Source organism: Pleurodeles waltl, chromosome 5 (genome assembly GCF_031143425.1).
Source record: "Pleurodeles waltl isolate 20211129_DDA chromosome 5, aPleWal1.hap1.20221129, whole genome shotgun sequence".
NCBI classification, from domain to species: domain Eukaryota; kingdom Metazoa; phylum Chordata; class Amphibia; order Caudata; family Salamandridae; genus Pleurodeles; species Pleurodeles waltl.
Window position 1 is genome coordinate 216,529,964 of NC_090444.1, and position 72,089 is coordinate 216,602,052.

A 72,089-nucleotide genomic window follows, 5' to 3' on the forward strand; every position below is an offset into this window, starting at 1 on the left:
GCACTCCCCTCAGTGCGCATGCATGTTTGGCCATCCGTCTCGGACCGGCGAAACACACAGGCGCACAAGGGCTCTCTCCAACTCGGCACTGTGTAGCCAAGTTGGAGAGAGCCGGCACATGCTCCCAGTCTGCTTTGGAGTGCCCAACCAGAATGCTCCAGTCAATCATAACGCTGCTCTGAGCAGCATCATGATTGGCGCAGAGCAGGCTGGGAGCCTGTGCCTTGAGTGCAATGGCGGCAACGCAGCAGCAGCACGACGACTAGGCATTTTTGTTTTCCTTCCCCCTGCCGTGCCACTTTGCCGAGATGTCAGCCGTGACTGGAGAATGGTGAAGGATTTAAAAAAAAAAAAATTGAGCTAGGTAGTTGGTTGTCTATTAACCGGCCTACGCAGATTGTTACCTACCCATCGTCTTCACAAAATAACTATAATGTAATTTTGTATGTGTGAAGATGTGCAGGGTTTGAGCTATGTTTGAGCCATGCTTAATTTCTCCTGCTGGTGGGCACCAGCAGCGGCATTCATTTTTGAGGACTTTGACTTTCATCGTCAAACTTTCAGCTAGAGCGAGAGAGAGAAAGACTGAGAAGGAAGAGAGAAGGAGGACGATAAAGTTACAAAAAAAGAGACAAAAGGAGAGAAAGTTGGTAAAATGCAGAAGCGATGCAACATTTGTATCTGCTAAGCTGCGATGAGAAATCCACTCATGTCCAGTATATTACCTGTGTAGTGCAGTGGACACAAATGGTTTGTCCACATTAGTGCTAAAGAAAACATTCTGGTGCAATTACCAGAAGGATTTAAAAAAATAATAATAATATTAGCATGCAAGCGAAAAGGTTCCCTCATGTTCTAATATCATTTTTTTGTAAATCAATGTGACATGCAGCACACTAATGAAGTCCCTTGTGAGTATCCTGAGTATCTTGAATGCTGCCCCTATCCAGGATTGTTGTATGCCTTGGGTGGCTCTGGATGCAGTTCTAGAGACTTGAGCTGATCTTAACTGACTCTGGTTATCCCCCTTGAGTTCACTACACTTTTACAATAGAGAGCAGGTGAGAAGAACTTGACCTTAGATTTGGGAAGAGCAAACTGTAAACTGTAAAAATTGTGAAAGCTATAGAAGCAGGGAAATAGCAAAGACAAGCTTAGGCTAGAAGCAAAAGTAAGGGGGTGAGGTGGTGTCAAATATATCATCCTGTCTTTCTAGTATAAGTTTATTGCTCATGTCTTCACTACAGCTTTCTTTCTGCTTTAGGATTACCGTGATCCTCAGCAGATAAATTGAACTAAATTTAAGATCAGGTCACTCAATGTTATTCAAGAGTTACCAGAATCAAGTGGAAACTGACTGACTAACTGCCAAGCTGATTGGGGAGCCTCTGTCTGGATTGACTGGTGCCTGAGTACCTTCAATACCCTGAGAGGCAGCAAAAGGGGGAAAGGTTGTCAAAAGATCCAGGAGTTAAAAATCAGCTGGAAATTGATTGCTGAAAACATAGGTATAGAGCACTCCGTACCGTTGGTGGTACGGAGTATTCCTATTATTTTGGATCAGTGTCAATTGTTCAATTGCCACAATGACAGCACACAAATTTTGCAAACCTGGTAACAGGTATTAGGATCTAGACAATCGCTAAGAGTATTAAATTGTCTTATTGCTTCCCTACCTAAGGGTGCAAGGACTAAGCACAAGTGTACCAGCATCCTGTTACTAAGTTCAATAGTACACCAAGATCAAAAGTAAATTGAATAACAGATTTCTTCCATAAGCTTCCATGTGAATTGTCTCAGGTAACACTTGAGAAAATAATCCAAAACAACCTATCCTCGAAGCACCTACTGAGGTGACGTTGTTGATACTCATCCTGTTGTACCCAGCTCACTAGATGTGAATATTGAGTGTGGCCATCTTGTACTCCAGTGGAAATTATAGATGCAGGGCAGGCGTGCAAAGGGTATTCTTCTATCACCACTACCAATACAATCAGTAATCAAGACGTTAAAAAAGAGTTGTCTAGATTAGTTTGTCACCCACTGAGTCTTTATTCTTAGCAAGCTCCTCACTTATGATTGATTATACACTTCCTGATATACTATCTGTGGTTGTAGCTAAATCGCATAATATGAAAGCTGGAGAAGTTTTAGTCCATGCAGTCTGAATACCCACCTACAATAATGTCCGATGATGATAGTTCATGCTTACAACTGGGAGACTCAGTTTTCTGAGTATGCCTTGTCAGAGCAAGCATAATATGTGTTCACCTTAAGAGTCAACCAATCTGGATTTTTATCATCACCAAAGCAGTATTTGTGCTACAAAGAGTTTCGAAGTCTAAGCTCTTGTTAGTAGAGAAGTCACTTGGAGGATCTGAAGGTGTATCAACACTAGTAGTAATAGTAGTTTACTGTTATATAGGAAATAAATCAATCAGCATACAAAACAATACAAATATCAGCATTGTAGTAAGGTACTACAAGTGATCAAACAACCAAAATACATTTTTTAAATTACCCTTCACATCTGGTATATGTACAATCTATTAAACTACATGTTGGATTATTAAAAACTCCAACAAGCACACCGTAATTTTTCTAACTTCAAGGCCTTAGATATGTGCCATGCTTCGTGCAAGTATTTTAATACAGAAAAATGACCAACAAAAGTTAGTTTCAGTTTTACATATCCTTAAAGCCCGGTGGTAGTGTCTAATTCCCAGAATTCTGCAGAGTGGGGCATTCTAAAGTGCGCTTTGTTTCTTGTAACCCCTGCAGAAAAAAAAATGGTCCTAGTTTTCAGCTACCAGCTACCCCACCGGGCTTTGTTTTGATGCATTATTTCCAGTGACCCATGACACTACTAACTTCACACTGATTGAAAGGGAAACCAGTTGGCATCATTATCAATGACTGGTTTCACTTTGATCAGTGCTTGGGGACATATCTAAGAGAGAGACAGAATGTTGACTAGACTCCAGGAGAAGGAGGTCTAAAAAAACGGGTGGGACCATCTCACTGAGGCATCACTCTTTCTGTCTGCAGAAGGGCAGATTGAGGGATCACCCCAACTTGCCCCCTGGGATGCCACTAAAGACCAAGGACATTATTTTTTTTAAAGGGTGGTGGGGCGGCCCACCTAGGCATTGGCCCAGGCCCCATCCCACAACAGGACTGTCTTTCAGAGCAGGTTTAAATCTACTCCACCTGGTGAGGTAAAAGGGCTTACTACATGGATGGGGTAGGCCACCCAAGCATTGAGTCGTGTCCCTACCACAAAATGGGCCCAACAGTCTTTCCACCCTCATGAAGGCATAAAGTCATTTAGACACCATGGAAAAATGATTTACCCTAATCCGCCCTGGGAGCAGAAGGCCCAATATGCTCATGGATGTTTTTTGTTTTTTCAAGAAAGCCCAAATCTCCCACCACTAAATCGTTTTTTTTGCCCCACCAAGGGAAGATTGTAGGACTTACCTCCATTGTGCTCCTGAGGAGGAAAGAAACCTACTTGATGACAGGGATATTCAAACAAATGGTATGGGACTGGTCCATCCTGACATCAGACTGCTGGTTCATCCGTTAAGTCCAAAAAGCCTTTCCATCACCAAAGGGGCAAGAACATCCCCATGAGAAGAGCGGGGAAATTTAGATTATTTTGGGTGTAGATTTGACATATGAGCTGGCATAGAGAGGGTAAATCTAAATTTTCTCTCACTTACCATGGTGAATTGTCATATGATTCTGGATCTGAGTCAGCCAGCAACCAGGGTACCGTACCATCCCCGGCATTTATAAAACCTACAGACCCAAGCGATTCCAGGGGGCTATGGTTTGTGTGAATTCTACAAACTTTTCTTACACGGAGTGCCCTGCAAATGTCACATTTTGGATAAAATCACACATTTTCCTTATATTGCTGTAAAGGAGGGTTCCAGAATTTGTGGGCGCTCCACACCGTTCTACTACTATTCCTAAACTCTTTATCTTCCACACATTTAAAGAATATGTAGGTTTCTGTCATCCTCTTTTTTCATTCATTATATTATACCATATAAATTGCTGCATGGTCAGTACAGAATGAAATATATGATAATCTCAGTGGTTTGCTTTGGAAAGTGCATGTTTTTGAACAACCAATTACACTATAAATCCCTGTGATCAAACTGGTCTGACAGATGTTACAATATATTACTTTTGTAAATAAGCTGTCAGGGAAAAATATATAATTGAAATCATTGTCACCTATTTAAAATTGTTCCTACTTATTTTCTTTATTTTTTTATTTGAACAATTACTTTCTTTGGGAAATCATGAGCATCTGCTCAAACAGTCCTTTGCTGAATTTGGCACTTTGTCTTTTTTCAGAAATTTGTAGATTTCTAAGTTCACAAAGTGTTTCATACCAGTTTGCATTACAAACTGAAAGTGGGCAGAAACCACCAAAAATAGGAAAAACTCGATTACCACTCAGAAAAATGCATAAATTGTGTAAACATTTATTTTTATTACAACTGTGCGTGTTCATGTAAGCCTTGAAGATGGTGATGTTTGCACAGCAGACCTCAGCGCCTCAGCAGTTTATGGATTAAGGCAGGGATCCTGCAGAATGTAGTGAAATTACACCAATTCAGTGAAGTAGCAGTTAAAACAACAATCAAAGTTGGTGACAGGAACAGAACCTATGCAGCTTTTAAAAGCAAGAGGTAGTGCCTAAAGCAGTACATTTACTCCAGATTAAGAAGATAATAATTGGAAGAGCAATCGGAGTTAGCCTCCGAAGCAAAATGTGCACAACCTTTCCAGATTTCACCTAAATCTTACAGGCTGAAAGAGCAGGGCACCCAATATCAAGGCAGGGACCCAGGTCTGGGGAATCAGGGGAATCTCATCATTGCCTCCTAGCTGGGACCATTTCCATTCTTAGGTTGAGCATAGCAGGGCGCAAGTGCTGCTTTTTGAACTGTTGTAATCTATTCTGTGGGCTTTAACCACACCCATCACTTTAATTTGTTCCTGAGCCTGCCTTTCAAAAATTCCTTATTGTCATTGGTAAGTGCTCTACGTTTGTCCCGCTTTGAGGCTGTTTTGTTACCACCTTTGAGACTGACCCTGTTACATGGATTTTTGCACCATCAGGCAGATAGCTTCGTGTTGGTGCTCTATTTTTTCCTTGGCCTCGCCGCTTCACTCATGGCAGTATGTTGTTTCTTCGTCTTCCTTGATTTTGTCCATCTTGCTGTTTCTTTGCCATATCTGCAGGGTCTTTTATTTTGTATTTTTTGCAGTTTTATGTGGCGCAAACCTGACACAAAGGTATTGGAGTGCTTTATTTATTTATTTATTTTTAGCAGTTTTCTATAGAGCAAACTCGATACAAAGGTATTACAACACTTTACATGAGCACCGGTTATATTACACAAGAACACATTCATTTTTGGTAGCAAGGGGAGATTAAGCAATTTTCCCAGAATTATAGGATGTTGAGCCGGTGCTGAGACTCAAACTGTGTTCCCCATCTTCAAAGTCAGCAGCTCTGGCCCTTACGCCACATCCACTCTCCTAGGGTTCTTTGTCTTGTGAGTTTTGGGGCATTCTGGGAATAACTCATCTTTTTTTACATAGCACTTGGTAATACTGGTTCTGCCATTTCATAGCGCTGCAAAGCAGGTGCCATTCTTAACAAAATCACTATAAATAATTTACATCGACCTTGCAGAGATGAAGAGGTGAAAAAGCTATGTCAGGATTGTAGTGTGTGACATTCTCGTCTGTCAATACCTCTGCAGTGGGTGTATTAACCAACTGACTTGAGAAGAGCTTAACACCAGGCAGTAGCACAGGCTCTTGATAACCTCCAGAGGGGCACCAACCAAGCACATACGTTAGTTCTAGGCAAGATGATGGGGAAACGTGTTGTCTCTAAAATGGTGGAAAAGGAGTCATAACTCCAGACCCAAGCACTTCACGCCCTCAAGCTTGATAGCAAAAAACATCAAGTCTTTGAATCTAAATTGGGCCTATTCAAATAGAGTTCAGTTAGTGTGAACACAATACAAAGGTATTACAGTGCTTTATATGAGCACTGGTTACATTACACGAGAACACGTTCATATTTGGTGGCAAGGGGAGATTAAGGGCCCGATTATGAGTTTGGAGGATGGGAACACCCGTCCACCAAACTCCTGATGGGGTGGTTGCCACTATGTTGGCTACCTGTCCGCCGGCCCCATTAGACTTTCCCACTGGGCTGACCAGCAGAAACCAACGTTTCTACCGGTCAACCCAGCAGGAAAGTGGTGCCATCATTGTCTCTGGCTTGTAATCAAGCCGGTGGAAATGCTGCTGCCCACAAGGGGCACCAGCACCCTTGTAATGCACATTGCCTGCACAGCAGACAGTGCACATTACGAGGGTGTTGGGCAGGGGCATCCCTGCACTGCCCATGCCATAGGCATGTGTAGTGCAGGGGCCTCCTGTGGCCCCCTGCATCTGTTCTCTGCAGGCCTTTTCATAGCGGTGAAACCACAATGAAAAGTCTGACAGAGAACCAGGTTGTAATCAGCAGGGTGGGGTTGAGTTCAGCGCTGCCCTGGCTGATTCCAATCTTCACCGCCGTCAGCCCGTCGGGATCTCCGATCCCCGATCCCCGCTGGGATGGTGGTAGGTTGGCAGGGCTGCCCTCCAACCTCGTAATGTGGCAGTCAGACCGCCACAACCACAGTGGTCCGACAGCCACCGTGAGTGTGGCGGTCCAAGGACCGCCACACTCATAATTAGACCCTTCAGTGATTTGCCCAAAATCACAGGATGTTGAGCCGGCGACAAGACTCAAACCGTGTTCCTCTGCTCCAAAGTCATGTGCTCTGGCCCTTATGCAACATCCTCTCCCACAGGGATCGTTGTCTGGTACGTGTTGGGGCAGTCTGGGAATAACTTATTTATTTTTCATATAGCGTTGGTAATGCCATTTCATAGCGCTGTAAAGCAAGTGCCATTCTTAACAAAATCACTGTATTTCATTTGCAGTTAAGCTACCTCTTCTGTTATTCTCTTTGTACACAGTGAATGCTTTTAAACGTTACCCTGGTATTGCAATGTATAGGAATAATTCCTTTAAAACTTTAACACACAGAAATATATGGCTGCCCCCTTTTCTTTATACTAACTCTTTTGACCCCCTCATTCTCTGGGTTGAATGCCATGAAGGGACCTCTGTGTGGCTTGTTTGGTGCTATAAAGATTTAGGCAAACACACTGGAAAGGGCATCTCTAGGGTATCACAGCCAGTCTGTAAGAATGAGGCAAAAACACTCCCAAGATGGCGGCCTTGTTGTGTCCTCTCTCCTGCAGCGACAGACCTGGGAGGGTTGCTATGGCACCTGGCATGCATCCACTACACTCTAAACCAAAACACATAAGTAAAAGACATTGTCATTTACAGCATCAATAGCTCTACCTCTCACAGATGTGAGACCTGTTGCATTTCAAGTGCTTGTTCTGTTTGCTTTGAAACCTTAGTTGCTGGTAAGTAAAGATATAATTTGGTTAGCTGGTCTCTTCCTAATGTCATTGCATGTGTGTTTACATTTAGTCACTGTCCTTTTCCTTTTATTACATTCTCTTTCATGTTGTGAATTTCCCTTCACTTTGAGCTGTCTACATTATTTAATCAGTTTCATTTTGGTTGTTTATGTTTAACTGTATTTATTAATTTCTACTTTACACATTCCCTCGCCTGCAACCTACAATGAAGAAGCAATGCATGAAGGAAGCATAAGTGTTTGTAAAAAAACACCCTAAACCTGAAAGCTCTTTTATAACTATTCTCTCCTCACCTCACCCAAAGTACCTAGAACAGCTAAGGGCGAAACGTGTGTGCACTACACAGGGTGCCTCCAGAGGAGGGTGCTTTCTCATCTGTTGTTTCTGCATCCTTTATCTAGAATGGATCAACTGTGTAAGATTCTAAGGGATTATGCATAACATTTTGAGGTACTGAGGCAAGATTAGCTCTTAAATTCTGTCAATAGAATCATCGGGAAGGACGGTCAATCTAACTGAAATTATTTGAGTCTATGCTGTAGGGTGAGGGTAATTTTCTCCTTACCTAGTGTGACCCTTCACTGGGCCACCCTTTTTCACAGTGTCCGCACCAGTAGTGGCTCGTGGGGCACGGGAGGGGTGGAGCGGCATGCAGGGGGGTGGGAGGAAATAAACATTAGTTAATTTTTTTCTAAAAACAATCACTTATCTTCACTAGCTGCCGCGCCACTCCTCTCCTCCATCGCAAGCTCCAGGCACAGGCTCCCAGCCCAGCCAGGGTGCTCCCAGGCATACTGGGAGCCTGTGCAGGCTCTGCGCATGTGTGTTTGGCCGGCCCGAGATGGCCAGTCAAACATACATGTGAAGTGAGTGGGAGCTTCTCGTCACCCCTGTTGCCCTGTCCCTTTAACAGAAAAAATAATAAAATCAGTTTATCATCATTTTTGGGTTTCTAGTTTTTGAAAACTAGAAACCCAGGGGAATGCAAGATGGGGTGACTTGTGGGGCTCTGACCAGGTTCTGTTACCCAGAATCCTTTGCAAACATCAAGATTTGGCCCAAAAAACACTTTTTCCTTTCATTTCAGTGACAGAAAGTTCTGGAATCTGAGAGGCGCCACAAATTTCTATCCACCCAGCATTCCCCCAAGTCTCCCGATAAAAATGGTACCTCACTTGTGTGGGTAGGCCTGGTGCCCGCGACAGGAATAGATCACACAACAGTCAATGTTGGTCCTAACATGAGGCAGGTGTTGACCCTGGGGTGATCCATTCCTGACGCAGGCACTAGGTGTAGGCACTCAAGTGGGGTAGTGTTTTTATCAGGACAGGTGAGGAATCACTGGGTGGTAGGAATTTTGTGGATCCCAGCATATTCCTGTAGTTTGTGTGACAGAAATGCGAGAAAAATAGAGTTTTTATTCAACATTTCAGCTTTGCAGGGTATTCTGGGTAAGAAAACTTTGGGGAATCCACACAAGTCACACCTCTGTGGACTCCCCCGAATGTCTAGTTTCCAGAAATGTTTGGGTTTAGTGTGTTTCTCTATATGGCCGCCGAACCCAGGACCAAAAACACAGGTGCCTGCCTTACAAAACCAGTTTGTTTTGCGATAGATAATTTTGATGTCTCCACAATACGATTTGGGCGGTGGAATTTGGGGCTGAACTAAATTGGGGAGCTCCCAAGAGAGCACTCTCTCTCTCTCTCTGTTTGCCGCCGCATTCACCTGCTCTCTGGGTTGCGCTAACCCACTATTTACCCAGTTGCACAGACTGCTTGCGAAGGGACAGCAGGACTGTCCTTATCACCTCCCTCATAATGTACTGGAAGAGGAGTTATCGAATGGGACTCCTCCGACTGAAAAATCACTCCCAGAGTCTCCGCCATTGTCCTATCCCTCAGATGCTTTCTCAGTATCTGATGTCTCAGTCTCTGATCCTATGTCAGAGCTGTCCTCTATAACCCGAGTGCCGGCAGCAGTCATCCATCAAGATGCCATCTCTGCTATGGGCTAAACTGTTGCTCTAAAACACTAGCCTACGTAGACAGTAACAAAATCGATGGTGTGTGTGAGATACGTGCAACAGTAGAGGTCACCTTACCTGCGCTTCTTCCCTCAATCAGCACGTTCTTTCAAGACACTCAAAAAACATCTTGTCACATACTATTCGTCACAGTCTTTAGCACCTCCTGCGCCCAGTCCAACAATCATTATTGGTGCTCCCACTCCCTCCTCCTCGGATTCCCACCGGGCGTTGTTTTGATGCATTATTTCCAGTGACCCATGACACTACTAACTTCACACTGATTGAAAGGGAAACCAGTTGGCATCATTATCAACGACTGGTTTCACTTTGATCAGTGCTTGGGGACATATCTAAGAGAGAGACAGAATGTTGACTAGACTCCAGGAGAAGGAGGTCTAAAAAAACGGGTGGGACCATCTCACTGAGGCATCACTCTTTCTGTCTGCAGAAGGGCAGATTGAGGGATCACCCCAACTTGCCCCCTGGGATGCCACTAAAGACCAAGGACATTATTTTATTTAAAGGGTGGTGGGGCGGCCCACCTAGGCATTGGCCCAGGCCCCATCCCACAACAGGACTGTCTTTCAGAGCAGGTTTAAATCTACTCCACCTGGTGAGGTAAAAGGGCTTACTACATGGATGGGGTAGGCCACCCAAGCATTGAGTCGTGTCCCTACCACAAAATGGGCCCAACAGTCTTTCCACCCTCATGAAGGCATAAAGTCATTTAGACACCATGGAAAAATGATTTACCCTAATCCGCCCTGGGAGCAGAAGGCCCAATATGCTCATGGATGTTTTTTGTGTTTTCAAGAAAGCCCAAATCTCCCAGCACTAAATCGTTTTTTTTGCCCCACCAAGGGAAGATTGTAGGACTTACCTCCATTGTGCTCCTGAGGAGGAAAGAAACCTACTTGATGACAGGGATATTCAAACAAATGGTATGGGACTGGTCCATCCTGACATCAGACTGCTGGTTCATCCGTTAAGTCCAAAAAGCCTTTCCATCACCATAGGGGCAAGAACATCCCTATGAGAAGAGCGGGGAAATTTAGATTATTTTGGGTGTAGATTTGACATATGAGCTGGCAAAGAGAGGGTAAATCTAAATTTTCTCTCACTTACCATGGTGAATTGTCATATGATTCTGGATCTGAGTCAGCCAGCAACCAGGGTACCGTACCATCCCCGGCATTTATAAAACCTACAGACCCAAGCGATTCCAGGGGGCTATGGTTTGTGTGAATTCTACAAAATTTTCTTACACGGAGTACCCTGCAAATGTCACATTTTGGATAAAATCACACATTTTCCTTATATTGCTGTAAAGGAGGGTTCCAGAATTTGTGGGCGCTCCACACCGTTCTACTACTATTCCTAAACTCTTTATCTTCCACACATTTAAAGAATATGTAGGTTTCTGTCATCCTCTTTTTTCATTCATTATATTATACCATATAAATTGCTGCATGGTCAGTACAGAATGAAATATATGATAATCTCAGTGGTTTGCTTTGGAAAGTGCATGTTTTTGAACAACCAATTACACTATAAATCCCTGTGATCAAACTGGTCTGACAGATGTTACAATATATTACTTTTGTAAATAAGCTGTCAGGGAAAAATATATAATTGAAATCATTGTCACCTATTTAAAATTGTTCCTACTTATTTTCTTTATTTTTTTATTTGAACAATTACTTTCTTTGGGAAATCATGAGCATCTGCTCAAACAGTCCTTTGCTGAATTTGTCACTTTGTCTTTTTTCAGAAATTTGTAGATTTCTAAGTTCACAAAGTGTTTCATACCAGTTTGCATTACAAACTGAAAGTGGGCAGAAACCACCAAAAATAGGAAAAACTCGATTACCACTCAGAAAAATGCATAAATTGTGTAAACATTTATTTTTATTACAACTGTGCGTGTTCATGTAAGCCTTGAAGATGGTGATGTTTGCACAGCAGACCTCAGCGCCTCAGCAGTTTATGGATTAAGGCAGGGATCCTGCAGAATGTAGTGAAATTACACCAATTCAGTGAAGTAGCAGTTAAAACAACAATCAAAGTTGGTGACAGGAACAGAACCTATGCAGCTTTTAAAAGCAAGAGGTAGTGCCTAAAGCAGTACATTTACTCCAGATTAAGAAGATAATAATTGGAAGAGCAATCAGAGTTAGCCTCCGAAGCAAAATGTGCACAACCTTTCCAGATTTCACCTAAATCTTACAGGCTGAAAGAGCAGGGCACCCAATATCAAGGCAGGGACCCAGGTCTGGGGAATCAGGGGAATCTCATCATTGCCTCCTAGCTGGGACCATTTCCATTCTTAGGTTGAGCATAGCAGGGCGCAAGTGCTGCTTTTTGAACTGTTGTAATCTATTCTGTGGGCTTTAACCACACCCATCACTTTAATTTGTTCCTGAGCCTGCCTTTCAAAAATTCCTTATTGTCATTGGTAAGTGCTCTACGTTTGTCCCGCTTTGAGGCTGTTTTGTTACCACCTTTGAGACTGACCCTGTTACATGGATTTTTGCACCATCAGGCAGATAGCTTCGTGTTGGTGCTCTATTTTTTCCTTGGCCTCGCCGCTTCACTCATGGCAGTATGTTGTTTCTTCGTCTTCCTTGATTTTGTCCATCTTGCTGTTTCTTTGCCATATCTGCAGGGTCTTTTATTTTGTATTTTTTGCAGTTTTATGTGGCGCAAACCTGACACAAAGGTATTGGAGTGCTTTATTTATTTATTTATTTTTAGCAGTTTTCTATAGAGCAAACTCGATACAAAGGTATTACAACACTTTACATGAGCACCGGTTATATTACACAAGAACACATTCATTTTTGGTAGCAAGGGGAGATTAAGCAATTTTCCCAGAATTATAGGATGTTGAGCCGGTGCTGAGACTCAAACTGTGTTCCCCATCTTCAAAGTCAGCAGCTCTGGCCCTTACGCCACATCCACTCTCCTAGGGTTCTTTGTCTTGTGAGTTTTGGGGCATTCTGGGAATAACTCATCTTTTTTTACATAGCACTTGGTAATACTGGTTCTGCCATTTCATAGCGCTGCAAAGCAGGTGCCATTCTTAACAAAATCACTATAAATAATTTACATCGACCTTGCAGAGATGAAGAGGTGAAAAAGCTATGTCAGGATTGTAGTGTGTGACATTCTCGTCTGTCAATACCTCTGCAGTGGGTGTATTAACCAACTGACTTGAGAAGAGCTTAACACCAGGCAGTAGCACAGGCTCTTGATAACCTCCAGAGGGGCACCAACCAAGCACATACGTTAGTTCTAGGCAAGATGATGGGGAAACGTGTTGTCTCTAAAATGGTGGAAAAGGAGTCATAACTCCAGACCCAAGCACTTCACGCCCTCAAGCTTGATAGCAAAAAACATCAAGTCTTTGAATCTTAATTGGGCCTATTCAAATAGAGTTCAGTTAGTGTGAACACAATACAAAGGTATTACAGTGCTTTATATGAGCACTGGTTACATTACACGAGAACACGTTCATATTTGGTGGCAAGGGGAGATTAAGGGCCCGATTATGAGTTTGGAGGATGGGAACACCCGTCCACCAAACTCCTGATGGGGTGGTTGCCACTATGTTGGCTACCTGTCCGCCGGCCCCATTAGACTTTCCCACTGGGCTGACCAGCAGAAACCAAAGTTTCTACCGGTCAACCCAGCAGGAAAGTGGTGCCATCATTGTCTCTGGCTTGTAATCAAGCCGGTGGAAATGCTGCTGCCCACAAGGGGCACCAGCACCCTTGTAATGCACATTGCCTGCACAGCAGACAGTGCACATTACGAGGGTGTTGGGCAGGGGCATCCCTGCACTGCCCATGCCATAGGCATGTGTAGTGCAGGGGCCCCCTGTGGCCCCCTGCATCTGTTCTCTGCAGGCCTTTTCATAGCGGTGAAACCACAATGAAAAGTCTGACAGAGAACCAGGTTGTAATCAGCAGGGTGGGGCTGAGTTCAGCGCTGCCCTGGCTGATTCCAACCTTCACCGCCGTCAGCCCGTCGGGATCTCCGATCCCCGATCCCCGCTGGGATGGTGGTAGGTTGGCAGGGCTGCCCTCCAACCTCGTAATGTGGCGGTCAGACCGCCACAACCACAGTGGTCCGACAGCCACCGTGAGTGTGGCGGTCCAAGGACCGCCACACTCATAATTAGACCCTTCAGTGATTTGCCCAAAATCACAGGATGTTGAGCCGGCGACAAGACTCAAACCGTGTTCCTCTGCTCCAAAGTCATGTGCTCTGGCCCTTATGCAACATCCTCTCCCACAGGGATCGTTGTCTGGTACGTGTTGGGGCAGTCTGGGAATAACTTATTTATTTTTCATATAGCGTTGGTAATGCCATTTCATAGCGCTGTAAAGCAAGTGCCATTCTTAACAAAATCACTGTATTTCATTTGCAGTTAAGCTACCTCTTCTGTTATTCTCTTTGTACACAGTGAATGCTTTTAAACGTTACCCTGGTATTGCAATGTATAGGAATAATTCCTTTAAAACTTTAACACACAGAAATATATGGCTGCCCCCTTTTCTTTATACTAACTCTTTTGACCCCCTCATTCTCTGGGTTGAATGCCATGAAGGGACCTCTGTGTGGCTTGTTTGGTGCTATAAAGATTTAGGCAAACACTCTGGAAAGGGCATCTCTAGGGTATCACAGCCAGTCTGTAAGAATGAGGCAAAAACACTCCCAAGATGGCGGCCTTGTTGTGTCCTCTCTCCTGCAGCGACAGACCTGGGAGGGTTGCTATGGCACCTGGCATGCATCCACTACACTCTAAACCAAAACACATAAGTAAAAGACATTGTCATTTACAGCATCAATAGCTCTACCTCTCACAGATGTGAGACCTGTTGCATTTCAAGTGCTTGTTCTGTTTGCTTTGAAACCTTAGTTGCTGGTAAGTAAAGATATAATTTGGTTAGCTGGTCTCTTCCTAATGTCATTGCATGTGTGTTTACATTTAGTCACTGTCCTTTTCCTTTTATTACATTCTCTTTCATGTTGTGAATTTCCCTTCACTTTGAGCTGTCTACATTATTTAATCAGTTTCATTTTGGTTGTTTATGTTTAACTGTATTTATTAATTTCTACTTTACACATTCCCTCGCCTGCAACCTACAATGAAGAAGCAATGCATGAAGGAAGCATAAGTGTTTGTAAAAAAACACCCTAAACCTGAAAGCTCTTTTATAACTATTCTCTCCTCACCTCACCCAAAGTACCTAGAACAGCTAAGGGCGAAACGTGTGTGCACTACACAGGGTGCCTCCAGAGGAGGGCGCTTTCTCATCTGTTGTTTCTGCATCCTTTATCTAGAATGGATCAACTGTGTAAGATTCTAAGGGATTATGCATAACATTTTGAGGTACTGAGGCAAGATTAGCTCTTAAATTCTGTCAATAGAATCATCGGGAAGGACGGTCAATCTAACTGAAATTATTTGAGTCTATGCTGTAGGGAGAGGGTAATTTTCTCCTTACCTAGTGTGACCCTTCACTGGGCCACCCTTTTTCACAGTGTCCGCACCAGTAGTGGCTCGTGGGGCACGGGAGGGGTGGAGCGGCATGCAGGGGGGTGGGAGGAAATAAACATTAGTTAATTTTTTTCTAAAAACAATCACTTATCTTCACTAGCTGCCGCGCCACTCCTCTCCTCCATCGCAAGCTCCAGGCACAGGCTCCCAGCCCAGCCAGGGTGCTCCCAGGCATACTGGGAGCCTGTGCAGGCTCTGCGCATGTGTGTTTGGCCGGCCCGAGATGGCCAGTCAAACATACATGTGAAGTGAGTGGGAGCTTCTCGTCACCCCTGTTGCCCTGTCCCTTTAACAGAAAAAATAATAAAATCAGTTTATCATCATTTTCTGGTAAAGGTTTTTCAGCTGCCGCTGCTGGCGGGGGGGCAATGCTCCTCCACCCTCACTGAGGAGCCGCCCCTGGTACGCACCCTCCCTTACCCACACAAGGATAGACTGTATTGCAGGCCAAAACAAACTGCTTGTCTCTCCGCATTTGTAAGACCATTTCCCTTTAAAGGGTGGTGCAAAAGAACCACTACTGGCTCTCTTGGAGTGTGCATAGCGAACATTATGGACAATTCTGAAGGACCACTTCCCAGTGTCTTCTTAGATCTGGACACTGCAACAAAATCGTACAAGGGTAGCTGTCTCCTCAAAGCTTCTCCAGCATTTGCCCTCATGTCTGTACATTCCAAATGTATTAAAAAATATTGTCACAAATCAGCCAAAGTAACACAAAAGTCAAAATAAAAACAGTTATGGTTTGGTAATTTGTATATTCTTGTTTAATGCTGCTTATTACTACCTCTTGTGCAGTGGGATCATTTAGGAATTCCACACAGGCAGGGGCATCCTCCTTCCCAGAGTTGCTAAAATAGGCTCTGCAGCCATTAATTCTGGTGGATTCTGGTTCCTCCTCATCTGGGTTTCAGTAAAGGTCCCTGAAGGTATTTGCAATTCCTTTGTCCTCCACCAAGAATTCTCCTCCCTTTCATTTTACAAACACTCTGTCTATGAATTTGACTTTTCAGTTGGAATGTTAGGAGCCTACCCACTTTGTTGCCAGAGGCGTATTGCTTCTGAGGAGGGCATATGCAGCCCTGTCTAAGTCTAAGGCTTGCACTTGAGATCAGAGTTTCACTATTATTTTTTCAAGAATGTAAATTTGTGTATGCCCTCCATTTTAGTTTGATAACTTTCCAGATTTTTGCAGACTATTGACTAATTTGTTTAAGGCCGGCCATTGCCAATATGCAAAGGTTCTTAAGGACTGCTTTGAGCACATGCCAGAATGTGGCTGCTGAGACCTCCTCAATGATATGTCTGCCATATAGTCCTTTACCCCTTTCGCTATGTCTGCTTGAACTACAGGGTTGTACCAGAGGTAATCAGTGAGCCCCAAGTTGGAGTATGGGTGTGGGGAGCATGGTGCTTTAAGTGATAGTGTGATCGGTGCCTGGTCAGAACGTACTGTATCCCCAATGGTCACCTGGGACATTAGTTTGAATCATACTAGGAAGTGGTTCATACACACATATGTGCTGTTTGTTGCAGAGCAAATGTGGTCCTCTACTCTCTCACCAAGCATGTCTCTCCAGGCATCTGTCAGGCCTATCTCTCTCAGCCAATCTCTGACACCTTGAGAGGAGGCCCTTCTGTCCTGAGATCTTTGATACAAATGGTCTCTTTTGTTCCCCCACATAGTGATTTTAAGCTATCTTACATAGATTATCTCCCATCCCACATGCAAATGACAGAGACAATGGAGTAAAGGAAGGTCTCTTGATTAGTCTTGGAGTGCGGGCAGTGCTGAGAATGTACATGTACTTGGGCCCAACTGTATCACAAGGCCAGATGAAAAGAATTGCCAGTGGAATTGTTTAGAGCGCAATTTAGAGCAGTCCCTTTTGAGCATGCAGGATGTCCCTGTGCTTTGATGAAGAAAGTAAAGAACCACAAGGCTTTTTGTAGGTGCAGTAAAGCCCTAATGTCGAGGCTCACTATTTTTAACATCCAGCTCACTGTGGGTGGCACTATGCTTGGTGTATCTGACTGTGACCTTTCTCCACATCATCTGCCCGAGTGCCATTGAGTGTTATGTGGTGTCAGATGTGCTCCCTGAGTACAACTCCTTGGCATACAACAGTCTGCCCTAAGCCAATCTAACCAAACCCCAGAACCCTGAACCCTTAACTCCTGCTTTGTAGTATAAATCTCACCCCTTCTATCTTTGGAGTGGCAATTCATCATTCTGATCTCCCATGAGAACCTTACAGCCCCTACTCTCTACCTATGGATTATGCCCCTGAAAACCACAGAGCATAGGGACAGGCACTGGGGGACAAACTCAAGTAGGCCACACCCTATGTGGGGTGCTCTGGGGCACCTTCCCTGTCACTGCTCTAGCCTTTGTCTAGTTTCTGTACTTCCTGTAGGCCTTCATACTGAACTTCACAATCCAACCAGATGCAGACATTTTCTTTCATTGACTTTGGTGGGCCTTCTATTGACCTGGTTGCATCTCTTCCATCCCTTGTCTGTCTCATCTGTGTCCGTCATCACCTTCTTCTTCTGCCAGCCCCCAGGTAGAGCAGGTTTCATCAAGGTACTGCAAACGCATTTTTGATCATGCCGTATAAGAGTAAGCCAGACAGGTGCTCCAATATTATTGTATGTCCTAGTGTCCAAGATGGTCAGTTATTTACCAGAATGCTTGTCGTAGTTTCAGATTAGCCATGGCCAGACACTGATATAGCAATAGACTGTGACTATCAAAGGTTCAAACCCTTTGTGCACACTAGGTTCATAATAGCTTATTTTTGTCACAGGAGTGCACATGGCTGAGAACGTCTGGTGGTGCTTTCTTCTGCAGCCTCAATCAGGCTACCGTGTGTGCTGTCCAGACAGATCTATGGGTCAGTGGGATGGCTGCAGATATGATGTAGGAGATTCTAGATGTACATATGTCTGTCTTGGCCTTCATGGCTGCAAGACAGACCTCTGATCCTTAAATTGTTGCTGTGCAATCTGCTCTCAAGATCCTTGTATTTCAGCAGCAGGTTGTTGTATTGCTCTTTTAGAGGGAGGATTCTGTTAATTGCATGATGTAGCTCTTCAGATGACACATCCAATGTAATTTTCAGGTCAGCGATACTGTCTACCAGGTCTCCTGTATCTTTCCGAAGCTCAGAGAGGTACAATTTGAGGTCACTTCTGATTATGCTGAACTCCTCCTTGAGCTCTTTTAGAATTTGTTGAAGGTATTCCTGTGATATTCCAGCTGAGCCTGTCAGTGCTGCCAACCTTTGAAGTGAGGGACTGGTCATGTTAGCAATTCTATAACTTTTTTCTCCCTTTTTGGATTTGGCTTTCACAACTGCCATAGTAAGTTTGCCTAGATCAGCCCTTTGCCAGTCTGTGTTGGGAAGTTATCACTAGGGTTAATTTGCTATGCTCTCTGCCGCTCTCAATGTCACTTCCCAACTGCAATTTTCCACCTGTGCATGCTTATTGCAGTAGGATCCTTTGTGTCTGTGGGAGCTACAGGAGCCCCTCTAAAGAAATTCCCCTTGTAGTCAGCGTTCCGGTATACCCTTAGTTCAAGGGGTCACCCTGCAGACCAGTATTCTGCCAATGGCTAGGCTTGTCATCTCTCACCTTCTGGATAGGTCACTGGGCTTGCCCTCAGGAGAAGATTGTGACCTATTAAATCTCACACTGAGGCCTCCAGCTCCACAAAGGTTTATCGCTGAGTACGCTTCAGCAGAGGGCCACACCAGCCACTATGAATCTCCTGGCCTGCCCTGTATCACTTGTTCAGGCCACGTTAGTGTCCTTTCTGCCATGTGGGGAGCTCCCTGGCATTGCAGAATTTATTGCAGAGCCTCTGCTGGCTGCTAGGTGCTCCCCTGCATCTAGGCACCCCCACACTTGCACCAGAGACAACTTGAGGATTTCTCCTTTCTTGTATGCTCTTCCATCAAGACCTGAGCTGGGCGAGGCCACAGCAGGTTCTCTTGACAGGCAGAGTCTTTTCGGGTCCAGCTAGACCTTATCAAATAACAAATAACAAATAACATGGCTATCCTCTTTGTGGCACCATCACAGTTTCTCGTTTCCATTGTTACCTGCCAGAATCAATGACTGTCTTTCATGCTTCAAACATCCAGCAAAGATAGTGGCAGTGCATTATGGTTTTCGCATTGAAGGACTGGACCACTCGAGCTTCACATATGCTCCATTCCTTTTAAGTTCTTGCCTGTGACATTGGATGGGCTGCGTGCCGGTGCTCTCACTTCTTAGGTCCTGCCCATGTCAGTGCATGAGGTGCATGCACTTTCACTTGCAAGAGATATTATATACAACAAGGGGCTTGTAGCTCACCCATTGCTTGTCATTAACTAGTTTCATAGTCACTCTTATTTGCTGCACTCTAATTGGCCATCATGTGGCGGCTTCACTTCCTTGGCTGGAGAATAGACCAAGAAGTGCTTCAGCATGGTTGCTGTCCTACCGCTGATTGCACTGTGACTAAGGTTTCTTTTTTCTTTTTTCTTCATACCCTGTCGTCCTTGTCCATGTTGTGATTTTGTAATAAGGCCTGGGCACTGGCGAATAGGATGCAAGCAAATGAGATTGATAAGAAAGGCAACCACAATAAGCAGCCTCTGACGGAAAGCCCACTCTGAGTTTTGCAATTGTACACAATAGGTCTTCAACAAAAGACAGCTGCTTTTAGGCAAAAGCTAAAGATTTTCAGAGGGGTTAGGACTCCTCTTTGTGGAAGAAGCTGAAGGAGTGATGCAGTGGTTCTATGAAATGTTACTTCAAGACAGACCGCTGAGTGGTACTTGAAACATTAATGTACCGGGCACTCTGTACTCCTAGAAAAGCCCAGAGTACTCCATTTTGAATTACGTGCAGCTTGAATCCTTAGCTCCATGCACAATGTCATGATTGCCGAACACCACTCATTGCTCGCAGGTGACAAAACTCATCCCTCATACTCTCATTTGCAGCGGGGAAACCAGGTTTGAGTCCTCCATCCTGTGATTCTGGGCAAATCACTTAGGCTCTCATTACAACCCTGACGGTCGGAGTTAAAGCGGCAGTAATACCGCCACCAGGCCGGCGGTAAAAAAAATGGGCTCATGACCACGACGGAACAAATATTTACATTATGTTCAGAAGACCGTACACTGTCCCTTGTAAATGTTTGTGGACCAGTGGTCCCAACAATCATGGGCGAAGCCCACACATGACACCTGCCTCAAAACGGAGAGAACACTGCAGGGGCATCAGGTCGAAAAAACACAGGCACCTCAGGGGGAAGGGGAAGGGGGGCACCTCAGCTGGAAAATGGTACTACGCCACTGCTCCTCGAGGGAACTCCATGCCCACAGCGATGTCCTGGGGAGTGCAAGGCCACAGTCTCTCAAGTGGGTGGGTTGCCCACTGCTTGGTCCTGGGAGTGCAAGGCCACAGTCTCTCAAGTGGGTGCTTTGCCCACTGCTTGGTCCTGGGGAGTGCAAGGCCACAGTCTCTCAAGTGGGTGGCTTCACTACTGGTTCTGGAGGGGGCATTTTGCCCAGTTTGCTTCATCCTGCCAAGGATTGGGGGAGTGGATGCATCTCTCCACTGGTTCTGGGGGGGGGGCAGTGTGCCCAGTTCGCTTCATCCTGCCAAGGATTGGGGGAGTGGATGCATCTCTCCACTGGTTCTGGAGGGGGCATTGTGCCCAGCGATGTTGCACCTGTGATGTGGCAGTTCACATTCTCTCACCTGGGTGTCTGTGGACCGAGATTTTCAGGGAACAGGTAGCATGATACTCCATGAAGGCAGAGCCACACTCCATCCTGCGGCGACTAAGGCTGCAAACTGCTGGTAGTGCCAGTGCTGGTGGTGGTGCCTCATGTGGTGTGTCCAGGCTCCAGGACGTCACCTGCAGCCTCGGACGTCTGCCCACTGGGGATGCTGCTGCCGTCCGATGTAGTGGCACCGGCTGGGCACGTGGCGGTGCAGATGGTGGCGGTGGCTGCGGCGGGGATTCTGCTGGTGCTGGCCATGGTGCAGGTGTCTGTAGTGGTGGAGGGAGACACCAGACCATCTCTGGCAGCCTCGGACGGCTGATCACTGGGGAGGATGCTGCTGACTGATGTTGTTGCAGCGGCAGTGCAGGTGGCGGTGCAGGTGGCGGTCGTTGCGGCGGTGGTGACTGTGGTACAGGTTGCTGGCATGTCTGGGGAAATGGTGGTCACCAGCCCCTCACCAGAAGGCTTCGTTCCCTGAGGTGACTTGGCCTTGCTCTTGTGCCCTTCCCCACATTGGTAGTCGCTGCTGGGACCTTGGCACTGTCCTCTTTGTGTTTGGATGAGGCCTTGTTGGGTGGGTGTTACGACGTTCCCCTGCTGCATGCCGGCCCCTTCGTGATCTTGGCAGGTGGCGGAATTGGGTGGTCCTTCCCATCTGTAGGTGGCACACTGCAGATGCAGATTTGGTGGTTGAGGTGCTGGGCTGGGATCTAGACATCCTGGCCCTAGGGGAAGGACGGGGGGGAGGTGTAGGGAAGAGGTTGATGTTAGCTAGGAAAGGTTTTTGGGACACACCGTGATGGGAAGATGGAGGGGGTATGGGAGTGGAGGAAGAGGTAATGGTTGTAGGAAGTGTACGTCTGCTGAGTTTGTGTGAAGGTGCATGGGCTGGAGGCTGTTGTGAGGTGAATGGCTGTTGGGTGGGTGTTTGCCTGCGTTTGTGTACTTTGGGAGGAGGGCTCACAGACACACTGGGAGAGGACACAGGGGACGTGTGAATGATTGTGGGAGTGGTGATTGCTCGTGAGCGGTGTGCTGTGATGGGCGTGAGAGTGATGGAGGCAGTGGCTGATGATGTAGTGCATGCAGGTGTGAGTGGAGATGATACTGGGAGGGAGGTGGAGGACGAGGAGGAGGGGAACACAGTGGAGGCAGTGGTTGTTGGTATGTGTGCATGGATATGGTGCTTGTGTGAGTGCCTGTGTGGTGATGTGTGGTTCTTATGTTTTCCTGAACCACTTTTGTGTGTTGATGTGTGTGCATGCTCGTCTGAAGGTGTGCTTGGGATAGGCTAAGGTAGAAGGGATTGGGTCTGGGTAGTGGAAGTTGGAGTGGGGAGGCTGGACACAGGGACAATGGCTGCCATCAGTGCTGAGGCCAGAGCCTGAAATGCTCTCTGTTGGCCCGCCACACCAGAATGAATGCCCTCCAGGTATGCATTTGTTTGTTGCAAATGCCTCTCGACACCCTGGATGGCATTCAGAATGGTTGACTGCCCAACATTGAGGGATCTCAGGAGGTCAATAGCCTCCTCACTGGGGGCAGCAGTGCTGACTGGGGCATGGCCTGAGGTGCCTAGGGTGAAGCAGATGCCCACCCTCCTGGGTGAGCGGGCACGGGAAACATGCTGAGGGACTGCTGTGAGGGCGGTACTGGTAGGGGGGTTGGCGGCTGTACCTGTTGTTGGGGTGGGCACAGACGTGTCTGCCACCACCAGGGAGCTTCCATCAGAGAAGGAGTCGCTGTCACTGGTATCTCCCTCGGTCCCAGTCGTGGAGCTCCCCTTGCCCTCCTTCCCACTGGTGCCTTCACCCTCCGTGGATTCACCCTCATGGGCCCTGTGGGATGCAGCTCCCTCCATCGCCGGTGCCTCTGCTCCTCTGCCAGATGATGCTAATGCACACAAGGACAGGGTGACAAAACAAAAAGGGGGGGGGGAGACAGAGGACACACATGGTCAATGTCAGCAACACCACTACCGTTGGCGGACACAACACACACTGGCTGCCCTATGCACTAGGACTTGCCCAAACACTCACTAAGGTAGTCACCAGGCCATGGGGTACAATGCCTACCGCCAGCACCTGCACACCTGACACCCACAGGACCCTGCACACTAGTAGTTGCCCACTTGTACCATTGGGGTAGGGGTGCTTCAGAGCCTGCAAACAAGGGACCTACCCTGGCATGATCGCCCTGGCCTAGGGGCACCCACAGCCCACATCCCCCACCCATCTAGTTCCTAAAGCGCACAAAGTCAGCTTTCTGAAACTGTACTCACCCCCTTGTGGCTGCTGTGATGCCCTCAAGCATCCATCCAAATCCGGATAGGCCACCGCCAGGATGCGGAACATCAGGGGGGTCATGTTGCGACGGCACCCCTTCCACATTGGGAGGCCAGCCCCGGCTGGACCTCCGCCGTCTTCTTGGTCCAGCGGCGCAGGTCCTCCCATCTCATGCGGCAGTGGGTGCTCCACCTGTGATAGACCCCCAGGGTCTGCACCTCCTTGGCGATGGCACACCAAATACCCTTTTTCTGGTGGGCGCTGACCTAGAGGGTAAGGAGAGCGGACAAATGTAATTACTCACCCGTCTGGACAATCATACACATTGTTCACCAGTTCCCAGCCATGCCCTGATGCACATACACTGACCACCTCACATGCAGCATTCAGGCCACCCCCCAACATCCACACCACTCCAAACAGGCATTGCCTGCGCGTCATGCTCACAGTGAACTCACCTGTTTGTCTTGTCGTAGAGTAGCGTGTACTGAGGGAGGACCCGATCTACCAGTTTCTCCAACTCCTCCCCAGTGAAGGCAGGGGCCCTTTCCCCAGACACATGAGCCATTGTCGCTTCCAGACTCAGGTCACAGCAGCACTTGCAGTGTAGGTCCTCTCCTGTTGATGGTCAGGTATCAAGTGAGTGAATGGGTAGAAAATGGCGGTTACATCCGTGACGGTGCGTACTGTCACTGGTGTACTGTGACCGTGTACTGTCATACATCGCCATTGGCTCCTAGGATCCATAGGGCCCAATGAAAACCAATGCGGAGTTACGCGGAGGTCTCCGACCGCCTACCGCGACGTTGCACAACGCCAGCGCAGTTAACTAATTTCCCCTTGTCCTTCCTCACAAGTCAGGCAGCCGCCATTTCAGGGGGGCACATGGTATGGCACCTAACTGCGTCACAGCACAAATTGGCACATATACCGACTCACGATTTAACACACGGCTTCTGTAACATTAATTCGGACACAGTTGTGCCCTCTATGTGGTATATGACCTTCTGCTCACCGTTCTCCTCCATAGGCTACAACCGCTGAGGCAGATGATGAGATGGCGGCATGCTCCGGTGTACAGACCTCTGGTGGACCTGTCGACAATGGAGATCAGACACATTGTAATCACATACAGACTTCATCTTGCCACAATCCAAGAACTGTGTGCCCAGTTGTAGCCAAACCTGATGTCAGCTATCTGCCAGCTCACAGGAATACCCCCTCTAGTGCAGGTCCTGTCAGTGCTCCATTTCCTGGCAAGTGGTTCCTTCCAAACAACAGTGGCCATGGCATCAGGTATGTCTCAGCCAATGTTCTCAAACGTGTTGAGCAGGGTGTTGTCTGCCCTGCTGAAACATATGCGCAGCTACATCATGTTAACCCAGGTGGAGGATTTGGCCACAGTGAAAGCTGACTTCTATGCCCTGGGACATATCCCCAACATCATTGGTGCCATTGATGGGACACAGGTGGCATGTGTCCCCCCTCACAGAAATGAACAGGTGTACAGAAATAGAAAAAGCTACCATTCAATGAATGTGCAAATGGTGTGTTTGGCGGACCAGTACATCTCCCATGTGAATGCCAAGTATCCTGGTTCTGTGCATGACGCCTATATCTTGTGCAATAGCAGTATCCCTTATGTGATGGGCCAACTCCAGAAGCACCGGGTGTGGCTAATAGGTGAGCCCAAGGTCCCCACACAGCATGAGTAGGTGTCTGTGTGTGGGGTTGTCCCTAAGGGTTAGTGTGTGTCTCACTATTGTTCCCCGATATTTGCAGGTGACTCTGGTTACCCCAACCTCTCATGGCTACTGACCCCAGTGAGGAATCTCAGGACAAGGGCAGAGGAACGTTACAATGAGGCACATGGGTGAACTAGACGGATTATTGAGAGGACATTCGGCCTCCTGAAAGCCAGATTCCGGTGCCTCCATCTGACAGGTGGATCGCTGTACTACTCACCCAAGAAGGTGCGCCAGATCATCGTGGCATGGTGTATGTTGCACAACCTGGCATTGAGACGCCAGGTGCTTTTTCTGCTGGAGGACGACCCTGTTGATGGTCTTGTGGCAGCGGTGGAGCCTGTGGACAGTGAGGAAGAGGAGGCAGAGGAAGATGTTGATAACAGAACAAACATTATCCTGCAGTACTTCCAGTGACACACAGGTAAGACACTGTAACTCCTCTTGACATTTCAGTTTACTTTAGGACATTGTGCATGGCAGCCTCTTAACCTCTGTCTATGAACACTGACTGTTCCCTTTGGATTTCCTTTTTTCCGATCTGTGTACCCCATTCTGGCTTCTGCTATATGTACTGCTGCCCACCAAAGGTTATCCTATAGTATATTTCACTGTAATATATGTTGCAATGCTTTGATCATGTTGTAATAATACATTTGTGAATCATTAGACTGACTCCAGATTGGTAATTGTTTCAAGGGTGTTTATTTAGGTGCTAATAAGTATAGGGGTATGTGCAAGGGGCTGGGGTGATGGTGGAGGAAGGTCCATGATAGAGTCCAGTCTCATGGCATCACTGGTGCATTGTCCAAGGGGGCATAGGAAGGGGAGCAATGGCAGTTCAAGGTGGACAGGGTAACAGAGTGGGACAGTATGGTGACAATCAAGAGGGTCCTATTTCCTGGAGGGGGTCTTGGCAATGTTCTCTGTCTTCTGCCTGGATCGTAGGGACTGTTTGCGGGGTGGTTCTCCTTCTGCAGGGGGTGGGGTGCTGGTGGCCTGATGTTCGTGTGGCGCGGCCTCCTGTCCACTAACGCCGGCGGAGGTGGAAGGCTGTTCCTCGGTTTGGCTAGTGTCAGGGCCCTTTGTTGAGCCACTGCCTCCCTCATGGTCTTGCCCATATCAGCCAGCACCCCTGCTATGGTGACCAGGATGGTGTAGATTTTGGTGAGGCCCTCCCTGATCCCCATGTACTGTCCCTCCTGCAGCCGCTGGGTCTCCTGCAACTTGGCCAGTACCGTGCCCATGGTCTCCTGGGAATGGTGGTATGCTCCCATGATGTTTGAGAGTGCCTCGTGGAGGGTTGGTTCCCTGGGCCTGTCCTCCCCCTGTCGCACAGCAGTCCTCCCAGCTTCCCTGTTGTCCAGTGCCTCTGTCCCCTGAACCGTGTGCCAACTGCCACTGACCCCAGGTCCCTGATTGTCCTGTGTTTGTGGGGTTGCCTGGGGTCCCTGTAGTGGTGGACACACTGCTGATTGACATGTCCTGGGGACAGTGGCATGGGCCCGCTGGGTGGGTGCTGTGGTGATGTTTCCTGAGGGGGGAGGCTCTGTGGTGGGTTGGGACTGTGGCAGGGGAACCGACTGTCCAGAGGTCCCAGATGGGCCAGGTTGGTCACCCTGATCCAGGCGTGCAGAGCTGCTGTCATCACTTTGGGCCTTTTCTGTGGGGGGACTGGATGTAGATGGCACCTCCTGTCCAGTGACGTTGGGTAGGGGTCCTGTTGGGATGAAAATGCATTGTTATTGTATCTGTGTATGCCATCTTGTGCAATGGGTGTGTTTCCCTTATAGAATTGTGCTTTCCCTGTCGCCTTGGACTTGTGTGATTGCTGATTGTGTGGGCTTGGTGAGTCTCTCTACTGGGAATGCTGTGATAATGGGTGTCCATGCAGGTCTGTGATGGGTGTCCATGCATTGTTGTTGCATACTGGGCTTGGTATGGGGATGGGTGGGTTGTGATAGTGGGGTATATCTGAGGTGTTGGAGTGATGGGGTGAGGGTAGGGGTAGGAGTTAGTGATGGCATGCAGGTAGGGTGGGGGGGATACAGTAGTAAATATTTGACTTACCAGAGTCCAGTCCTCCTCTACTCCTGCGAGGCCCTCAGGATACATTATCTCCAAGACTTGCTCCTCCCAGGTTGTTAGTTGTGGGGGAGGAGGTGGGGGTTCACCGCCAGTCCTCTGTACAGCAATCTGGTGTCTTGAGACCACGGAACGTACCTTCCCCCGTAGGTTTGTCCACCTCTTCCTGATGTCATCCCTTGTTCTTGGATGCTGTCCCACGGCATTAACCCTGTCGACGATTCTCCACCATAGCTCCATCTTCCTTACAATGGAGGTCTGCTGCACCTGTGACCCGAATAGCTGTGGCTCTACCCGGATGATTTCCTCCACCATGTCCCTTAGCTCCTCCTCAGAAAACCTCAGGTGTCTTTGAGATGCCATAATGTGGTTTGAGTGATATGTGTGAGGTGGTGTGTGGGGTGACGTGTTGTGGTGTATTATGTGATGTGCATTGATGGTGTATGAGTGATGGTGTTCTGTGCCTCTGAGTGTATGTGTGCTGTTTGCTTGTCTCTCTGTGCTTGTTCTATTTTTTTGGTTGTAAGGGGTTGTGGGTAATGTGGGTGTGTGTTTTATAGTGTTGTGGGTGTGTGGGTGTGGTGTGTGTATGTGTGTTAGGTGTGTGCACTTTGAATTGTCCAATGTGGTGGTGTGTTGTAAGTGTGTGTGCACTTTGAGCGCGGCGGTGTGTACCGCCAATGGTTTACCGCAGTTGACTGCTGCGTTGATTCGTGGGTCGTGATACTCTGGGCGTGTTCCAGTTGGCGTAACGGTGTGGGTTTTGGTACCTCCAGTTTATCACTGACCTTTGGTGTGGCGGACTTGTGTGGGTGTCTATATTGTGGCAGTATTCTCTGTGTGGGTCATTATACCCGTGGCGGATTACCGCGCGGTCACAGCATGTTGGCGCCCGTCAGCACGGCGGTAGGCGGCATTTACCACCAAGGTTGTAATGAGGGGCTTAAACTCCCCAAGCCTGAAAAATAATTCTGAACTTGTGAAATTTAACTGGTGCTCGTGTAAAGCGCCGTAGTGCCCTTCGGCCGAGATCACGCTATATAAAAGTGCAAAAAAAATGAGCTGCGAATGAGTGTCAGGAGTTACTATCCTCAAAAACACATCTTGGAGTCAGAAACGCCAAAAAAGAAAAGTGTGAATGCTTTCATATGACCTTTTACAAGGAGTAAGGAGAATACAATATTTAGAGTAAATGGGCAATGTCAGGTACATTCTCCATAAAAGCATGTATTGTTAGACAAGGCCTATATTTTACACTCTTTATTTTGACAGCTATTTAAGGGGGATGGATTATTATATCGTATTTCTTTAAACGCGGGCCAGGGCAGTGGCTCTGGCTGTGGAGGGGGACACGGTTCCTAGTTTAATCAGCTTGAGTGATTTGTTTATCCTGCTCATTGAGTGCCATCTGTGATCTACCAAAACAGATTAGCAAAGCGCAGGTCAGCTTGCTTTCAGGGCCTGATGACGGTGACAAAACGATGCTATCTGGTGGGCTGTGAAGGAGAGGTAATGATAAAAAACACTCTTATCTGACAGTGGATCTTTGTCAATTCGTACCTAAAAAAGGCAGAAAAACACCAGAGAGTCTGTTGAATTTGTTGCACGGCCCCCCAAAGTTACTAAAAATATAATTTGTGTTTGTAAATTCATTTGGGACTATTCCCAAAGGCCAGTTACACTTGTGAATAATTTACATGTTTAAATTTACTTTGACACCTTTAATTAACTTTACTATTTTTGGCTACTCACAAAATCTGGGTGTAGAGTTCTCAAAAGTGTAGACTTAAACGTCTCTATTTCCCCTCTCCCCCTAAAAAAGAAGGTGGAGCCCAACATACAAATAAGTTGCTACTAAAAACAAGCATTTTCAATGCAACGGGTCGCGCATTTGTTCGAGATAGAGCTTTTAGAGTTGTAAAGCAAAAAAAAACGCAGCGCGATCGAGCTATGTAAAATGCAGCGCGATCGCGCTGCGTGGAAAATAAACAGATAAAGTAGTCCGGACACCAGGCTGAAAACATCGAACCTCGTATGTTTTTGGTACTTTACCGGTGCTGTGTAGGTGGGTTAAACACCGGAAAAGGCATGACGTATGCATGCCTTTCACAAATGAAAGCAAGCGGATTTTAAAAGGCAAGCCCGCAAACCAATGTAAGTGACTGTTGTGGCATGGGTGTGGTTTCAAGCCCAAAGAGAGATTACAGAATGGTCGGAGCACTTTGTGCTCGCCCCTAAAAAACAGTAGTACGCCTAGCATTGCTTTTGTCACCTCTGATAGGGATGGGGATCCATGCCCCATATAGATAATGCAGAGGTTCTGTGTCTTGGAGGCCTTCTAGCTCCAAGCAGTAAGCGGGATCCTCCCAGGTCCTAGCAACCAATCGTTGATGGTCACAAGGTGGGCCATCCAGTAATAGTAAACAATGTGATCTGCGTCTATCCCACCATCGCATGGACTGCGTATGGTCTTGGCAAAGGCAATACAGGTTCGATGCAGATCTTATAGACTGCTGTCTGAGAAGCATTGTGGTGGTTATCTCGTGCGGATAATTCTGTAAAATGTATGCCACCTGGGCAGCGTTTCCATTTTATATAGAGATATTCTTCCCAGAGTTGAGAACAGATGTGAGGCCCATTTTTAAGGTCACTGTCTGTTTTCTCTAGGAGAGAATGTATGTTATGTTGCCAGGACCACTGTGGGTGCAGGGAGAGATGCATGTCCAGGTATTTAAAGGAGCACCAACGTGCTGGAAGTTAGGACAACTTGCCACACGGTGTGACCCCTCCTCGCAGGTGGACTAGAACCGACTAAGTCCAGTTAACCACTAGGCCAGATACCATGCCGCCGAGTCCTCAAGCAATCTTTCTCCAGTCTCCCCCCTGGGATGACTGAGGTACAGAAGCACATAATTCGCATATAGGGATATGTGGCTTTCCAGCCCCCCTCAATCCAGGCTCCATAGTCTGGCATCTCTAGATATACACTCAGCCAGTGGTTCAATTGTCAGTGCAAAGAGCAAGGGGGAAAGGGGACAGCCCTGTCTGGTCCACCAATCAGTTGGAACTGAGGACTGTGAGGCCACTGTTGACCTTGACCCTTGCCCATGGTGTGGAGTACAGCAAGCGAACCATACGCATGTAGTGGGGACCAAAATTAATCTTGTGAAGAATTTGGAACATGAAGTCCCAATGAACGGAATCCAAAGCATTGTCAAAGTCTAGGAATATCAATGCTGAAGGCTCCTCGATTTTCCTGTGCCACACCTGCACCTCGTGGAGCCATCGGAGGCAGTGACAGGTACCTTTCATAGGCATGAAGCCATTTTGGTCTTTGTGTACCAGTGACCTAATGACCCCAGCCAATCTACCAGCCAGAACCTTGGCTAGAATTTGGTGCTCAATTTTGAGTAGAGACATCAGTCTGTATGCCAAGCAAGATTTCTCTGGGGGTGAGTTTTGGGGATCACCACAATAGTGGGCTTTCCAGATCTTATGGCAGGCTCCCCTGTTTGAGGGCAGTGCCATAAAGGTTGAGCAGGTGGGGAGCCATCACAGAGGCGAGTCTCTTGAAGAACTCTGTTGGGTGCTCATTATGGCCTGGTGCCCTGCCTGAATTCCTCCCCCTTATAGCTTTGAGGATCTTCTTCTCGGAGAGCAGTTGGTCCATTTGTAACTTTTGCACACTCATCAATCTCCACATTGAGAGGTTTATGCTTCTCAGCCGCTCGTGTTCCTCTTGAGGTAGGGGTCTGCAGGCATACAGCTGCCTGTAGTAGGAGGCAAATGATTCTGCAATTTCACAGATGCCCATGACTACTTGGCCACCCTCTGTGCAAGTCGCTGGTATGGCGACTAGAGCAGTGTCTCTGGAGGCCAACCAATACAGCATTTTCTCCCTTTTGTCTCCTGCCTCATATATTCAGTCTCTAGTGGCCAGCCATACGTTTTTGTCTTTATCGAGCGACAATGAGCAGAATTGTACCCTCACCAATTGGGCATCATGTATCAGGGCTGTTGAGCCTTCATTATGGATTCGGTGCTCGAGACAGTGAGTCTGGTTTCAAGCATGACTATTTCCACCTCTCTGTGCAATTTCTTGTCTTTAACATATGCCATTGCATGGCCGTGGAGAACTGCAATATATGTCCCCTATAGGCAGCTAGCCATCTCAGTGGAGCCAATGCTGAGGGAGAAGAACTCCTCCAAGAGTCCTGCCTCAGATCTTGGACAAAGTCCTCATCCATCAGCCACCAGGTATTCAAAGGCCACATCCTCCTAGGTCTTGCCTCATCGCCATACACTTTGAGGAGCATCGAGGAGTCGTCTGAGACGCCCCTCTGGAGCATGTTGATCCCCTTGATGCAGCGAGTGTCAGTAATGGACATGCGAAAATAATGTATGCATGAATAGGAGGCATGAGCTCCTGATGAAAACATATAAGCCTTCTCGTCCCCATGCCACATTCTGCAGATGTCAGTCAGGTTCTGGGAGGATGTCCAGACTGCCAGTTAGAATGGTCTGTGCATGTCCTCAGGCCCCGGCTGCCAAACTTCAAGGACGGGGTCCATGATCAAGTTAAAGTCGCCTCCAACAATGTGAGTCCCCTCTGCTTCCCAAGAGAGCAAGAGTGTCAGGTCAGCTAGAGCTGCATCAAGCATGGTTGGCTGAATGTACACTGATAGGAAGGACCACATCCACCATGCGCAGTGACATGGACCAAGACATACTGCCCCAGTCTGTCAGTCTCAACTTTCTGAACTACAAAGGGAAAAGATTTATGCAGTAGGAGAACCAAACCCTGGAGCCAGAAGTGAAACTGGCGTAATAGACCTTCTCAAACCATACCTGCCCAAGAATGCATAGTTGGGACCCAGTAAAAGGGTCTCCTGGAGAAACAGGGCATGTGGGGGCATAACTCTTAATGAATTGCAAGCCAGCTCCATGTTTCATATGGTTGTTCAGACCGTTGACATTCCACGTGAGCAGGTGGAGTTAGCCCGGGAGGCCAAGTACCTCCATCACTGATCATGTTGGCCTGTAGGCTGTCCTAGTGCCCCCGCTGCATAGTCATGGTGCCTGCAGAATATGAAGACCAACAAGAGAATACCCAGACCTCCCACCAATCACCCCATACTGCTCCTGTGAAGCATCTGTCGACCCAACATACCATTAACCAAAACTCCCACCTCCAAGAAAGGGGGCCAACAGGGTCTAACATACCAGAAAGCACATCCAAAACATAGTGAGTTGAACATGGGGTAAACTATATAGAACTTCAAATGCATCCCTATAAGACTTAGCATTAACAAGAATCAACATAGTCATAAATCAAATGTGGGGAAGTGTGTAGGTATAGGAGATCACAGCTCCCCAGTGGAATCATCCTGCAAGGCGCTCCAGAATGGTGGCGGCCTCTGTTTCATCTGTTATGTCTTGCTGTCTGCTGCCACTTGCTTTTCTGATCTCGGGCCTCTGCTAGGGATCTCAGCAGGGCCCACTACCCACACAGATTTGGCCTCTCCGCCACCCACTTTCAGGCACATTTAAGGGTGTCAAAGAACAGGGATTTGTCCTTGTGCAGTGCTTTCAGTCAGGTGGGGTGCATCAGCTTGTATTGGATTTGCATAGCTCGGATCCTTTCTTCGACCTCAATCAATGAGTGGCGCTGTTGTTGCACTCTGAGTAGGTAGTCTGGAAATATCATAACCGGTGAGTGCTTGCAGAGAACTTTGCTCTTGGCTCTGGCCACCTTTAGAAATGCATCTCTGTCTGCATAGTTGAAAATTCTGGCAATCTTGGGCAGGGGATAGCCCCCCACAGGTGGCCAAGCGCCCAAAGAATGGTGTGCCCTATTTATGAAGAAACATAGTGAGAGCACATCAGCCGGCACCAAGGATCTAAACCAGGATGTGATGAACTAGACAGGTGACTGCCCCTCTGTCCCTTCCGCTATGCCCACAACCCAGACATTGCTTCATCGAGATCTGCCTCAAGGAGGTGGACCATTTTTTGGAGAGCAGCAATCTGTGTTTCTGTGCATTTGAGAGAGTCCTCCGTTTCAGATATACAACCCTCCACCTCTGTGATGCAGTTTCTGTGTCTCAGCCCCAGTACCTAAGTCAGTGTCTATATAAACTCTGTTAATGTCTCCTTGACTTGTGTGTGTTTATCTCACTGATGCGGTTTCTATGCCTCCTTATTGTTTTGCTTGTATCTGCTGTTCCAGTGTTCATGTCCTCTTTTCATGTCTCCTGATCTAGTGTCCATGTCTCCCTGTCATGATGTCATTGTCATTCTGTTACAGTATACATGTGTCCCTGTCTCAGTGTCTTTGTCTCCCATTTCAGTATCGGTATCTCTCTGCCCCAGCCTGTGTTCTTGTAATCTTCTGTGCCTATTCTTTCAAACCTTACAAAGGGCCTGATTCTGACCTTGGCGGTCTTTTCGCAAGACCGCCGAGTTACCGCCGCGGCAAAGACCGCCGACCGCGGCGGTATGCCGCTGCGCGTATTCCGACCGCTGGGAGCGTTCCGCCGGAATACCGCCAGCAGCCACACTGGCGGTCGGCGGGAAAGTGGAGACTGGCCAACCTCCACCGCCACGCCAGCAGAACACCGCCTCCAGAATTACGACCCACATTTCTGTGTGGCGGTCTTCTGTTGGCGGTCTTCTGTTGGCGGTCACGTCCCCATGGCTCCCGTCGCCTCCCGGAGGACCAACGCACAAGGTAAGTTGATCGTCCGTGAGGGGAGGGGGTGGGGGGGTGTTGTGTGATGTGTGCGTGCATGGGGGTGTGTAGAGGGGGTGTGTGAGTGCGTGCATGCGGGCGGGGGGTGCTGCTGTGCCTTTGGGCAATGTGTGTAGTTCGGCGGGTGCGCATGTCGGCATGTATGTGTGCGGGTATGTGCCCCCGTTGTGTATGTGTAGGGGGTGTGCATATGTGCATGTTGGGGGTGCGTGCATGTCGGGGTGCGTGTATGTGCATGTCGGGGTGGGGGGGCAGGGGGTTCGTACCACCTCTGGGGGGTGGCAGGGGGGTGGAGGGTGTGGGGGGAGGACTCGTGGGGGGCCGTGGGGTGTGGGGGAGACCCCTATCAGTGCCAGGGAAGGAATTCCCTGGCCCCGATAGTGCCTACCGCCATGGTTCGCATGGCGGTTCCCGACCGCCAAAAACCGCGGCGGTAAGCAGGGTCATGATACGGTTGGCGGTCTTGGGTCGACCGCCGGGCCGGAGTGTGCGAACTCCAGCCCGTCGGTCATGACCGCCGTGGCGGTCGGAGTGGGGAAGTGGCGGTCGATTGCGGCGGTGACCGCCGCGGTCAGAATGCCATTTTTTGGACCGCCGGTCTGTTCGCGGTCCAACCGCCGCCTCTCCGCCGACCGCCAAGGTAAGAATCAGGCCCAAAGTGTCTTAAGCACCTACACTTGCTGCACTCCAGACCCATCAATGAATGAAACCTTGCTCTAGACATATGTTTTTGTCTCATCTTTCACTTTGTTTTACATATATATGTATTTTTTTTATTGCCATTTTAGTAATATCTTGACACGTCACAATCCCACCTTACAATCATCTATATAAAACTTTTACCGCAAACCCCTTCAAACATCTTAGTTCAAACAGTATATGAGGCAGTGGGTCATAATCACCCATTTATATTGTGTGAGTCAGGCTCTTTGATGAACAATCCATCATCCCAGTTGTGGGTACACAGACTTGCAGTATTTGCTTACCTCAGCCTATCATATCCTCCATCTAAGTTAGGGCTGGTCTCGAGGTGGTGTGTCATTACCTAATCGGAGTGAATTTCCATAATTGGTGGGGCCGGGTGGGGGTAAATGGTTTCTGGTCATCAAAGAGGAAGACTCTTAAGTCAGTCGGATAGCTAAAGTAATGATTTGCCAACCCGTTCAACAGGGACAGGTATTTTAGATAAAACATTCAACAAACAGTGTGTCTTGTGTAAGGTGAATAAGTCCAGCATCAACCCCGGGGGGGAGGTAGACAGGGCAACTGTCAATACAACAAGAAGCCAGTCGCAGTCTGCCGGAGCAGAGAGGGAGGGATTGTCATTCTACTGTATGTTGTATGTGGGGTACCAGCGCTTGAGGCTCGGTCTGTCTTACAGGTTATATTTGGCATCTTAGTCGTCCACTGTCAGTCCGTCTTTTACGTCCTCGGCCCAGACTGTCCCCTGTGAGTCAACTTCCAATGTTACCTAGTCACCCCCACCCGAGTCAGTATTGTTTTCTGGTTGTTCCCACTTAGTATCTCTGTCCATAATCAGGCCACTGATCGTCTATGTATGCCCACCCTGTGTTCCCTCCAAAGATCCCTCTCTTTGGCTGTCACCCACATTGTAACATCCCAGATCCAAAGGTCTATCTTAAAGTACTGTGCAGATTGTCAAGCCATCATTATTCTATGTTTGGCTAATGCCAGGGCCAGGGCCAGGTCCAGGAATTGGGAGCCCATTTTATTTTTAGGAGGTCTAGGGAAGTTCCCCAATATAGAGGCTTTTATGGTAAATGGGGTAGTACGGCCAAGGGAGAGGTTTAGGCGGTGGAGAACCACCTGCCAGTATAACCAAAGACTAGGACACCTCCAAATCATATGTTAAAAGTCAGCTCCAGGTTGGCCACATCTGGGGCAATTTGTAGGGTCTCCACCATACATAATATGCAGTCTATGGAATGTCAGGTATGTCATATGTAAGAGGTTGAACTGGATATATTTGGGTCTCATATTACGAGAAACTTTCTTAGGATATCACAATATTTTGCTCCATGCTTTTTCTGTGAGCACCTTATCTAATATTTCATCCCATTTCATCTGTGAAGCCATCAACGGCTTCTGTCCCTTATCATTCAGGGCCCTAAAAAAACATGTGATCAACCGCCTGGCCTATCCCAGAGACAGCAACAATTTCAGTACTCTATGTGTAGGAGGTTCTTTCTTCCCATACTCCCACAGGCTGGTAAAGGATCATATCAGCAATTCATAGGTAAGGAATTGCTCCCTGGGTAAGGAAAAATGTTCCATTAGATCTTCAAAAGAAATGAGCTTGCCCATGGAGTAACCATCTCCCACTGTTTGTATCCATACTTCCATCCAGTCTGAAAGTCAGGCAGAGAAAAAACAGGCCATAGGGGCACCATGTGGGTATCCCACCAGTGGCAGAGCTGGAGCATATGGCATTGCTCTACTGGTCTGTACCTGACTCCTACTCCAAGCATAGAAGGCTGCTTGTAAAAGGGTGTTCGAGCGTGTGATAGTAATGTCTCGCCACAGCAATTTGGGCAGGAGGAGTCTCTGATGAGGGGTCAATCCCAGCAATTCTATGTTGCCTGGCGGAGTACTATCAAGCCACCAGGCAATCCATTGTATCTGGACTACGAAATAGTAAAGCACAAAATCTGGTACCCTAGGGCCTCCCTCCTCTGGGGGGCATTGTAGTACCTCCAAGGAGACTGTAGGTCTGCCCCATCCCACAACAAGTCTCAAAGCAGAATGCCCAATTGCTTAAACCATGATGCAGAGATTTGGATTGGGAGGGTAGAGAAAAAGTACAACAAGCAGGGTAGCATCACCATCTTGGAGATGGCAATGCACGCCATGAACAACAGGTGCAAAGATCTCCAGAATGAGACACAGCCCTTTAAGGAGTGGTACCTTTTCCCCAAGTTCTCCTCCCTCAGATCCTCAATGTCATGATGCACCCGAACACACAAGTACATAAAGGGGGTAGGCGCCCACTGAAGCCCTGAGGGCAGTCCCAATGGGCAGGGAGTGCCTGATGTGCAAGGAAATAAATATGCGTTGGTGCGGTTTAACTTTAGGCCAGACACTTTCCCAAACTCATCAAATTGTGTGACTACTGTCTGAAGTCTTCTGGACCCCTCCATCAGGTATAAAAGAATATCATCTGCATACAGTAATATAATGTGATGTTCTCCATCAACCACTATTCCCTCGCCCACACAATCTTGCCTAAATATCTCTGCCAACAGTTCTATAGCTAGTGCAAATAGTAATGGTGACTGGGCAACCTTGTCTGGCGTCCTGAAAAATGTCATCTGAGGTAGAGATTGTGGAACCTGTCCTAACCTTGGCTGCCAGGGAAGTATATAAAAGTGTGACCCATCTTATCTATCCTCTGCCCAGACCTATCTTTGTCATAACTGTTGTTAAAAAATCCCATCTGATGGAGTCAAATGCCTTTTTAAGGTCCACTGATATGAGCATTGCATCCCTCAGTGCCTTTACCTCAGGGTGATAAAATAAATGGAAGAGTCGTTGCAGGTCAAGGCAGCTGCTACGATTTGGGATGAACCCATTCTGATACCTATGAACCAGCCTTGACATATATGGGAGCAGTCTAGTGGCTAATAGTTTGCTGAGGATTTTAAAATCCATGTTTACCATGGATAAAGGACAAAAAGTGGTAATGGGCGCACCAGCGATCGATGTTTTAGCAAGAGGAATGACGGACGCGCTTCTAGTCGAGTCAAGGAGTCCACCAGCCCTCAATGACTCTGTATATAGGATTTCCAATTTCGGAGACATAATATTTATATATGTCGAATAGAATTCTGCTGGTAATCCATCTGGCCTCAGAGTCTTATCTTTGGCCATCTCCTTAACAGCTTGTCCTATCTCGGGGATCATGACCGGTCCTGCCAATACTGTACTCGCCTCTGGTGGTAGCGTATGGAAGCAAACTTATTCTAGAAACCTATCCTGGAGGGAGGCAGGGATTGTCTCTGGGTGATCATAAAGAGACTCATGCTATGCCCTAAACTCAACATTGATAAGCCCCGGTAGTAGATGTGATTCCTTGCAATCATGGTCAACTGTGTAATGGATGTGCTCCGAGTGTCTGGGCATATTAGCCATTCTAATATTCTCCTTATGGACTTTAGTCACATAGGTCTTGTGGTCATGACACCTCAGTCGTTTGAGAATGGTGTTGTATTTTTCTTTAGTGTCCAACACTCTCTCACATGTGGCGGGATCTGTCTCCAGGGCGGTCTCCAGCTTATGAATTGTACTATCAAGGGACTGTAGTTCCCTGTGCAGTTCCCTACATACCCCCACCGATTGGCTCATGCAGTGGACTCTAAATACTACTTTGAAGGCTTCCCATTCAACAAGTATGTAGAAAGCCAGGCCCTGATTATTCGCAAAACATCCCATGACGATTGTGTGCAGAGCATCTTTGTAACTGTAGTCTTCGAGAGTCTCAGGCTGGAAACGCCACAGGGTAATCCCCGGTCTGTCTCCTAGCATGTCCATGTCCATTAATAATGGGCTGTGGTTTGACAGAGTGAGCCCAGATATATAGTGAACTTTGCGTATCAGCACAACCCCTCGGAACACAAAAAGCTGTCCAGTCTGGTGTGTAAGTCATTTATGTGAGAGAAGAAAGACAAATCTTGTTCCAAGCCATGTGTAGTATTGTAGTGTATCTAGTTTCAAATAATATTGTAAGTAGTTTCGTTTTGTGGTATTTTAGTGTTGGATTGTATTTCACATTCTTAGGGGTTGTAGCATTATGCAGTGTATATTTATAGTGTTTGGTATGTTCCGTCTCCACCTGTGGCATATAGATTCTTCCTCAGCTGTGACAGCATTCCGTGCTGGACGGTTGAGGATGCTGATGCCTAAGATGAGGTTGGAGTTCCTTTTTACTTAAGAAGATAACTGGAAATAAAATACTGAAGATAACTTCAATTGTGTGGACCTGCCTTCATCTACAACTTCATTACCACACCATGTTGCATACACCTGATTATTCAGAAGGGCCTATTGTTTCAGTCAGTCTCTAAAACCCACAGCCGTTTTATGGCAGGTGCTCCCTGCAACAGGGCTGTAAAACAATCTAAATGGACATCTAACATACAATTAAAGTCCCCTCTTAGAAGAACATTCCTTTCCATCAGTTGACCCAGTATTGCGGAGAGGTTCTGAAAATAGGCAAGTTGATCTTGATTGGGGGCATAAACACTTTGCAGGGTCACCTTTCGGCCCATGTGGCTGCTGTTTACCAGCACATACCTGCCATCCTTATTAATAAGTGTTTTTGTTTGTTTGAAGAGTACACCTGCTCTAACCCATATTAGCGCTCTTCCTGCAAAAGCAGAATAAGAGGTAGCATATACTTGTCCACACCATCTACGGCATAAGCTTTGTCAAATATATATGTGGATTTTGTGACATTTCATAGTAGAACTCATCCCCCTAACATTCCAAGTTAGGCAGTTAATCCCCTGTGTTATAGTGGTCATGATACCAGTTGCTGTACAGCCTGCACTCTGGCAGGTTCAGTTCACCCCATGTCTCCACCTCTGTCCCCACAATCAACTCCCAAGACACATTAAAAATAACAATTCCCCAAATTCAAACCCCCAAGCCCCAGTGCCAAGTAGCAATGTCTGTCTACCCAAACTGTGAAACATCTCAGAATAGAGAACGTTATTTTACACAAAGCACCCTATGACTCCTTCAGTGGGTCAGATGGCGGGGTATGTGGGCTTGTAAGGCAGCAGGCAATATTCCACCCCAGCCAACAGGTAAAGAATTTACTCCGGGAGAAAAAAAAGAACGAATCATGGCCAAGTTCTTTTGTGAGATGGAAGCAGAAAGTATAAGCTATCACAATTAAGGACCAAATTAATATTGTCCCATGATACCTGTGTTACTATGGGGAGGTGTTCCCTACTGCCCATAGGGACCACGCACTAAGTAATCTAAGCCCAGTAGTGTGAATTTAGATCAAATACATAAACAAGATAATTGCCTTTTTGCGGAGGCACCAACCGGGATATGCCCTCCCCAGGATGGATCTTTCTGAAGCTGTATCTGCAGTGTAGTGTCTTGAGTTTGAGCCAAATTACGTTGCAATCCAGTTTCAATTCAGATTGTCTTTGAAATGGGCCTTCCCCTCTGGGGCTGCGCTGTCGTGTTTTGGGGCGGCTTCGCCCTTCTTGTCTCCACCACTTCTGTGTCCCAGGCATTCTGGCTTTATGAGCTTCAAGCCATTCCCATGCCTCTTGCAGTTCTTCGCAGAAGTGCGTCTTCCCATCTAGCATGTTTTTCAGTCTGGCAGGGAATAGTAATGAATATTGAAGACCTTTCTCCCTAAGTGCTCCTTTAACTGCAGTAAAGGAGGTCCTCTGAGCTTGAACATCAGCCATATAGTCAGGAAATAGCGTGACCTTTCCATTGTCAATTTGATGTGGACCATCCGTGCAAGCCTTTTGTAGTAGAGTGTCACGGTCTTTAAAATGGAGTAGTTTGGCAACCACTAGTCTTCGTGGTCTATCCGGGGCCGGAGGGCGGGCAGGAACCCTATGTATTCTTTCCAGGGCAAAGAACACGATCAGAGCATTTAGCGCTACCACTTTTTTCATCCAGTCTTCCAGGTAGGCCACCATGGCCTTCATTACAACCCTGGCGGTAGGTGATAAAGCGGCGGTAATACCACCAACAGGCCAGCAGTAAAAAAATGGGATCACGACCATGGTGGAAACCGCCAACATAGACAGCCACTTTAACACTCTGACCGCCACGGTGGTAGCAACAAACACCACGGCGGTCACCGCCAACAGACAGGCGGAAGACAATGTACCGCCCACCGTATTACAAGGCACCAATCCTCCAGCTTTTCCGGGGCGGTACCAACAACATCAAAAGCACGGTGGAAACAGTACACTGAAGGGGAGCCACTCAACTTTCGACACTCAACGAAGAACCAGGACGCTATGGAGCCCGACCTGCAGGTCCTCCCCCCATGCTGGTGTATCTGCTAATACACCAGGAATTTCAAAGAAGGCGGTGGCGACGACCATGGTGAGTGCTGCACCTAGCACACAGGGGAGGGGGGGAGGAAAAAGAGAGTGACACACACACGCAACACCCCCACCCCCGCCCTCACCCACAACACCATACACACTAACACATCCAAAAACATTACAGATACACCCTGTAACCCCCTGGAAGAACGCAAGGACAAAAGGAATTGAGTCAAATCTGTGATATTTAGAAAATGCATATAAAGCTGACGAATGTAAGCAACAGTTTATACAAATATTTACAATATGTACAGAGGGCAGTACACTGTCCATTGCAAATGTAGATTGGCCCACTGGGCCAAAAATTCATGGGCAAAGCCCACACTTGACTTCTGCCTCAAAACGGAAAGAACACTGCAGGGGCATCAGGACGAAAAAACACAGGCACCTCTTGGGGATGGGGGATGGGGGAAGGGGGCACCTCAGTCGGAAGATGGTACTACGCTAGTGCTCCTGGAGGGGGCAACATGCCCACTGCTTGGTCCTAGGGAGTGCAAAGCCACAGTCTCTCAAGTCTCTCAAGTGGGTGGTGTGCCCACTGCTTGGTCCTGGGGAGTGCAAAGCCAGAGTCTCTCAAGTCTCTCAAGTGGGTGGTGTGCCCACTGCTTGGTCCTGGGGAGTTCAAAGCCACAGTCTCTCAAGTGGGTGGTGTGCCCACTGCTTGGTCCTGGGGAGTTCAAAGCCACAGTCTCTCAAGTGGGTGATTTGCCCACTGCTTGGTCCTGGGGAGTTCAAAGCCACAGTCTCTCAAGTGGATGGTTTACCCACTGTTTGGTCCTGGGGAGTGCAAAGCCACAGTCTCTCAAGTGGGTGGTTTGCCCACTGGTTCTGGACGGGGCCTTGTGCCCAGTCTGCTTCATTCTGCCAAGGATAGGGTGAGTGGATGCATCTCTCCACTGGTTCTGGAGGGGCCTTTGTGCCCAGTGTGCTTCATCCTGTCAAGGATAGGGTGAGAGGATGCATCTCTGCACTGGTTCTGGAGGGAGCTGTGTGCCTAGTGATGCTGCACCTGGGGTGTCGCAGTTCACATTCCCTCACCTGGGAGTCCATCCTGCGGCGACTTAGGCTACAAACTGCTGGTAGTGCCAGTGCTGGTGGTGGTGCTTCAAGTGGTGTGTGCAGGGTCCAGGATGTCTCCTGCAGCCTCAGACGACTGCCCATTGGGGATGCTGCTGATGTCCGATGTAGTGGCACCGGCTGGGCATATGGCGGTACATATGGCGGTGAAGGTGGCGGTGCCTGCGGCGGTGTCTGCGGCGGAGATGCTGCCGGTGCTGCCCATGGTGCAGGTGCTGGTAGTAGTGGAGGGAAACACCAGGCCGTCTCCAGCAGCCTCGGACGGCTGCCCACTTGGGATGATGCTGGTGACTGTCATTGTGGCAGTGGCGGTGCAGGTGGCGTTATTTGCGGCAGTGCTTATCGTGGTACAGGTTGCTGGCCTGTTAGGACAAATGGTGGTCACCAGTCCCTCACCTGGAGGCTCCCAGCCCTTCAGTGCCTTGCCTTTGCTTTTTTTTCCCTTCCCCACCTTGGTAGACGCTGCTGGGACCTTGGCACTGTCTTCTTGTTTTTTGGATGAGGCCTTGCTGGGTGGCTCATGCGTCTTGTCCGTGCTGCATGCTGGCCCCTTCTTAACCTTGGCAGGTGGCGGAATTGGTTGGTCTCTTGCATTGGTAGGTGGCACACTGCCAGCCCTGACGGGTGCCCCCTTTGATCCTCTTGGACTTGCAGGTACGACAGCGGGTGCCGAGGTGGTGGCTGAGGTGCTGGCCTGGGATCTAGACATCCTGGCCCTAGGGGAAGGACGGGTGGGGGGAGGCGTAGGGAAGAGGTCAATGTTAGCCGAGAAAAGTGTTTTTGACACACTGGGATGGGAAGATGAAGGGGTGAGAGTGGAGGAAGAGGTAGTGGTTGTAAGAGATGTACGTCTGCTGAGTTTGGGTGAAGGTGCATGGGCTGGAGGCTGTTGTGAGGTGGATGGCTGTTGAGTGGGTGTGTGCCTGCGTTTGTGTACTTTCAGAGGAGGGCTCACAGACACACTGGGAGAGAACACAGGGGACTTGTGCATGGTTGTGGGGGTGGTGATTGCTTGTGAAGATGTAGTGCATGTAGGTGTGAGTGGAGACGCTACTGAGAGGGAAATGGACGAAGAGGCGGAGGGGGACACAGTGGAGGAAGTGGATGTTGTTATGTGTGCATGGGTATGGTGCTTGTGTGAGTGCCTGTGTGATGATGTGTGGTGCTTATGTTTTCCTGAGCCACTTTTGTGTGTTGATGTGTGTGCATGTTGGTATGAAGGTGTGCTTGGGATAGGGTGAGGTGGAGGGGATTGGGTATGGGTAGTGGAAGTTGTAGGGGGAGGCTGGACACAGGGACAATGGCTGCCATCAGTGATGAGGCCAGAGCCTTAAATGATCTCTGTTGGGCCGCTACGCCAGAATGAATGCCCTCCAGGTATGCATTTGTTTGTTGCAAATGCCTCTCGACACCCTGGATGGCATTCAGAATGGTTGACTGCCCAACAGTGAGGGATCTCAGGAGGTCAATAGCCTCCTCACTGAGGGCAGCTGGGCTGACTTGGGCATGGCCTGAGGTGCCTGGGACTAAGGAAATGGCCACCATCCTGGGTGAGCAGGCACGGGAAACACACTGAAGGGCTGCTGGGAGGGCGGTGCTGGTAGGGGGGTGGCGGCTGTACCTGTTGTTGGGGTGGGCACAGAGGTGTCCGCCACCACCAGGGAGCTTCCATTGGAGGAGGAATCGCTGTCACTGGTATCCCCTTCTGTCCCCGTCGTGGAGCTCTCCTCGCCCTCCGTCCCACTGGTGCCTTCACCCTCAATGGATTCGGCCTCCAGGCCCATGTGGGATGCAGCTCCCTCTGTCGCTGGTGCCTCTGCTCCTCCGCCAGATGATGCTAATGCACACAAGGACAGGGTGACAAAACAAAAAGGGGGGGGAGACAGAGAATACACTTGGTCAATGCCAGCAACACCACTACCGTTGCGTACACAACACACACTGAGCTGCACTATGCACTAGACCATACCCAACCAGTCACTAAGGTAGTCACCAGCCCATGGGGTACAATGCCTAACGCCAGCATCTGCACACCTGACACCCACAGGACCCTGCCCAGTAGTAGTTGACCACTTGTACCATTGGGGTAGGAGTGCTTCAGAGCCTGCACACAAGGGACCTACCCTGCCATGATCGCTCTGGCTTAGGGGCACCCAAAGCCCACATCCCCCACCCAGCTAGTTCCTAAAGCACGCAAAGTCAGCTTTCTGAATCTGTACTCACCCCCTTCTGGCTGCTGTGATGCTCTCAAGCACCCATCCAACTCCAGATAGGCCACCGCCAGGATGCGGAACACCAGGGGGGTCATGGTGCGACAGGCACCCCTTCCACACTGGGAGGCCAGCCCCAGCTGGGCTTCTGCCGTCTTCTTGGTCCAGCAGCGCAGGTCCTCCCATCTCTTGCGGCAGTGGGTGCTCCGCCTGTGATAGACCCTCAGGGTCTGCACCTCCTTGGCGATGGCACGCCAAATACCCTTTTTCTGGTGGGCGCTGACCTAGAGGGAAAAGACAGCGGAAAAGGAAATTACTCACCCGTCCGGACCGTCATAATCATTGCCCACCAGTTCCCACCCATACCCTGACGCACATACACTAACCACCTCTCATGCAGCATTCAGGCCAGGACATTTTAGCACCCCCAACATGTGGCCTACATCCTCACCACTCTAAAAAGGCATTGCCCACACATCATGCTCACAGTGTACTCACCTGTTTGTCTGGAGGACACATTATCATCACATACAGACTTGATCGTGCCACAATCCAAGAACTGTGTGCCCAATTGGAGCCAAGCCTGATGTCAGCTATCCGCCAGCCCACACGAATACCCCCTCTAGTGCAGGTCCTGTCGGTGCTCCATTTTCTGGCAAGTGGTTCCTTTCAAACAACAGTGGCCATGGCATCAGGGATGTCTCAGCCAATGTTCTCCAACGTGTTGACCAGAGTGTTGTCTGCCCTGCTGAAACACATGCACAGCTACATCGTGTTCCCCCAGGTGGAGGATTTGGCCACAGTGAAAGCTGACCTCTATGCCCTGGGACATATCCCCAACAAAATCGGTGCCATAGATGGTACACATGTGGCATTTGTCCCCCTGCCGCAAAAATGAACAGGTCTATAGGAATGGAAAAAGCTATCATTCGATGAATGTGCAAATGGTGTGTTTGGCAGACCAGTACATCTCCCATGTCAATGCCAATATCCTGGCTCAGTGCATATGACGCCTATGTCTTGAGGAATAGCAGCATCCCTTATGTGATGGGGTAACTCCAGAGGCACTGGGTGTGGCTATTAGGTGAGGCCAAGGTCCCCACACAGTATAAGTTGGGGTCTGAGTATGGGGTTGTCCCTAAGGGTTAATATGTGTCTAACAGTTGTCCCTCAATATTTACAGGTGACTCTGGTTATCCCAATCTCTCATGGCTAATGACCCCAGTGAGGAATCCCAGGACAAGGGCAGAGGAACGTTACAATGAGGCACATGGGCATACACTCACTGTTCCCTTTGGATTCCCTTTTTTTAGATCTGTGTACCCCATTATGGCTCCTGCTATATGTACTGCTGGCCACCAACTGTCATCCTGTATTATAATTCAATGAACATAGACGTTGCAATGCTTTGAGAATGTTGCAAGAATACATCTTTCCAATCATTACACTGACTCCAGTATGGTTTATCTTTCAGGGGTGTTTATTTTTTGTGCTAAATAGTATGGGAGTAAGTGCAAGGGGCTGAGGTGATGGTGGAGGAAGGTCCAGGGTAGAGTCCAGTCTATGTGGATCACAGGTGCATTGTTCAAGGGGGCATAGGAAGTGGAGCAATGGCAGTTTAAGGTGGACAGGGTGCCAGAGTGGGACAGAAGGGTAACAATCAGAAGAGTCCAATTTCCTGACAGGGGTCTTGGCAATGCTCTCTGTCTTCTGCCTGGATCGCAGGGACCGGTTGCGGGGTGGTTCTCCTTCTGCAGGGGGTGGGGTGCTGGTGGCCTGTTGGTCCTGTGGCGGGGCCTCCTGTCCACTAGCGCTGGCGGAGGTGGAAGGCTGTTCCTTGGTTTGGCTAGTGTCAGGGGCCCTTTGTTGTGCCACTGCTTCCCTCATGGTCTTGCCCATGTCAGCCAGCACCCCTGCAATGGTGACCAGGATGGTGTAGAGTTTTGTGAGGTCCTCCCTGATCCCCAGGTACTGTCCCTCCTGCAGCTGCTGGGTCTCCTGTAACTTGGCCAGTACCGTGCCCATGGTCTCCTGGGAATGGTGGTATGCTCCCATGATGTTTGAGTGTGCCTCGTGGAGGGTCGGTTCCCTGGGCCTGTCCTCCCCCTGTCGCACAGCAGGTCATCCCATCTTCCCTGTTGTCCAGTGCCTCTGTCCCCTGAACCGTGTGCCCACTGCCACTGATCCCAGGACCCTGATCGTCCTGTGTTTGTGGGGTAACCTGGGGCCCCTGTAGTGGTGGACACACTGCTGATTGACGTGTCCTGGGAACAGAGATATGGGCCTGCTGGGTGGATGCTGTGGTGGTTTTTCCTGAGGGGGTAGGCTCTGTGGTGGGTTGGGACTGTGGCAGGGTAACCGACTGTCAGAGGTTCCTGATGGGCCAGGTTGGTCATCGTGATCCAGGCGTGCAGAGCTGCTGTCATCACGGTGGGCCTCTTCTGGGGGGGCTGGATGTTGGTTGCACCTCCTCTCCGGTGACGTTGGGTAGGGGTCCTGTTGGGATGCAAATGCATTGTTATTGTATCTGTGTGTGCCATCTTGTGCAGTGGGTGTGTTTCCCTGTATAATTGCGCTTTCCCTGTCGCCTTGGCCTTGTGTGAGTGCTGATTATGTGGGCTGGGTGAGTCTCTCTACACGGCACACTGTGGTGATGTGTGTCCATGCAGGTCTGTGATGGGTGTCCATGCATTGGTGTTGCATGCAGGGCTTGGTATTGGGATGGGTGGGTTGTGATAGTGGAATATATGTGAGTTGGTGGAGTGATGGGAGTGAGAGAAAGGGTGGGGGTATGTGATGGCATGCAGGTAGGGTGGGGGGGGGATAAAGTAGCTAAGATTTGATTTACCAGAATCCAGTCCTCCTGCTACTCCTGCGAGGCCCTCAGGATGCATGATCACCAAGACTTGTTCCTCCTATGTTGTTAGTTGTGGGGGAGGAGTTGGGGTTCCACCGCCAGTCTTCTGTACAGCAATCTGGTGTCTTGAAACCACGGAACGCACCTTCCCCCGTAGGTCATTCCACCTCTTCCTGATGTCATCCCTTGTTCTTGGGTGCTGTCCCATGGCCTTGACCCTGTCCACGATTCTCCGCCATAGCTCCATCTTCCTTGCAATGGATGTCTGCTGCACCTGTGATCTGAATTGCTGTGGCTCTACCTGGATGATTTCCTCCACCATGACCCTTAGCTCCTCCTCAGAAAACCTGGGGTGTCTTTGGGGTCCCATGGATGTGGTGTGAGTGATATGTATGAGGATGTTTGAGGTGATGTGTGGGGTGATGTGTTGGGGTGTATTCTGTGATGTGCGTGGATGGTATATGGGTGATGGTGTTCTGTGCCTCTGATTGAGTGTGTGCTCTTTGCTTGTCTCTCTGTGCTTGGTCTCTTTTGTTTGGTTGTAAAGGGTTGTGGGTAATGTAGGTGTGTGTTTTATAGTGGTATGAGTGTGAGGGTGTGGCGTGTGCATATTTTTCAGGTGTGTGTAGTTTGAATTGTCCAATGTGGTGTGATTTTGTACATGTGTGTGTATTTTCAGCACGGCAGTGTGTACCGCCAATGGTTTACCGCGGTTGAAAGACTTCTGCGTTGATTCATGGGTCGTGATACTGTGGGTGTATTCCTGTTGGTGTGATGGTGTGGGTTTTGCTATTGCCAGTTTATCACTGACCTTTGGTGTGGCGGACTTGTGTGGGTGTCTGTATTGTAGAGGTATTCTCTGTGTGGGTCATAATACCCGTGGCGGATTACCGCCGTGGTCACGGTATCTTGGCGGCCGTCGGCACGGGGGTGAGCGGCATTTACCACCAGGGTGGTAATGAGGGCCCATGTCTTCACCCTCTGCTCCCTCCAGAAGGCCCACGATGCAAACATTGTTCCGTCTATTCCTGCCTTCCGCATCTTCTGCCTGGTGCTCCAGGATGCTCACTCTATGAGACAGGGCTGTCATTTGTCTAGTAAGGTCTTTCTGTGCTTGGTGCACTTCCTCGTTCCCAGCCTCAGTTTCACGAACTCTGTCAGCTAGTTTAGGATGTCCCCTTCTCAGTAAACTAAGGCACTCAGAGTCTGCATTGATGTCCTGCTAATGAGCAGTCTTGGAGTCATTAATGGCAGCCAAGAGTCTGTCAGACTGCTACTGCAGGTGTGACGGCTCGCAATCTGTCTTTCGAGCCTCCCCGAATGACGCCACAGAGGAGTTCTGTGTCTCCAGGGGTGCCTGGGGCTGTTTAGCTTGGGATTTACCCATGTTCAATGCTGACATAGGTCTATAACCCCGATCACTGTGGGTAGAAATTGATGAGGTAGGTGCACAGAATATCCAGTCAGTCTCAAATCTGCAAAGAGGGGTTTGCAAACTTTATCGGAGTTGACCATGGTCAATCAGAACGCATTTTCACCCCATCCTGAACATCGACCGTCCATTCCATCTCTTCGATACTTTTACTGTTTGGTGGCAATGACCAACAACCCCCTACAGCAGAGGGTGGCAAGGCCCTTGTCACTCCTCCTCACACTTCATAGTCTCTTTGTTACATATTTCCCTCCCTCCCTTCTGACAGGAGTCATTCCAGGTCTGTGGCTCCCCAGCAGACCAGTCTCTAACATCAATAATTTCCAGTCTTCATCAGTCCCATTTAAGTAAGGAGTCAATTACTCACTCAGATAACCAGGAGTTAGGGTCCACAGTCTGGTTTCTGTGTTTGCCAATCTGGTACTGCTGCGTTTGTTCTCCAGTCTACACTAGACCGCTAGTTCATGTGCGCTCTTCAATCCAGTCACAGAAGTTGGTTGCAAGTCCCTGGGGCACAAATGACTTCCATCAAAGTGAAAGCGTCATCAGCTATGGGTTTCCTGTGGTGCAGCCACAGTAAGGCCACCAGTGCATGTACACAGCAGGGCCAAGGAGAAACTAGTCTTGAGGGCCGAGAGTCGAGATCAGGCTCAGGCACCTGGTGTTCTACACACTTCTTTCCAGTTTCAGCTCCAGTCATAGTGCGGTTCCATGGCCTCATGCCTCCACCCTCTCAGGTGCCCCCACACAGGTAGCCATTATGTACATTTCATCTACTATCAGGGAGGCCTCCTGGTCCTACACCTGCCCTGTCAGCAAAGGCACTGGTTGTACTGAAATGCCCTGTAGTCAGTCCTAGGGCAGGCAGTTCTTTTCAGTTTCCCACCATGACTCAAGGTCTCACCCCAACCTCTGATGAGATGAGCGCGTCATAGAAAGCCAGATCCCCACCCTAAATATTGTTTGTCAGAAGAATAAGGGCTGGGGGGGTCTCTCCAAATGCCAGGGTTAGTCTTTAGGACTCAGTGTCGGGTTCACCCCACCTCCAGTAAGTCCTTGGTAAATGGGCCCTCTCGCTGCAAGGCCACTCTCAAGTGTGGTCGGCTCAGGTCCTCAGCATAATAGACCCCCGTGTGCAGCTCCAATTTCCGATCAGCTTCCCAATCACACCCCTGGCTGGTATTTATGAAGGTTCCATTCGGCCCCTCCACACCAGTCCCTGCCTAATCTCGGTGCGTGGCGCATGACTCAGGTAACCACTGCTCACCACTTCTGTGCTGGATGTGCTAGTACTGATCACTCCGTCAACGAGGGTGCACACATCATGGTCTCTGCAGAGTAGGTACTTCCACCTTAGGTATGCCTCCACTGTATCTTTGCAGTTTCTTTGTATGTGCTCTTCCCCAGGATAATTCAGGCCACATCAGAGGCCCTCAGCTGGTCTCAGCAGCTCTCGGCCTCCGGGAGCGCTGACAGTCACTACAGTGGGCGTCCCTGGTGCTTCCCCAAACCAATACTGCAGCCCCCGTGTCAGATGGGCTCCCAGAGCTGCGATATCTCAGTAAATGCATAGGCTGAAGCAAATCGGGCCACTACGTGTTGTTTCACAGTTAGCCACGCCCCTCCATCTCATCTTTCACTTCCTTATCATTTATCCTTAATTTGTCCTTTTTTCAGCCCTTGCTCTTCTTTCTCTCCCACTCCACCTAGATCTCAACAAGTCATTCATTCACTGAATTTAGTTGCATTTGCTATTCATTTGTCAGTTGAGCAACAGTATTTTCTTTTTATAAAGTTTAGAAAAGATTCCCTTGCTTACATCGCTCTAGAACACAGGGTAGATTGTTCTACTTTTATCACACTGCTTAAAGTCTCTTATAAGCAGAGTAAGCTTTTCTGTGGATCAGTATTTCATCTAATCCATTTTCAAACCTGTAACTGGACTCAATTGTACGGAAATGCACTATGGGACCTGAACTAGAGAAGAGTGGAAATGTAAAACCTTCTGACTTCTGGAGGAATTGCTAAATTTGAAGGCTAAATCACTAGTGGAAATTCCTTCACCAAATAGGTTGGTATAGTGGAAGAAATTTTACTGGCAGTGAGGGGAATGTCCTCTGCATGCTAAATGGATGTGTACCCCCTACCCTGAGTGCCAAACAGCATGTGAAACTCTATTGTGTTTTTTATTTTGGTCAAGTCAGCACACTAATCTAGTGTGTGTGCTGAGAGATAGGCCTGTCTATTGTGAAGTCAAGGTCCAGACCTAAGGCCCTCATTAGGACTTTGGCAGTCTTTTTGAAGGGCTGCCGAAGTCGCGGGTGCCCAAAGATCGCCAGTGTTGGCGGTCCGAAGACCGCTGTATTTGCAGTCACCCAATGATTTCCGACCATTTAAGGGCAGAAATCCAACACCGTCAGGCTGACTGACGGCGGGTGAGAGGTAGGTCATCCACCAGCACTGCCACACCAAAAGGACTCTGCCTGCCGTATTACGAGATGTAATACGGCACGGTGGTGCAGCCCTGGTGGTGGAAACGATGACACCCATCGCCTCCTGGATGACCACCTCACCCAAACAGGACGGTGGACCATCCGAAAAGAGGGGTGGGGGTGTTGTGTGCATGTGTATAATGTGTGCATGTATGTGTAGCGGTATGGTGTGCATGAGTGCGTGTGTGTATGTATGTGTGCGTGGAGAGTGTGTGTCTGAATGGGAGCAGAGGGAAGGGGATGTGTCGGGGTGCCAGTGAGTAGGGGTGTGTATTGGGATGCATGCGAGTAGGAGTGTATGTCAAAAAGTGTGTTGATGAGTAGGGGTGCATGTATGAAGGTGTGCGGATGAGTGGGGGTGCATGTATGAAGGCGTGCAGATAAGTGAGGGTACGTGTATGAAGTAGTGCAGCTGAGTGGGGGTGCTGAATGAAGGTGTGTGAATGAGAGGGGGTGTTTGTATGTCAGTGTTTGAGCAAGTGGGGGTGTTTGTATGTATGTGTGCATTCGGTGGGAGAATGTTTGTAAGTGTGCAGTCGGGTGAGGCAGTGTTTGCAAGTGTGTGGACGGGTGGGGGTGTGTGTTTGCAAGTGTATGGATGAATGGGGGTATTTGCGAGTGTGTGTACGGGTGCGTGGTGTTTGCAAGTATGTGGATTGGTGAAGGTACGTGTGCCCATGACAGGAATGGGGATTCCTGACACTGGGTGCGTTACCTCCAGGGTTTTCATGGTAGTGTGAACTCCACAAAAAGCCTGATGGTGTGCCAACTTGTAATACCGCCAGCAGTGTTACGGCTGCTGCTGGGCCGGAGGTGCTCCCCTTTGGCTTGGCAATCTGACCTCCCTGGTGGTATCAGCGGCGCTGTGGCAGTTTGGCTTTGGCCAAACCACTGCAGTCATCATATGGAGGTCTTCACCGCCGGCCCGGTGGCGGTAAGACCGCTGCCGCAAGTGAAACTCGTAATGAGGGCCTAAGTCTGTGACGTAGGAGCTCCCACCAAACATACCCTCTGTACCAACATAGGACTATTGTCCATGCTTGGGTTGTTGATATACAGCAGTAGTGGCAGTGTACTGATTTTTGAGGATTAATAGTTATGAAAAGAGCCTTTTTTGTCTTATTCAGAGACAACTATACCTGATTTGGCTGATTCAGAGAAGTGAAGCCTACCATCTCACTCACGTGAAGTTCCTCTTGGATTTGACAATCCAACCTTTCCACTGATGTATCATGTATTAAGTATGTATATGCATAGTGATGGTTTTGGCTTTTGAGAAATCAGTCGGCAGCAAGATTGACAATTGGCAACAGATACCAACTCACATATTTCATAGCACCAGCACCCAAGAATTAGCAGCCTTACAAAGCCTTACATCAGACACAACCATTGTAATTAAACCAACAGATAAGGGTGGAGCTACTGTGATTATGCCGCAAACAATGCACGAAGATGAGTGCCTACGCCTATTGGGCAACACACAGCACTACAAAAAAGACCCCACTCCTGACATTCAAGAACAGATTGCCTTCTTGGTTTCCAAAGGTCTGGACAATGAGTGGCTTACCAAACATGAGGCATCTTTTCTTATTTAAGCCAATCCCAAAATACCATACTTTTACATTCTTCCTAAGATACACAAAAAGAAAAACCCTCCCCCAGTAGATCTATTATCTCGGGCATTGAGTCAGTTTTAGAACCACTGTCACAATTTTGTGACACTTTTCTACAACCCCTCGTTAAGAAAATACCAACCTATTTGTAAGACACCAAAGAAATCCTGAATCTGCTTGAAGGGATGCACTTTGATAGGGACACTGAACTCTTAGTCACACTGGATGTAGAATCTTTGTACACCAACATACCCCAAGAAACAACCCTACAGGTGATCGGGGAACTCCTTGACAACACAAATGGGGAATCAATAACCTCCAGCGGAGTTCATTTTAGATCTAGCACTAACCAGGAACTATTTTGAATTTGAAAACACTTATTACCTGCAAATGCATGGGACATCAATGGGAAGTACATTTGCCCCGAGTCCAGCTTGTCTCTCTGTCGACATTTTTGAAAGACAATATGTGTTTCATTGCAATAACCCATTTCAGAAACAGATTGGACTGTGGAAACTTTACATTGATGACGTCCTTCTGTTCTAGATGTGTACTGCTAAGGAAGCCTTAGTATTTGCAGACTGGCTCAATGCCTTGAACCCCTACTTAAGGTTTTCTATGACTATAGGAGGCACAGAACTACCCTACCTCGACCATCTGATCTATGTAAAAAATGTTTTTTTGGCAACACAAGTGTATTACAAACCCACAGATCGGAATAACCTCCTCCAGTTTCATTGTTTTCACCCTCGAGCCTTAAGAGAAAACCTACCAGTAGGTGAAATCCTGCGATTGAAATCGAACTGCTCCAACATCACTGACTATACTAAACACGCCCAACGACTTACCAAGAAACTTTTTGAAAAAAAATTACCCAGCCCATCTCATCAGGAGAGCTGATAAAAGGGCATGTAACAAACATAGGGACCAATTGCTACAACCATCTCAAAGAAGAAAGGATGAAGATAAAATAATCTGTGTGACCACTTTCAATCCCCTATCCAGTAAGGTACAAAAAATAATCAGGGATGATTGGAAAATATTGACATAAGGAAGACTTCCTTTTGACCAACCACCACATGCCTTTAAGAAAACAAAAAGTATGCGAGATATGATAGTTCAAACAGAACCTCGGGCCAAAATACCCATGGAGAAACAACTGACTCTATGGCATTTGCCTCCACCATCAGGTCATCATCCATGTAGCAAATGCAGTGTGTGTCAATTCACAAAAAGGACAAATAGCTTGGACCTAGGCCCCCTGGAAGTTAAAAACATTTTCAAATTGCAACAGCAAGAATGTCATCTACATGATAAAATGCCCGTGCCAACTCAAAAACATTGGAATGACAACAAGAAGAGTTGGCACACGCATTTGTGAACATAGAAGCACTATTCACTCTAAACGTGACGCAACCAAACTTATGAGCTATTACATCAGGAACAATCACTCGCCTGATGATATGGAGTGGTTCGTTATTGACAAATTGAATAAAACTATGACCAACATGAACCAACAGCTCCTATGATATGAGCAGAGATTGGTCTGGCAATTATGAACAGATATCAAGGGGCTCAATGACGAAATACAATGGTCAATGTTAAGTAACTAGGGTGAACACTGCTGATGACCAAACCATACTTACCAATGTTGTAAACACAACACAGATAAGGACAACCCAAACTGAGGGCCTCCACGCATTACCATCTTGTAACTAGCAATGTCTGTTTCTACTACTCTCCCACTTTAGTGAATTATACTTAGCACCCGAGGCAGTAATACTATAACACGTAGGTGACCATTATGACAATGGCGTGACTGTTAAAGTGGCGGGAACACCGCCAACAGGCTGGCAGTAATTGCCACCAAATTATGACCATGGAGGTGATAACTCCCATAGACAGCCAATGTACCACACCAACCGCCAGGGTGTAAAAACCACTGACCACGGCGGCAGCCATCAACAGCCAGGTGGAAGACAAGGTACTGCCCACCATATTATGATATCGCAAACTGCCACGATTTCCGGGGCGGTACCAATGCCATCAAGAGCCTGTCGGAAATAGAACACAGAAGACGAAAGACTCACCATCGGAGACACAGAGAAGATCAATGCCGCCATGGAACCGGTACTTCAATTCTTCCTGATGCTCATCTACTCCATGCTCTACCTGGAACACCAATGCTGACGAAGATGACGATGGTGAGTACAACCACCTAGCACACAAGGGAGGGAGGGATGAAAAGGAGAGTGACACACATGCAAAACACACACTATACGCACACCATACACACAACCAGCTGCAGAGGAAAACCAGTCTCACAGGACACACGTCATAATAATGCAAGGACAACAGTTAACCAGAACTGATAGTGTAATTTGATGCCAACAGCCACCATATTGTCCATGTGACAAGAGATATTTGAGTCACTGTTCAGAAAGGGCCAATGGCCAGTCCAAAGTACAAAAGGCCCACATGGCCACAGTCCAAGCCCCAACTTGTTCCCTGACAAAATCCGCACTACACTGTGCAGGGGCATCATGTGGGGAATGGCCAGGCACCTCAGGGGGGAGGGGGTTGGGAGCACCTCAGCTGAAGTGGGGAACTTGCCCACTGGTTCTGGAGGGGGCTTCATGCCCATTTCCCTTTGCTGGAGAGTGCAAGGCCACAGTCTCTGAGGTGGGGAACTTGCCCACTGGTTCTGGAGTGGGCTCCTTGTACAACAGTCCCTGGAGGGTGGGCTACATACCCTCTGCTAGATGTGAGGGCTGCTGTGTCCCAGCTGGAGGTGAGGGGTTCTTGCCCACTGCTGTTAGAGGGGAAACCCTGCCAGCCTCTGCTGGAGGCGAGGGCTCCTTGCCCACTGCTGTTGGAGGGGGCCTCTTGCCTCTCTTAGTTGGTGGAGTGGGATCCCTCCCTTTCTTGGGTGGTGGAGTGGGATCCTTCCTTTCTTGCCTCCATGACTAGGAGGTGCCTCCACTGTCCCCGTGGACTGTTTGGCTGAGGTGCTGGACTGGGTCATTGTGACCCTGCTCTTACGGGCAGGACGGGGGGGTGGAGGGTGAGGGAAGAGGTCAAGTTGGGCAAGAAAAAGCTTCTGAGGTATGGTGGGGTGGGAGGAGGGATGGGACTAGAGGTTGAAGGAGTGGTTGTTGGAAGTGTATCTCTGCTGGACTTGGGTGTAGGTGCATAGGCAGTGTGCTGATGTGAGGTGAATGGCTGTTGGGAGTCTGAGTGCGTGCATTTGTGTCTCTTAGGAGGGGGCAGACAGCGTGGGAGAGGACACAGGGGACATGTGGATGGATGTTGTGGAAGTATCTGGAAGTGAGGTGTGTTTGCTGCTTGGTGTGGTGATGGTGGTGGCTGTTGATGCAGTGCATGCAGGTGTGAGTGCGGATGTGACAGTGAGAGAGGAGGAGGAGGGGGAGACAGTGGAGGCAGTGGATGTTGTTGTGTGCGTAACTGTCTATTGTTTGTGTGTGTGCTTGTGGCCTGAAGTGTGCTGCCTGTGTTTGATTGAGCCACTCTTGTGTGATGTTTTGTGTGCATGCTTGTCTGTATGTGTTTATGGGATGGGTTGGGGTTGAGGAGATTGGGACTGGGAAGTGGTAGTTGGAGGGGGGATGGTAGGAACAGGGGCAATGGCTGCCATCAGAGGAGGCCAGAGCCTGGAACGATCTCTGTTGGGCTGCCAATCCACTGTGAATGTCCTCCAGGAATGCATTGCATTTCTGCATCTGGGATGCCAGCCCCTGGATGGCATTCACAATGGTTGACTGCCCTTCAGAGATGGATCTCAGGAGGTCAATAGTCTCCTCACTGAGGGCAGCAGGGCTGACTGGGGCAGGGCCTGAGGTGCCTGGGGAGAAGGAGATGCCCACCCTCCTGGGTGAGCAGGCACAGGCAACTCGCTGAGGGGCTACTGGGAGGGTGGTGCTGGTACAGGGGGTGGTGGCTGTATCTTTAGCTAGGGTGGTCCCAGAGGTGTCCGCTACCACCAGGGAGCTTCCATCGGAGGAGGAATCAGAGTCAGTGTTGTCACATCCTGTCTCCGTGGTGCTCCCCTAGCCTTTCATCCCACTGGTTCCCTCAGTGTCGGTGGACTCTGCCTCCTGGGTCCTGTGGGATGCAGCTCCCTCTGTCGCCAGTGCCCCTACTCCTCCGCCAGATTATGCCAATGCACACATGGACAGGATGACACAAGAAAAAAGGGAAGGGAGAGAAAGGGAGCAATCCCACTATCCATCACCATACACAACCAAAGGTGGCAAGGCAACAGCAATAACATTGGGGAAGCCAGTGATGCAGAATATCTCACAGACATGGAGCATAATACACCACTTACATCTCCACAGGTACCCCAGCCTATGTCAGCGGCGAGGAGGTGCCATAGCTACCCAGTCCCCCACGAGAAGATGCCCCCAGTGAAGACAGCAACTCTGGATCTGGATTAACTCCCTGGCCCTTCAGGGACCACTGGTCAGTTGGCTACTCCATCCAACACCCAGTCCACTACAGAGCCTTCCCCCTCAGAATCCAACACCACAGCAGCCACCCAACGTCCCCAGACCTCTGTCCCCAGGACATGTCAATCAGTAGTGTTGCCCACCTGTGCAGGGACCCGAGTCCACACCTCACAGGCAACACGAGGGTCCTGGGGTCAGTGGGAGTGGGCACACCATTCAGGGGACACAGGCACAGGGGGCCCGTGACAGTCGGAGGACAGCTGTGCGCCAGGGGGGAGGACAGGCCCAGGGAGCTGACTGCCCAGGAAGCACTCACTAATGTCCTGGGGGCTTTACCAACAATCCCAGGACAAGATGGGTCAGGTGTTAAACATCATGCAGGAGAACCAGCAGCTGCAGGGGGAACACCACCAGCAGATCAAGCAAGAATTACAGGCCTTGAATACCACCATGGTCTCAATTGCAGGGGTGCTGCCCAACATCATGAGGGTGTACACAGCACACCAGCTGGCCCCTTCCACTAGCCAGTGTACTGACCAGCTCTCCACATCTGCTACAACTAGTGGACAGGAGGCCCTGCCACAGGACCCACAGGCCACCAGCACCCCTCCCCCTGCAGAAGGTGAATCACCCTGCAAACGGTCCCTGCAACCCAGACAGACACCAGAGACAGTTGCCAAGACCACCACCAGGAAATGAGCTCCTCCTGAATGCCCCCCTTGTGTCACACTGTGTCACCTTGTACACTTAGAACTGCCATTGCTCCCCTTCCAATGGGCCCTTGGACACTGAACCTGTGCAACAAACAGACTGGCCCACTACACTGGACTTTTCCCAACCATCACCCCACTCTATTGCACTTTGCATTGTATACCAATTTATAATGAACACCCTTGGACACAACTTGAGTAATAGCGCTTTATCTGAAGGTAATGTACAATGTATTGTACTGTAATGAACTGCATGGTTCTGTGCAAATGTCCAGTAATATGTTGATCCATCCTACAAATGTGTCTCAGCAGTCTGTACACATCATAGCATTATACTGCTGTAACCACAGCAACATCTGCAATAAGAGAAGGCATAGGTGACAGTCAGGTGGGCTGGCATTATGCTACAGCCACACAGCACAACACTGAAATGGAGAAATGTTTAGTTCAACAGTTTTACCTGAGTGTCATTGGAAGTACTCTTGTATTATAATTGCCCTTTTGTCCACATCCTCCTCCACTTCCTCCTCCTCACTATCCTCAGTGTCCACTGCTGCCACAGGTGCATTGTCACCCCCTCCTCCTGCAGATAGGGCACATGGCGTCTAAGTGCCAAGTTGTGCAACATGCAGCACATACCAACAATCCTGCAAACCTTCTCAGGGGAGTAGCATAGGGATCAACCTGTCAGATGGAGGCACCTAAACCTGGCCTTCAGGAGACTGAAGGTCCTTTCAACAATCCTCCTGGTACGCCCATTAGCGTCAGTGTACCTATTGTCAGTCCCTATTCTCGGATTCCTAACAGGGGTCAGGAGCCAGGGCAGGTTTGGGTAGCCGGAATCACCTGCAAGAAGTGAAGGACACAAATTAGCCTTGCACAATGGCAGTGGGTATGACTCCTGAAGGCATACACTGACATACATTGAGTGGGGGCTCAGGCTCACCTATAAGCCTTACTCTGTGCCTCTGTAGTTGTGCCATCAGCTGTGGGATGCTGCTATTCCTCAGGACAAAGGCATCATGCACCGACCCAGGATGCTTGGCAGTGACGTGGGGATGTACTGGTCAGCAAGGCACACCATCTGGACATTGAGTGAATGGAAACTCTTCCTATTCCTGTACACTTGTTCATTGCCCCTGGGGGAGAAATAAGGCAATATGGGTCCCATCAATGGCCCCAATAACATATGGTATATGTCCCATTGCATGCAATCCAGCCTTCACAGTGGGTAATTCAGCTACCTGGGGGAATGCGATGTAGCTGCACATATGTTTGTGCAAGGCTGCCATAACCCTGGCAAGCACAATAGAGAACATTGGCAGTGACATTCCTTCAGCCAAGCCCACTGTCACCTGGAAAGAGCCAATTGGCAGGAAATGGAGCACTGAGAGTACCTGCACAAGAGGGAGTATTACTGTTGGGCAACGGATAGCAGGTAGCAGATCAGGCTCCATTAGTGCACACAGCTCTGTGATTGTGGCCCTGTCCAGACGATATGTGAGTATGATGTACCTGTCCTCCAGTGTAGCCAAGTCCACAAGGGGACTATACACAGGTGCTTGCCTCCTCCTCCTATTCCTCCGCAGTGGTTTGTACCTAAGGGACCCAAAAGTAAGAAGGGAGTGACAACAGGAACTATGAACACACTACAGCAGTGTTCACAGAGCATGTTTGTATGTTGGACACTGGAATTGTCTAGTTGTGTACATTCGACTACAATGACGCACTTCTAAATCAGTGCATGTGTACTAGAAGTAGAAAATGGCAGCCGCCTGTCCTGTATGCAGGGACAGGTGGAAGTGACCTCACTCTGCTGACGTTAGGTGTCATGGCAGGAGGCGGTCTGCACTGCCGTGCAATTCCTCATTGGCTAACATGGCCCTCTATGGAGTATGGGAACCAATGATGATCAACACCGGCGGTGACGGTGTTCACCGCTTCAGATGTGACCGCCATTTTCTTTCTACCACTTCACTTGATTCCTGACTTTCCACAGGACCACATCTCCACTGCGTGTGCTGCTGTGACCTGTGTTTGGAACCTGCCATGGCCTGTGCAACAAGGGAAAGGGCCCCAGCCTTCACCTCGGAGCAGTTGGAGAGGCTCGTGGATGGGGTCCTACCCCTGTACGGGAAGTTGTATGGGCCTCCAGACCAACAGGTGAGTACATGATTGGGTATGTTGCATGCGACATGGCTGCATGTAGATGTGTGTGTGTGCTGGCAATGTGTCATTTGGGGGGTATGGCTGGTGGCAGTGTTAATGCAGAGGTACAGGTCATGTGTGTGCCTGATGAGGGGCAAATGCAGTTTGTAGGCCATACGTGTGACAGGCTGGATTGTCTGGTTCATGGTGTCCCGCTATTTGTGTTTCCTCTGCACGTCAGCACCCATCAGAAGAAGGGGTTGTCGTGTGCCATCGCCAAGGACGTGCAGACTCTGGGGTTCCATAGCCAGCAGAGCACCCACTGCAGGAAATGGTGGAAGGACCTGAGGCACTGTACCTGGAAGCCTCCGGAGGCCCAGCTGAGGACCGGCTCCTAAAGAGGAAGGGGTGCCCATCGGAACCTGTTCCCCCTGATGGCCCACATACTGGCGGTGGCCTACCCAAAGCTGGATGGGCGCTTGAGGGCATCACAGCAGCCACATTGGGGTGAGTACAGTGTGTTCGACAACCATCTCTGTTGTCTGGCATAGGATTTGGGTGCAGGGTACTAGTCAGTGGATGCCCCATTATGCCAGTTTAGACATTGCTGCGTGGGCCAGCTTAGGTATATTGGGTGAAATGCATGTTTTTGATAGCTAAGTAGCTGTCTTTCCATGGCAGACAGGGCTTAGTTGGTCCCAATTGGTGTGCAGATGGCAGTGTTTGGCTCCTACCTGCTGTGGTACTTAGCCAGTGGTATGCCAGTGTGGTCCATACTGCCCATTCTTAGTCTCAGTGTGTGACAGTGATGTGTATGCCATCTGTGCTGTTGGTGCTGTGATAGACCCTATGCCCCCTTTCTTTCTCCCCCCTCTCCTTTTGTCATCCTGTCCATGTGTGCATTAGCATCATCTGGTGAAGGAGGAGGGGCACTGGCAAGTGAGGGAGCTGTAGCCCATGGGACCCAGGAGGCAGAGTCCACCGACGCCAAGGGAACCAGTGGGATGGAGGATGAGGGGAGCACCGGGGGGGGGGAGGAGGACAGGATTCCTCCTCCGATGGGAGCTCCCTGGTGGGGGCGAACTCCTCTGGGACAACCCCAGATACAGGTTCTACTGCCACCCCCATACAAGCACCGCCCTCCCAGTAGCCCTCACCGAGTTGTACGTGCCCGCTTACCCAGGAGGGTGGGCATCTCCTTCGCCCCAGGCACCTCAAGCCCTGTCCTAATCAGCACTGCTGCCCCCAGTGAGGAGGCTATTGACCTCCCTCGATCCATCTCTGTAGGGCAGTCAACCATAGTGAATGCCATACAGGGGCTGGCATCCCAGATGCAGAAATGCAATGCCTTCCTGGAGGGCATTCATGGTGGCTTGGTGGCCTTACAGAGATTGTTTCAGGCTCTGGACTCTTCACTGACAGCATCCAGCGTCCCTGTTTCTTCCGTCCCCCTCCAACTACCACATCCCAGTCCCAGTCTCCTCATCCTCACCCCAAACCCATCCCATGCACACATTTTGACAAGCATGCACACAAAACAACAGACAAGACTTGCACAGACAAACACAGGCAGCACACTTCAGTCCACAAGCACTCACACAACCAACACACAGATGCATACACAACATCATCCACTGCCTCCACTGTCTCCCCTTCCTCCTCTCTCACAGTCACATCTGCACTCACACCTACATGCATTACATCAACAGTCCCTGAACCTGCCACCTACACAGCCTTGCCTACAGTCACCACAATAGCAGGCCCACAGACATGCACCCCACACACCACATGCGCAGTCAACACCACCACCATCACCACCTCATGGAGCACACCCACCTCACTTGCAGACACCACTACAACATCCATCCACATGTCCTGTTTGAACTCCCCCATTCTGCCTGCCCTCCAAAGACACACAAATGCTTGCACTCATACCCCCAACAGCCATCCACCTCACACACGCACACTGTCCATGCACCTGCACCCAAGTCCAGCACACTTCCTCCTCCTACAATCACTCCCATCCCTCCTCCCACATCCCACCCCATTGGCCCTAAGAAGCTTTTCCTTTCCCGCCTTGACCTCTTCCCTCCACTCCCCCATCCTGCCCGTAAGAGGAAGGTACCACCCCCCCCTAGCACGGTACCTCCAGCACTCAGTCTGACCCTGTTCCACCCCCAAAGTCTTCAGCTGCCACTAAGGGGCACATGAGTGTGACACCAGTCCCCCGCCCTAAGGGCTAAAGTGTGCCCCCTCCTAAACAAAAACCCCAAACCAAGGAGCCACCTCCAAAACCAAAAGCCAAGGAGACCCCTCCCAAACCAAAAGGCAAGAACCACCCTCCCAAAACAAAAGCCAAGGAGCCCCCTCCCAAAACAAAAGGCAAGGAGCCCCCTCCCAAACCAGAAGCCAAGGAGCGCCCTCCCCAACCAGATGCCAAGGAGCCCCCCTCCCAAACCATAGGCCAAAGAGCCCTATCCAAATAAGAAGACCACCCCCACCGAACTGACCCCCATCCCCTGAGGTGTCTGCCCATTTCCAACATGATGCCCCTGAACAGTGGAGGCCCGATGTTTTCATGAGTCAAGTTGCGGCTTGGATTTTGCCCTGTGGGCATTACTGACTTTGAACTGGCTATTGGCCCTGCATGTAAATATGCAGTTCAGTATTTTTTGGATTTGGGCTCTTCATCCAACAGGAATACAGTGGTTGGAACAGAGGTAGGTGTCCTGGCTTTCTTTGCTCCTGGGTCCTGTTAAAGTCAATTTACTCTGCAGCTGCTTCTGGGTGTGTGGAGTGTGTGTATGGTGTGTGTTGTGCGTGTGTGCGTGTCACTCTCCCCTCCCTCTCTTGGGTGCTAGGCAGCTGTACTCTCCGTCGTCGGTGGTGGTGGCGTTGGTGCTCCAGGACGGCCATGGCATGGTACAGCATCGGGAAGACTTGCAGTTCAGGGTCCATGGTAGCCACTGACTCCTCTGTGTCCCTGGAGGTGAGTGTCTTTTTTTATATGATGTGTTTCCGCCAGGCTTTTGGTGGCGTTGCTACCGCCCTGGAAATCCTGGCGGTATGTTATATGGTGGGCGGATCCTTGTCTTACGCCTGCCTGTAGGTGGCTACCGCTGTGTTCAGTGTTCGTGCCACACTGGTGATTGGTGTGGTACATTGGCTGTCTATGGGATGGATCACCGCCATGGTCATTATCTGGCAGTCATTACCATCATAATGAGGGCCACAATCCCTTTCTTTATAGATAATTAATTCCTTTAGGCACCATGTCCACAACAATGACTAATTGCATGGTTGTGATATCAGTTATGACATGCGTTTTTACTCCTTGTGTGCAGTGGTTTGCTGTGGTTATTCTCATGTATATTTAGCCTCTGTGCATGCCGTGTTTTAATTCTTCCTCCTCCATTTCTTCCCTTAGCCTCCAAGGTTTGAGTAAAACTCAGGTAGGCCCAGAGTGTGCAATGTATGAGCCTTTCACCATTCATTTAGGAGAGGTACTCTCTTCACACTAGATTTAGGAGCGATCCCAGGCCCTCATGAATGCCCCAGACCAGTAAAGGCTAGATGAGTGGGCCGAAACATGTTGGCCAGTAGGATTAAAGTGACATTATGAGTCATTATACCCAATAGTGTCCCGACTTTGTTTTTATTTTACCAACAGACACTATAATTAAAAGGTGTGAGCTACACTGTTGATCTGCTAGCTAATTTTATTCATATAACAGGATTCCTACATTATCCAGAGAAATAACATTTTAGCACTGCTTCAGGGTTCATTTAACCATGAGGTTGAGTCCACCCAGGTGGTATTATCCTACCTTGGTGGGGATAGGTGGGCAAATGATGAAGCATGACACTATAATGTGTGTGAGACCACCTATTCCACAAGGAGGTACCCCTCTAATAGTTCTCCAAGACACAGTTATCACAATCACACTTTATCTTTAACTAGATCATGGAATAGAGTCATCATATTACAAGTTGATCAGGCCCTGTCGGTTTGTTCGCTAGATCCCCCCATACCTTTTGTGTATATGGCTGTTGATTCTGGGAGGTAGTATGGGGGCTAGAACCCTCCTTGTCTCTCGCTATGTGTAAAACAAAAATAGTGAAGATATGGCAACTGTGCTACAGCAATACTCAATGTAACATGAGTGTGATTGCCGTGACTAGTGGTATCCATTGTGGATGGCCCCTGGTTTAACATAGTGTAATATGGAGGCTGGAAGCAACTTTCTCAGACAATGGAAGTGTATTGTCTGCATTACTGTGGCTAAAATGAGAAAGTATGGCGACAGAGATACTTTAGATGTGGGCGGACCATAATTTGGCAACAGTAGAGACTCTTCTATCTCTGACGTAGCCAAGCTTCTCAGATGGCCCTTTCTCCATCAGGCAGTTGGGGAAAAGGCTATGGCCCTCATTATGACAATGGGGGTAAGGCCTGCTTACTGCCATGCCGACTGCCGCTAACAAACCGCCGCCGCCGCAGTTTACCGCTACCCATATTATGACAAACACATAGCAATTCGTCACTATACAGACACACACATAAGTCCGCCAGCCCAAAGGTCAGTGATAAACTGGCAGTAGCAAAACCTAAACCCATACGCCAACAGAACTATGCCCACAACATTATGACCCACAAATCACCGCAGCAGACAGTCAATGGCGCTAAACCATTGGCGGTACATACCGCAGCGCTCAAAATACACACACACAAACAAAACAAAACTACATCGGTTAATTCAAACTACACACACCTGACACCCATACACACACCACACACCCACACCACTATAAAACACACACACACATTACCCACAACCCCTTACAACTCAAGAAAATTGATAACTGAGGGAGAGACACACCAAGAGTACCCAGAGAACCAGAGCCACAGAACACCATCGCCCATACACCATCCAGGCACCTCAAAGCACACACCCCAACACATCACCCCACACACACCACTCACACTACACCCATGGCAATACAAAGACAACCCAGGTTCTCAGAGGAGGAGCTAAGGGTCATGGTGGAAGAAATCATCCGGGTAGAGACACAGCTATTTGGATCACAGGTGCAGCAGACATCCATTGCTATCAAGATGGAGATATGGTGGAGAATCGTGGACAGGGTCAACGCCGTGGGACAGCATCCCAGAACAAGGGATTACATTAGGAAGAGGTGGAACGACTTACGGGGGAAGGTGCATTCCGTGGTTACAAGACACCAGATAGCTGTACAGAGGACCGGCAGTGGACCCCACCTCCTCCCCCACAACTAACAACATGGGAGGAGCTAGTCTTGGCAATCATGCATCTTGAGGGCCTGGCAGGAGGACTGGACTCTGGTAAGTCAAATCTCTATTACTATCACCCCCCCTACATGCATGCCATCACAAACCCCCACCCCTACCCTCACCCCATCACTCCATCACCTCACATACACTTTACCAACACAACCCACCCCTCCCACTACCAAGCCCGGCATGCAACACCAATGGATGGATACCCGTCACAGACCTGCATGGACACTTGAGACAATCACCTATCCAACCAAATCACCACTTACACAAGCCTAAACTGCCAGGGCAATCACAACCATACAGGGCAACACACCCATGCACAAGATGTCACACGCAGAAACAATAACACTGCATTTACATCCCCACAGGTCCCTCACCCAACGTCACAGTAGAGGAGGTGCCAGCAACATCCAATCCCCCCACAGAAGAGGCCCACAGTGATGACAGCACCTCTGGTTGCCTTGATCTGGATGACCAACCTGGCCCTTCAGGGATCTCCGGACAGTCGGTTACCCAGGCACAGTCCCATACCACCACAGAGCCTCCCGCCTCAGGAAATACCACCACAGCACTTACCCAGTGGGCCCATACCTCTGTCCCCAGGACACGTCAATCAGCAGTGCGTCCACCACTACAGGGACCCCAGGCAACCCCACAAACACAGGACGATCAGGGACCTGGGGTCAGTGGGCACATGGTTCAGGGTATAGAGGCACAGGACAACAGGGAAGCTGGGAGGACTGCTGTGTGACAGGGGGAGGACAGGCCCAGGGAGCCGAATCTCCATGAGGCACTCACCAACATCCTGGGAGCATACCACCATTCCCAGGAGATGATGGGCCAGATACTGGCCAATTGCAGGAGACCCAGCGGCTGCAAGAGGGACAGTACCTGGTGATCAGGGAGGACCTGAGGGACATCCACACCACCCTGGTCACCATTGCAGGGGTGCTGGCAGACATGGCCAACACCACGAGGGAGGCAGTGGCACACCAACGGGCCCCCTGACACTAGCCACACCGATGAACAGCCCTCCACCTCCTCTGCCGCTAGTTGACAGGAGGCCCTGCCACATGACCAATACGCCACCAGCACCCCTCCCCTGCAGAAGGAGAACCACCCTGCAAACGGTCCCTGCGATCCAGGCAGAAGCCAGAGACTATTGCTAAGGCCCCCGCCAGGAAATAAGGCTCTCCTGATTGGCACCCTTGTGTACCACTCTGTCACTCTGTCCACCTTGAACTGCCATTGCTCCCCTTCCTATGCCCCATTGGACAATGCACCTGTGATACAAATAGACTGGACTCTATCCTGGACTTTTCTCTATCATCCCCCAGCCCATTGCACATCCTCTTCTACCTCTTAGCACTTAAATGAACACCCTTTAAAAAAATACAAGTATGGAGTATGTCATATGATTTAACAAGGTATTCGTTTAACAAGGTTTAAATACAGCAATACAACTGTACAGTAATGTATACATAGGAATGACCTGTAGTTAGCTGCAGTCAACATACCAGGTGCCAGAGTGGGGCATAGATATCTGAAAATAGAAATGCCAAAGGGTACAGTAAGTGGCCATAGAATTTGGAGAATCTGCCTGCCATGTACAATGTCAAATGCAAAACTGTCAAATGCAAAGTGAAGTTACAGTGTCTTACATGTGTGTCACTGGAAGTACTGTTGTATTATTGCTGTTCTGTTGTCCTCATCCTCTGCCTCCTCCTCTTCACTGTCTACAGGGTGCACTACTGCCACACTCCCATCTCCAGCCTCATCCTCATGCAGAAAAGGCATCTGGCCTCATAGGCAAGGTTATGCAACATGCAGCATGCCACGATGATCTGGCACACCTTTTTGGGTGAGTAGCACAGGGATCCACCTGTTAGATGGAGGCACCGAAACCTGGCTTTCAGGAGGCCAAAGGTCCTCTCTATTATTCTCCTTGTTCGCCCATGTGCCTTATTGTAACGTTTCTCTGCCCTTGTCCAGGGATTCCTCACAGGGGTCAGTAGCCATGAGAGGTTGGGGTAACCAGAGTCACCTGCAAATATCGAGGGACAACTGTTAGACACACCCTAACCCTTAGGGCCCCCACAATACCCATACACCAACATCCACTGGGTGGGAACCAGGGCTCCCCTATTAGCCACACCCGGTGCCTCTGGATTTGAGCCATCACATATGGGATGCTGCTATTCCTCAGGATATAGGCATCATGCACAGAGCCAGGATACTTTGCATTGACATGGGAGATGTACTGGTCCGCCAGGCACACTATCTGCACATTCATAGAGTGAAAGCTCTTTCGATTTCTGAACACCTGTTCATTTCTCTGGGGGGGGGACAAATGTAATATGTGTACCATCAATAGCCCCAATAATGTTGGGGATATGTCTCATTGCATAGAAGTCAGCTTTTACTCTGGCCAGCTGGGGGAAAACAATGTAGCGCATGTGTTTTATCAGGGCATACAACACTCTGGTCAGCACTATTGAGAACATTGGCTGTGACATTCCTGCTGCCAAGCACACTGTCACTTGGAAGGAGCCAGTTGTGAAGAAATGGAGCACAAATAGGACTTGCACAAGAGGGGGGATCCCGGTGGGATGAAGCATAGCAGATATCAGGTCAGGCTCCAATTGGGCACACAGCTCTTGGATTGTGGCCCTGTCAAGTCTATAGGTGAGGATAATGTGCCTGTCCTCCATTGTTGCCAAGTCCACCAGCAGTCTGTACACGGGGGATGTCTCCATCTCCTATTCATCTGCAGCGGTTGTAATCTAGGGGGCAAAACGGGGAGCAGCTCGTCAGTATTCCTCATTTCCAAACAATACACTGCATTCCATGTTGTGACTGTAACAGTATGTTATTGGATAGGCCCAAATGGTGCCTATGTGTACTGTGACACAGTTAAGAGCCATGGGCTGCCCCCCCCCTGAAATGGCGTCCGCCTGTCCTGTTTGGAGGGACAGGTGTAAATGATGTAATTCCACTGATGTTGTGCGCCGTTGCGGGAGGCGGTCGAGTACCGCCGTGCAACTCCTAATTGGTTATCATTGGGCCCTATGGGTTACAGTGGCGAATGACGTGACCACCATTTTCTATCTGTTAACTCACTTGCTACCTGACCTTCAACAGGAGAGGGCCTACACTGCAAGTGGTGCTGTGACCTGTGTCTGGAATCGACCATGGCTTGTGTCACTGGGGAAAGGGCCCCTGCCTTCACCTGCTGTGGAGTTGGAGAAGCTGGTGTATGGGGTCCTACCCCAGTACCAAATGCTGTATGGGCCTCCAGACCAACAGGTGAGTACACTGTGAGCATGCTGCAAGGGGCATGGATGCACGGAGTGCTGTGTGTGAGGACCTCATGTAGGGCGGGGTTGGTGGAATGGTTCTGGGCAGCGTGCTGCATGTATGGTGGGTAATGTCTGTGCATAAGGGGATGTGAGGGCTATGGTGGGCCATGAGTGTAACAGGCTGGACGGTATGACGAATACCTTTTTCTATGTATCTATTTCTGCAGGTCAGCGCCCATCAGAAAAAGGATATATATTGCGTGCCATTGCCGAGGACATGCGGACCCTGGGGGTCTATGGCAGGCGGATCACCCACTGCCACAAACGGTGGAAGGATCTGAGATGCTGGGCAAGGAAGACGGTGGAGGCCCAGCTGGGGATCCCAACGTGAAGGGGTGCCTGTCAAACCCTGACCCCCCTGATGGTCCGCATACTGGCGGTGGCCTATCCGGAGCTGGATGGGCGCTCGAGGGCATCACAGCAGCCACAAGGGGGTGAGTACAGTTTCACAATATACTACTTGCGCATGGTGGGGTAGTCTCCGGGTGGGGGATGTGGGCCTGTGGGTGCCCCTAGACCAGGCCGGGCACTGCAGGGTAGGTTCCATGTTGGGCAGGGACTGATGAACACCACCTCCTAACAAGCTAGTAGGCATCCACTACTGGGTGTCAGGTATGCTGCTATTCGCGTTAGGTATTCCTGTCCATGGGATGGTGATTAGCATTGTGACTGGTAGTGCATTGCCTGGTGTGTAGGGCTGTTCCCTGTGTGTGTGTGTCGTGTACGCCAACAGTGGTGGTGTTGCTGCCATTGACCAAGTGTATCCCTGGTCTCACCCCCCCCTTTTTGTTTTGTCACCCTGTCCTTATGTGCACTAGCATCATCTGGCAGAGGAGCAGAGTCACCGGCGACAGAGGGAGCAGCAGCCCACAGGGCCCAGGAGGTTGAATCCACTGACGTGAGGGGAGCACCACTGCGGAGACAGGCGGGGACAGTTCGGACAGTGATACCTCCTCCGATGGAAGCTCCCTGCTGGTGGCGGACACCTCTGTGCCCACCTCAACTACAGGTAAAGCCGCCACCCCCGTACCAGCACCACCCTCCCAGCAGCCCCTCAGCGTGTTTCCCGTGCCCGCTCACCCAGGAGGGTGGACATCTCCTTTGCCCCAGGCACCTCAGGCCCTGCCCCAGTTAGCCCTGCTGCCCTGAGTGAGGAGGCTATTGACCTCCTGCGATCCATCTCTGTTGGGCAGTCAACCATAGTGAATGCCATCCAGAGGCTGGCAGGCCATTTGCAACAAATAAATGCATTCCTGGAGGGCATTCACTCTGGCATAGCAGCCCAACAGAGATCAATTCAGGCTCTGGCATCCTCCCTAATGGCAGCCATTGTCCCTGTCTCTAGCCTCCCCTCCACCTTCCTCTACCCAGTCCCATTCCCCTCAACCCCAATCTATCCCAAGCACACATTCAGACCAGCATGCAGCCAAGATGACACACAGGAGTGGCTCAGGCAAACACAAGCACCACACATCATCCCACAGGCGCTCACACAAACACCATCCAGATGCAGACACACCAACATCCACTGGCTCCACTGCGTCCCCCTCCTCCTTGTCGCCCAACACCCTCCCAGTAGCGTCTCCACTCACACCTGCATGCACTACATCCTCATCCACTACCCCCTCACCATGACACCTATCACTACACACCCCTCACTGGCAGCCACCACCCCCACATCCATACACACGTCCCCTATGTCCTCTCCCACTGTGTCTATGCCCCCTCCTCCTAAAGTACACAAATGCAAGCACTCAGACACCCAACAGCCATCCATCTCACAACAGCACCCAGCCCATGCACCTGCACCCAAACACAGCAGACAGACACCTCCAACAACCACTCCCTCTTCCTCCACTCCCAAACCTTCACCCTCTCCCCATCCCTAAGAAGCTTTTCCTCTCTGCAGTTGACCTCTTCCCTACCCCTCCCCTCCACCGTCCTTCACGTCAGGCCAGGGTGGTCAGAACCTGGGCTAGCACCTCAGCCACCCAGTCCACAGCCACAGTAGTGTTGGCAGCTACTGCAGGTGGGAGAGGCTCCAGGGAACCAACCATAAGCACTGTCAGTGTGCCTGCACCAGCTGCCAAGAAGGGCAAGGAGGCACCACCAGCTGCCAAGGGGAAGGGGAAGGAGGCACCACCAGCTGCCAAGGGGAAGGGCAAAGGGCACCTGCAGGCAGGAAGGACAGGAGGCCTGGTGCTGGGAATGATTCTGAGCCCCCACCACCAACTATGGTGGTTCAGCTGTCTGAAGCTGCAGGGGAGGGGCTGGAGCCTCCTCCCACCACTGGCATCCCCGACACCAGCACTGCCACCAGCACCACTGACAGCAGCAGCAGCCCCAGTGGGCAGCTATACAAGGCTGCAGGGGAAGGGCTGGAGCCTCCCCCCACCACTGGCATCCCCACCACCAGCACCGGCACCACTGAGAAGCCGTCTCTGCCGGCGGGCAATGTGTAGTCGTGCCTTAATGGGCGGTAGTGCGTCCTTGAGACTGCAAACCCTGTAGGTGTGACACCCAGGTGAGAGACTGTGACCTTGCACTCCCCAAGTGCTGCATCACTGGGCACAAGGCCCCATTCAGAACCAGTGGAAGAAGCCATCCACTCACCCTCTCCTTGCCAGGATGAAGCACACTGGGCACAAGCCCCCCTCCAGAACCAGTGGAAGAAGCCATCCACTCACCCCCTCCTTGCCAGGATGAAGCACACGGGCACAAGGCCCCCTCCAGAACCAGTGGAAGAAGCCATCCACTCACCCCCTCCTTGCAGGATGAAGCACACTGGGCACAAGGCCCCCTCCAGAACCAGTGGAGAAGCCATCCACTAGAGAGACTGTGGCATTGCACTTCACAGGACCAAGCAGTGGGCAAACCACCCGCTTGAGAGACTGTGGCCTTGCACTCCCCAGGACATCGCACAGGGCATGTAGCCCCCTCCAGGACCAGTGGTGTTGTACCATCTTCCGGCTGAGGTGCCCCCAATTCCCCGTCCCCGTGAGGTTCCTGTGTATTTTCGACCTGATGCCCCTGCAGTGTTCTCTCCGTGTTGTTGCAGGAGTCAAGTGGGGCCTTGGCCTATGTAATGTGGCCCTGTCGGCCCACGGACATTTAGGACTGAGCAGTGTCCCTCCGTTTGTATATATGTGTATAATGTATTGATTTTGATTCCAGATTTTCTCGTATTTTATCTTATTACACTTACTTTAATCAATTCCTTTTCTACTTGCATTATTCCTGAGGGGTGCAGGGTGTATATGTAATGTTACTGCATCTGTTTGTGTGTATGGTGTTGGGGGTGGGGGTGTTGTGTGTGTGTCACTCTCTTTTTCCTCCCCCCTCCCTTGTGTACTAGGCGGCAGTACTCACCGTGGTCGTCTTCGCCGGCATTGCTGTTCGTAGTGAATGAGGAGGTATACAATCATGGGGAAGATGTGCAACTCGGGCTCCATGGCGTTGTGGTTCTTCCTTGAGTCTCCAGAGGTGAGTCCTTTGCGT